Source organism: Carassius gibelio, chromosome A25 (assembly GCF_023724105.1).
Source record: "Carassius gibelio isolate Cgi1373 ecotype wild population from Czech Republic chromosome A25, carGib1.2-hapl.c, whole genome shotgun sequence".
NCBI lineage: Eukaryota > Metazoa > Chordata > Actinopteri > Cypriniformes > Cyprinidae > Carassius > Carassius gibelio.
In genome coordinates, this window is record NC_068395.1 from 10,930,903 (window position 1) to 11,000,006 (window position 69,104).

General features: G+C 39.7%; 5 protein-coding genes across 11 annotated transcripts; 3 read left to right on the plus strand and 2 right to left on the minus strand.

The window, feature by feature from the left end:
* Positions 1-17,455: 17,455 nt before the first annotated feature.
* LOC127947082 (dnaJ homolog subfamily A member 4) lies at positions 17,456-21,598 on the plus strand. 3 transcript variants are annotated; one of them, XM_052544009.1, is made up of 9 exons: positions 17,493-17,617; positions 17,915-18,163; positions 18,322-18,428; positions 18,847-19,018; positions 19,185-19,289; positions 19,406-19,633; positions 19,715-19,945; positions 20,082-20,182; positions 20,862-21,598. In XM_052544009.1, the coding sequence occupies exons 4-9, from the start codon at positions 18,961-18,963 to the stop codon at positions 21,075-21,077; spliced, it is 939 nt and encodes a 312-aa protein (XP_052399969.1). In that variant the 5' UTR covers positions 17,493-17,617; positions 17,915-18,163; positions 18,322-18,428; positions 18,847-18,960; the 3' UTR covers positions 21,078-21,598. The 3 variants fall into 3 exon arrangements, with proteins under 3 accessions (XP_052399968.1, XP_052399969.1, XP_052399970.1); XM_052544008.1 differs by lacking the exon at positions 18,322-18,428 and having other exon boundaries at positions 17,456-17,617; positions 17,915-18,062; XM_052544010.1 differs by lacking the exon at positions 17,493-17,617 and having other exon boundaries at positions 17,932-18,062.
* On the minus strand, positions 21,535-24,457 carry LOC127947083 (40S ribosomal protein S27-like). Its single transcript, XM_052544011.1, has 4 exons — positions 24,289-24,457; positions 22,825-22,933; positions 22,621-22,731; positions 21,535-22,507 (listed from the first exon to the last, which is right to left on the minus strand). Exons 1-4 carry the CDS (start codon positions 24,445-24,447, stop codon positions 22,479-22,481), a joined length of 408 nt encoding a protein of 135 aa, XP_052399971.1. The 5' UTR covers positions 24,448-24,457; the 3' UTR covers positions 21,535-22,478.
* Positions 24,458-27,826: 3,369 nt separating this feature from the next.
* Positions 27,827-54,045, plus strand: LOC127946987 (ras-related protein Rab-8B-like). Its single transcript, XM_052543854.1, has 7 exons — positions 27,827-28,012; positions 31,742-31,802; positions 34,513-34,573; positions 34,676-34,753; positions 34,977-35,066; positions 35,304-35,420; positions 51,908-54,045. The coding sequence occupies exons 1-7, from the start codon at positions 27,889-27,891 to the stop codon at positions 51,998-52,000; spliced, it is 624 nt and encodes a 207-aa protein (XP_052399814.1). The 5' UTR covers positions 27,827-27,888; the 3' UTR covers positions 52,001-54,045.
* LOC127946984 (uncharacterized) lies at positions 40,269-42,030 on the minus strand. Of its 4 annotated transcripts, XM_052543849.1 has the most exons (5): positions 41,805-42,030; positions 41,574-41,738; positions 41,277-41,474; positions 41,010-41,177; positions 40,269-40,676 (listed from the first exon to the last, which is right to left on the minus strand). In XM_052543849.1, exons 1-4 carry the CDS (start codon positions 42,026-42,028, stop codon positions 41,039-41,041), a joined length of 726 nt encoding a protein of 241 aa, XP_052399809.1. In that variant the 5' UTR covers positions 42,029-42,030; the 3' UTR covers positions 40,269-40,676; positions 41,010-41,038. The 4 variants fall into 4 exon arrangements, with proteins under 4 accessions (XP_052399809.1, XP_052399811.1, XP_052399810.1 ...); XM_052543851.1 differs by having other exon boundaries at positions 41,010-41,111; positions 41,376-41,474; positions 41,574-42,030; XM_052543850.1 differs by having other exon boundaries at positions 41,376-41,474; positions 41,574-42,030.
* On the plus strand, positions 43,065-45,648 carry LOC127946983 (uncharacterized). Of its 2 annotated transcripts, none has more exons than XM_052543847.1 (7): positions 43,065-43,752; positions 43,897-44,036; positions 44,333-44,479; positions 44,743-44,850; positions 44,946-44,987; positions 45,089-45,155; positions 45,338-45,648. In XM_052543847.1, exons 1-7 carry the CDS (start codon positions 43,482-43,484, stop codon positions 45,469-45,471), a joined length of 909 nt encoding a protein of 302 aa, XP_052399807.1. In that variant the 5' UTR covers positions 43,065-43,481; the 3' UTR covers positions 45,472-45,648. The 2 variants fall into 2 exon arrangements, with proteins under 2 accessions (XP_052399807.1, XP_052399806.1); XM_052543846.1 differs by having other exon boundaries at positions 43,067-43,752; positions 45,086-45,155; positions 45,338-45,647.
* Positions 54,046-69,104: the final 15,059 nt, after the last annotated feature.

Here is a 69,104-nt window from a genome sequence, read left to right on the forward strand (position 1 = left end):
TATGGCCCTGTTGAAACAGTTTTTGTAAAAAAATAGGCTAACGATTGCGTCATAACCACTCGTCTCTCTGTCGCATTACCGTACAGACAGGAGGAGAAGCTCGCAGGCAATTAACTTAATATGGTGTACTGGCGTTACATTTTAAAATACTATACAAAATAATTAATCAGAATACTTACTCCTGCTCACTCACGACAAAGAACTCCCCGCTCAAGCTTGCCGTCTCTGCAAGATTAACGATGGCAGTTTGCACGCACAGCCACTTAGAAAATTTACATCTGTCAGACAGGTTGCTGACGTCGTCAAGCTTCGTTTGAGTCTGCGCCTCAGAAACGGAAGTGCTAAAAAATGCTTAAAATGGGCTTCATTTGTCTCAATTGAGTTCCAATGGGGTCGCTGTGTCTATTTCTTTTACTGTCTATGGTCTCTCCGCATAACGAGTGCCAGAGACGTTCATTATCATTTATCAGCCTCAGCTTGACTGTATTTGTGCCGTGTGCGTCTTGTAGAAGTGAGAAACGATCGCTTCACACTGTTGTTTGGTTCATAGTTGTTTGTTAGTTGTGACGCAGTTATTGCACGAGATGTGCTGCGTCTGAGGTATTTATGATTGCAGTTAAAGTTACAATGTTAATACCCATATTATCGATCACATAGATATCAGTGAATGTGTTGTTATATTCAGTGTTTCTACTATTGTATTACAGCCTGAGGGGAGCAACTTATAATGTATGTCAATATGTTAGTTTATTATGTTAATTACTGATGTTAGATTCCTGTTCTTTGTGTTTGTAGGAATAAACCACACACATCCACAAACTTGTATGCATATGTCCTGCACATATCTACAATACATCAAGCTCTCATCCTTTGATAATCATCCAGCCTGTCGTGAGTCAAACCAACTGCAGTAAAGATCACACAGTGGATAGCCTGTACATTTGATTCCCTTCTGGATGGATATAATTTGCACTTGATTCAGCTTCATCATCTCGATGTTCTCTGATGCGGCAATTACAGAGATTGAACAGAGCTAAGAACATTCATCTAATCTGAGTTTTATAAAGCAGCCCATCGACTGAACAAAATACCCAAACCTCTCATCGTGAACAAGCTCATATTACAGTATCCTGACATTTAACCACTGCAGTTTATGTAAAGGCTGTCTTCCCTCACCAATGTTCATCATCATACTTTATGATTATTAAACGTATTGAAACTAATGCTCTGCTCTGTGTGTTCTGACCGACACACCTGGTTCACTACTATACCTTGCTAGCCTTAGTAATTCAGATAGCTCTTTGCTACATTAAGTGGTCCTTCGAGCCGGATCAGTAGCTGTGCTGGGGGTATGCAGCAGAGTGTTGGAGTATCAGAGGCCATGTCCACCCGGCCTAAGCGTTTAATCAGAAAGCCCTCTTATTTGAAAGACTATGAGGTCAGTGCTATGCATTACCAGAGACAGAGTTCAGTGGCACCACCCACACTAAGCCAAAGCTCAAAGTCTCATGTGACGTGGAATGAGCTTTACCCGCCTCCAGATGATAACTCTCTAAGCTTCGAAGAGAGCTTCCTAGACACTTCCAGACAGTCTTATACCCCTATGCCTTACAGAACGGAGGGAGTACCACAGAGCAGGTTACTGAGTGAGAGTATGCGGTATGATTCAGTTTCACATCATGATACTAGAGAGGGTGAATTGACAGCCTCAGCCAGAGCGCCCTTAGCAGTACAGTGAGATCAGTCCAGAGAGAGATGGCCCATGCCACCCCTTGCTACATCGGATGACTTTCAGGCTTCAGAGGCAGAGGAGCCTAATGAAGAGTTACCTCCCCAACCGTGGCCTACACCAGATTACCCTCCGATGTTTGCAGTTGGTGAAAAATGTGAGTGATTAATGTCTTGGATCGGATGATGAGCGAGTTGCAGCTCATGAAAGAGAGTGTTGCCTCTAATGTCCTGACTCCCACTCATTCACACTCCACCCCGAGAGTAGTAGACCCTTCCCAGACTAGAGGAGGTTTTGATCAGTACGATGCCAAGGTTTGTACTCCGAGGCCAGCAACTTATTCTACTGTTTCACATCCACCCCCTGTTTATCATTCAGATGTGGGCTCTGCACGGAGGAGTGGAGTCCGACCTGGCATGAATCAGTCATACCCTACTCGGAGTACACATTTCTCCCCTGGGTCAGTGACACTGGGAGGGGAGTACCGGGGGCCTACGCCGAAGATTCCCCTTTTCATTCGTAATGACCCGATGGAGTTCTCTCGTCTGAAGTTAGCCCTAACTAATCTGTTGCCGGCCGATGCTTCAGAGCTTTTTAAGTACCAGATTCTGGTGGATCATGTAAAGCTAGAAGAGGCGTGTCTCATTGCAGACTCCTTTATTAATTCACCTATGCCATATACCGACACAATGATCCCCTTAACAGAGAAGTTTGGACAGCCGCATCAAGTCGCCTTGAAGAGGATCGCTGCGGTGATGGATTCACCTGAGGTGAGAAGAGGGGATATAGCTGCCTTTGAGAGGTTTTCTCTGCAGGTGCAGTCGCTTGCGGGTATGCTGCAGACGTTAGGTCCAGATGGGGAGGTTGAATTACGATGTGGCTCACATCACATGTTGCTCGATTGCTCACCAAGCTTCCACCAGAGATGCGAGCAAACTTCCGTCGTCAGATGTTCCATCATTCTGGTCACACACATACATTGCTGGATCTTGCAAAATGGCTACGTTATGAGTCATGGTGCCAAGCCTATGACTCCACTTCAGGTATCGGTGGTCAGGGAACATCAGGCTATCGAGTTGAGAGGAAACGCAGCAGAGCAGCAGCTACAGTGTTGCATGGATCGGAAAGTGGACAGGGCAGAGCGATTAAAACGGAAGGCCCTTCAGTGCAGCAACGGAAGAGCAGAGTAAAGCCATATTGCCCATTTTGTGAGTGTACAGAACACTTCCTTAATAAGTGTCCAGCTATACAGAAGCTCACGAGAGAGGAGGTTATTGAATGGATAAGGATCAGTAAGAAATGTTGGAGATGTGGAAGAGCACATATGGCAGCCCAGTGTGATCTAAAGAGGTTATGTGATGTGTGTAATGGTAAGCACTTGAGAGTCTTGCATGATGCCAACTCACGCTCTTCAGCCGAGCCGCCAAAATCTGAAAGTTGCCTGGTGAGTACCAGCACAGATGTTCTTTACGTAGATCAGCCCTCGGCTACTTCTCGTGTATTGTTGAAAGTTGTAAGAGTGTTACTGCGCAATGGAGGCAGAACATTAGACACCTATGCGATTCTGGATGATGGGTCCGAACGCACAGTGCTCCTCCCAGAAGCAGTTGACATCTTAAACTTGCAGAAGAAGCCAGAAGAGCTCGCCCTGCGTACCATCCGTCAGGAAGTTCAGACACTTCGAGGATCTGCTGTCTCATTCACTATATCGCCCCTTGCAAATCCCAAGAGGAACTTTCGGATTAGGGAAGCGTTCACATCACAGCGCTTGGGTCTAGCAGACCATTCCTATCCGGTGGCCAGTTTGAAGAGAAGGTATAAGTACTTGGAGGATCTTCCCCTGGAGTCATTTGAACGGGTTAAGCCACTCATTCTGATTGGAGCAGACTATCCGAACTTACTTACCCCTGTTGAGCCGGTGAGATTGGGCCCTCCAGGAGGACCTGTAGCCATTCGCACGAGGTTGGGATGGACGCTCCAAGGGCCAGCACATTTCACACAATGGATGTCACCTACTCAACAATGTCTTTTGACTGGTGTTTCGAGCCAAACTACTGAGCTTTTGCAGGATGTGGAGAGGCTTTGGAAGATGGATATCTTGCCATATCAGAGCAGTAGACTGGCTATGCGGTCGAAGCAGGATAGAGAAGCCGTGGAGCTGTTGGAAGCCAAGACTCAATGAGTGCAAGTTGGAAACATTCTTAGATATGCAACGCCGTTGTTACGGAAGCCGAATGTTCCCCCCTTAGAGCGCCTATCAAAGCCGTCCTACCTAATCTCCGGAGTCTTGAGAGACATTTGGGTCAAGACCCATTACGAGCCCAGGAGCACAGTGCAGCGATCCACAAGTTAGTGGAAGGTGGAGCAGTCAAGGTAGTTGACCCCAATGAGACCTCTACTACAGATGAGTCGTGGTACATTCCACACCATGTTGTGAGCCACAACGGGAAGAATCGGTTGGTCTTCAACTGTTCCTTCAAGTTCCAAGGTATAAGTCTGAATGACACACTCCTTCCCGGTCCTACGCTGGGCCCCTCACTCCTGGGAGTCCTGTTGCGCTTTAGGGAACACGCGGTAGCAGTCAGTGGCGACATTCAGGCAATGTTCCATCAGGTTCGACTCCTACCGGAGGACAGGTCACTTCTTAGATTCATATGGCGTGATATGAGACGGGATGAAAGCCCTGACGTCTATGAGTGGCAAGTTCTACCCTTCGGTACTGCCTGCTTACCGTGCTGTGCCACTTTTGCTCTTCAGATGCATGCAAGAAATCATCCTGGGCCAGGAGAGGTAGTGACACATTCAGTGGAACACTGCTTCTATGTGGACAATTGTCTCCAGAGTGTTCCCAACACAGACGAAGCCAAGGTGTTGGTTGACAGTCTCAGGTCAGTGTTATCCTCTGGAGGGTTTGAGATCAGGCAATGGGCTTGCAATAAGCCAGAAGTTCTTCAGCACCTCCCAAGAGAAGCAAGGTCAGATAACATGGAGGGATGGCTTTCAAAGAATGAGTCTGGATTGTCAGAACCGATCCATGGGCTCAATTGGCAGTGGGAGACAGACACCTTAGGCTACAAGAGCCGGACTCTACAGTACACATCCCTAATCATGAGAAATGTCTATAAAGTGGTCGCCAGACAATACGACCCCCTGGGATTTATCGCACCCTACACAACTCGCGCCAAGCTGATTGTCCAAAGCATGTGGGACAAACCGCGTGATTGGGACGACCCCCTCTTACCCGCAGACTTGCAACGGGCATGGATGGAGTGGGAATCAGAGTTGCCCTTGTTGTCGAGTATTTCGCTGCCCAGACCTTATACTCCCACTCATGCCCAGCAGGAGATCACCTCTCGGCAGATTCACGTGTTTAGTGATGCCTCCGAAAAGGCTTATGGGTCAGTGTCTTACATGAGGACAGAAGACACTCAGGGTAGAGTCTATTTGGCTTTCATTGCAGCCAGATCCAGAGTAGCACCCCGCAAACAGCATTCTGTTCCCCGTCTTGAACTTTGTGGTGCCTTGACAGCAGCTCAACTTGCCAAGACCATCGAGAGAGAGCTGACCGTGAAGTTGGATCAGATTGTTCTTTGGAGTGACTCGACGACAGTGCTGACATGGTTGCGGTCTGAGTCTCAGCAGGGTGTACCTGGCGCTATGTAGACTCTGCACGGAACCCAGCCGACGATGTCACCAGGGGAAAGACATTAGCGGAATTAGTCATGCCTAATCGTTGGAGTCAAGGCCCATCCTTCCTCCTTAAAGGACTTGCTGAATGGCCATCCTCACCGGGAGAGGTGTCAGGACTTGATACCTCAGAATACAGGAAGCCAACTTCATGTGGAGTGGTATGCAGTGTGGATGGAAAAGAAACCACTCTAGGCCAGTCATTCTCATCTTGGAAAGCTTTGGTAGAGGCAGTAGCAGAGGAGGCTCACAGGGCGGCTGACCTGAAGAAGCCCTTGTCTGCAGAGGACTATCGGCAAGCAGAGTTGACAGTTTTCCGTAGAAGTCAATCAGAATGCTTTGCAGAGGAGCTGAGTCATCTCAAAGCTGGAAGGTTGGTATGTCGGAGTAGCCGGCTTCTTACCCTCTCCCCAGAGCTAGACCCGGTCGAGGGAGTGATTCGAGTAGGAGGTAGACTCCGACATGCATAGTTGCTGGACCCAGCGTTCAAACATCCAATTATTTTGGACCCTTCATATTGGACAACTAAGCTGCTTATCCAGGATTATGATGCACATTTGTGTCACCCAGGAACAGAGTGGGTCTTCGCAGAAATACGGCATCAGTTCTGGATCCTCCGGGGTAGAGAAGCGATTAAGAGGGTTCAGCATCAATGTCAAGAGTGCAGGAGATGGAAATCCAAGCCATCAATCCCGAAGATGTCTGATTTACCAGTAGCCCGTTTACGGTTATACAAGCCAGCGTTCTACTCTACTGGAGTAGATTGTTTTGGACCGTTCCAAGTCAAATTGGGGAGGCGTTCAGAAAAAAGATGGGGTATCATTTATAAGTGCCTCACCACCCGAGCAGTGCACTTGGACCTCATACACAGGATGGATGCCGACTCCTTTCTGATGAGTCTCAGAAGATTCATTGCTCGCCGAGGGACTCCAGCGGAGCTCTACTCAGACCAGGGTACAAATTTTAGAGGAGGCGAGAAAGAGCTCAGTGAATGCTTCCGCAGTATGTCCTCAGATCTCAGACAACTTCTTGCCAAACAAAAGATTGACTTCCATTTCAATCCTCCTGCCGCACCTCATTTTGGGGGTACCTGGGAGCAGGAAATCAAGTCTGTCAAGGCAGCTTTGTACACGGTCATAGGAGTTCAGCCAATCTCTGAAGAGGTACTGCACACAGTTCTTCTCGATATTGAGGCTATTTTAAATTCGAAGCCGCTGGGTTACACCTCGTCTGATGTTGTTGACTTGGATGCTATAACCCCAAATGTTCTCCTCATGGGGCGGCCAGATCGGGCACTGCCTCAAGTAGTGTATCCTAAGAGTGAAGGACTGAGCAGACGAAGATGGCGACATTGCCAAGTTATAGCGGATCACTTCTGGGCCAGGTTCATTCAGAGTTATTTGCACGAGATGTGCTGCGTCTGTGGTATTTATGATTGCAGTTAAAGTTACAATGTTAATACCCATATAATCGATCACATAGATATCAGTGAATGTGTTGTTATATTCAGTGTTTCAACTATTGTATTACAGCCTGAGGGGAGCAACTTATAATGTATGTCAATATTAGTTTATTATGTTAATTACTGATGTTAGATTACTGTTCTTTGTGTTTGTAGGAATAAACCACACACATCCACAAACTTGTATGCATATGTCCTGCACATATCTACAATACATCAAGCTCTCATCCTTTGATAATCATCCAGCCTGTCGTGAGTCAAACCAACTGCAGTAAAGATCACACAGTGGATAGCCTGTACATTTGATTCCCTTCTGGATGGATATAATTTGCACTTGATTCAGCTTCATCATCTCGATGTTCTCTGATGCGGCAATTACAGAGATTGAACAGCGCTAAGAACATTCATCTAATCTGAGTTTTATAAAGCAGCCCATCGACTGAACAAAATACCCAAACCTCTGATCGTGAACAAGCTCATATTACAGTATCCTGACATTTAACCACTGCAGTTTATGTAAAGGCTGTCTTCGCTCACCAATGTTCATCATCATACTTTATGATTATTAAACGTATTGAAACTAATGCTCTGCTCTGTGTGTTCTGACCGACACACCTGGTTCACTACTATACCTTGCTAGCCTTAGTAATTCAGATAACTCTTTGCTACACTCAGTATCAGGGGTTTAGCTATTTACCCAAATCTAGGGCCTTGTAGAATCTCAATAGGCATGCAGTACAAACTTTGGTTCAGTTATACTAAGAACATGTTTGTCTTCCATCCTGCAAAGTTTGGTGAGGCTATGAATAACACTTTAAGATATTAATGCCCAAACATGGTTCTCTGATAGTTTTTTTGATGCTATAAGAATGACAATCTCAAGGACTGACAAAAAATATGAATATTTTTACAGGCCTTAGTTTTGGGTCCCAAACATAACATAGAAAAACTCTTCATCTGAGATGTTGCTGCAAACACTTTCCTGGATTCCGACTGATTTGACATGGAATGAAGCCTCTATATTCTATTTAGACACTAGCAGGAGAAGACCAAGGTTGATTTGGAGGTCATAACACATCCTTGCCATGAAAAATAGACTCTTGATATGGATGCGGAACGGACTATTTTCTTCAGCGGAAGCAATACAATCGTTTTTAAAATCAATAAACTCATTTTTAAATCAATATTTTGTGTCAAATTATTTATTTATTTTGTAGGTAGCAATGTAATAAGTGGGATCATGTATAGCGAGGCGGTTGTTATAGCGAATAACAACCCCTTAAGGCTGATTTTTCACAAGCAATGACTGGAAACTCACCTGTTTAGAAAGTCCCTCACGGGTTTCATCTTCTCTTCTGTTTCCATGTCGGTGGCGGCGCCAAGCAAGTCGCTAACAGCGCGACCTGCTGTTGTCATTACATGACAGTTTACTAGCATGTGTGTGGATCTGAAGGCGAAAAATTAGTGCCAAAAGTCACGTGACAGTTTTTATTACTTGTAGAATTTTGTTTTGTACTTGAAGGATATATATATTTTTTAATTGAAGTATTTTTTTTGTACTTGAAAGATTTTATTTTGTACTTGGAGGATATTTTTTTCATTGAAGAAATACGTTTCTTTGTATATGTAAAACATACTGTATTTATTTGATAGCTAAGTTTTTTATTTGCAGAACAAAATGCATTAGTTTGTGAGTGATGTTTTATATTTGCAAGCCACACTGAGTTTGTTTGTGAATCGTTGGGTGTCAGTAAAACACATTTTGTGTGTGTGTGAGGTTTTGGCATGATTCTATCTCCATACTAGAGGAGCTTGATTTTTTCACAGATTATCTGTCTCATATTCTACTGTCAGGACTTAATGACAGGTTTAACAAATATGTAAAAAATATATTTTTACAACTGTTACCTACTGCAGCTTTAAAACAAAAAAACTCTTGAAATATTTCTGTCTGTGTGCAATGAAACTAGAATATACAAAAGTTTACTTTTTGAATTAAATTACAAAAAATAAAGAACTTTTCCTTTTTTTTAAGTAGTCAAGGATGAATTTTGTTTGAGCAAAATGGTATGCACTGTGCTGCCAACAACATTACAATGAGTCAAGCAATATCAAATGTCAGTATTCTCTTCTACCATCTTCTGAATTGCTGAAAATTGTGAATTTAGTTTTGTTGGGTTTAGTATAATGCTACCTTTATACTCAAAAACATCTATAGAGGATGCATTACATATGTATTACCTTAAGTTGAAATGAGTGACCATTTTAGAGGTTTCAAACACAGGCCTCTGTTCAGGCTAATACAGGGTTGTTTATGATCAAAGTTATACAACTCCAATTTAAGTTACTTTTGGGTGCAATAACTTTTTACATCGAATGTAAAGTCTGTGTTTAGGAAAAAAACAGGTACTGAGTAGGAGTTACATGACATAGGCTGAATTGTTTACATCTCTGGTTCACCCCAAACAATGATAAAACCTTACTATATTCTCACAAAAGCATGTATTTCATAAGTATGTAATCATGTCAGTGCAATATAGACAAGTCCAATGGATTCATAGACCCAGAAAACATGGGGTTAGACACTAAGATTACTTGACTTAGTCAAATAATGAAGGAGTTAAGATAGTTTAAGGGCTCCTTGCCCATCTTGGACACTATCTTGAAAATTACACCTTTCTAGTGGTGAAACTTTGGTAAACTTTTAGTATGTTATTAAAGGTGCTGTAGGGAACTTTTGTAAAAAAAATATTTTGTATATATTTATTAAACCTGTCATTATGTCCTGACACTAGAATATGAGACAGATAATCTGTGAAAAAAATCAAGCTCCTCTGGCTCCTCCCAGTGGTCCTATTGCCATTTGCAGAAAGTCAAGCGCTCCCGATAAAAAACAACCAATCAGAGCTGCGGTCCGTAACTTTGTTTGTGTTCAAAATGTAGAAAAATGAACATAATAAGCGAGTACACCATGAATCCATTTTCCAAACCGTGTTTTTAGCTTGTCCTGAATCACTAGGTTGCACCAATAGTAAGTGTTTATATTCTGACTATTTTAGATTACTTCGGGGGTACCGCGGCGGAGTAACCCAGTACCTTTGTGATTCTTCATAGACATAAACAGAGAGAAGTAGCTCTGGCTACAATGTTCTTCCGCAAGACGCCACCAGTTCTGTTTATTAACCGCTAGAGCGTCAAAAGTTCCCTACTGCAGCTTTAAGGACACCTACACTCAAAAAAATGCTGGGTTGTTTCTGTAAACAAATTGTTGGGTTGATTGTGCTGGGTCAAAATGTTGGGTTGTTTGGGGTACTGTAAACACATTATTGGGTTGCTCATGCTGGGTAAAATGATTTGTAACGGGGTCATTCACAAATAAACAGTTGGTTTGGTTATTTTGACCCAGCAACTGGTTTATTACTTCATTCTTTGCGGAACTTTCTGGATTCTTCACTTCTGACTGGAGGAGGCACGCACTCAGAGCGCGCAGTGTTTTATGGTAAGTTAAATGAATGTTTACCTATATTTTTAATAAGTTGTGGTAACAGCAAGCTAATTTCACTGTTCAACATACAGTCTTTGATATGGAAGTGTGAGGGGTAACGTATTTATTCTGTGAAACATTAAATAGACACTGCTAGCTGGTTAGATTTTTTGACAAAATGCAGCATCCTTAAATCCTTAGTTGTAAACACGCTAGCCTATATATGCAGCCTTTTTGAAATATGCTGTTTAAATTGTAAATTAATCACGTAATTATTATCGTATTCATTGTGGACGTTGCGTATTTAAAAGTGAGGAAAGCATTTTGTATGAAATCCATAGGCCTACAAGCGCAGTAAGTTAGTCCCTCACAGGGCTCGTACGTAAATCGGCGGGAAATAGTGAGTGAGTTGTGTGTGGAAAGTCTGCTGTATTTTAGAAATACTCATCAGAAAAAGCAACTGAGGTCAGTTCCAGCACAGTCTGCATGTGTCTTCTGTAAAGTCTCTGTCGGACTCTGAGCCAGAATCGTTTTTGCCAAAAAAAAAAAAAAAAGAAAAAAAAAGGTTTTTATATGAATGACGTGCAATCTTTACAAACAGCGTCAGAGGAAAGGATAAATAAATCGATTTCATGTTAAGCGTTTTCTCGCCCTGAAAACAAATTACAAGTTGTTTAGATTTAAGGTGCTAAGACTATAATTTAGTAACGTTATTAAGACAGTGGTCATCTGCTGAGTGTGCACGAAGAATTTCTGAGGCCAAATAATGTTTTTTGCTATATTCACAGCAGCGCCATCTTTGCCATCACACGGGAGCCTGTGACGAATAGACATGCATCTCTAAAAGCAAGTTGTACTGCTATTTACTGTGTTCTGCTGAAACACTCAAATATATCTGTCTGAGAAAATTTTATAAAACTCCCCAGTCAATATGAGCTGTGGAAAAATAGATCTAGGAGTTATATACAGCTTTTTTTTTTTTTTTTACTGCGGATGCCATTAAAACACGGTGAGTTTATCCTTTACAGCCTTGCTTTTATACTTGTCATGGCAATGCTGTGAATAAAGTCTTATAAACTAACAGATGACACCGATTTAAACGGATATGACCGTGGGCCGAAATGTCAGAAATGTTTAGAGGGCAACGATGTATTAAAAGCAGACGTCAACGTTTTAAAAACAATCCCCTTTTACACGGATCTGCAAAAATGATTTAAAAGACTGTATGCATGCCAGGTCAGTAGTTGGCGATGTCACTTCGTCAAGAAACTCCCCATGTGAACACATAATTATCAGATAATTATGTGCAGACAGATTCTGTGATGAAAAGATAATCAGTGTTAAGAAAAGTCAGAAATGCTACTTTAGAAATATGAATTGTTATATACAGCATACTATATAGATGTTAATGCAACTTTATGTATTTTGGTCAAATTGTTTAACTGCTAAAGAGGAGACAGCTTTGAAGGTCCTGCCAACTCTGCTTCCCCCATCCATCTGCAGGAGAGGAGGAAAGGTCTTCAGAACCACCACAGAGGAGGCCCAGAAGTCATTTATTGACATGCAACCTGTAAGTTTTGCTTAAGGGTGTACTCACACTGCCAGTTTGAACCGTGCCCGAGTGCGTTTGACCACCAAAGCGCGGTTCGTTTGACTAGTGTGAGTGCTCCCAATCGTGCCCGGGCGCGGCTCGATTAGCCGGCCCTGGCCCGCTTCGAAGAGGTGGGCCAGGGCACGGTTCAGTTGGAATCGGGCGCGGTTCGCATGCAGTGTGAGCGCTAACCGTGCCGGGGCACGGAAAAGGACGCTTTGCATCACGGTTTTGCGACGCTCCAAAACCAACATGGCAGGGAAAGGGTCGCTTTGGTCTACGGCAGAGGTGCAAAACGCATAAAAAACTAAAAACTGCAAAGTCCTTGCTGCACTTTAGCTGTTATCTTGCAAACATCCTCATACGAGCAGCACGATTACGTGAAAATGTTCGCGCCACTAAGGCGACACATCTGTTTAACAACAGGTTGTGGACCAAACAACACAAAATTATCCACAAAGAAAACAGAGCGATGCACTCCATTGTGTTCATAGAGCGCCGCTCTTCCTGTTTATCCCGAAACCGTTGCACCATAATGACGTAAGCGTGCTCCGGCACGAATGCTGAAACCCTATATGTGAGTGCAGGCCAGAGGGGGAGTGGGGAGGGGGGACAATCGTACTCGGGCCCGGTTCATGGCAACCGTGCCTAGTGTGAGTACACCCTTAGTGTTTCTACTTCAATAAGGGTGGACGTTTGCACTGTTTGATATGCTTGATAACTATGAAAGTAATTCAGGGTTACAATATTGATAATTTACAATATTTATAATTTTGAAAGCTGCAGTCCATAACCTTTTTTTTTGTGTGTGTTCAAAATTTACAAATAGTATATAATGAGTGAGTAGATCATGAATCCATTTTCCAAATCGTGTTTTTGTCTTATCCTGAATCACTAACGGTACACCTATATAATAAGTCTTTATAGTCAGACTATTTTAGACTGGCGGAGGAGCACAGTACCTGTGTGACTCGTGTAACTCCGGTTACAATGTTCTTCCGCAAAACACATGCAGTTCTGTTTATTAACTGCTAGAGCACCAAAAGTTATGGACTGCAGCTTTACCCAACAAAAGTTAAGGTAAGCTGCAATTCGTAACTTTTTTTGGATACAAATTTTTACAAAAATCTGTTATTGAGCAAGTACATGAAAGATCAGTGTCTTTTCCCAGTGTCCCAGTCACCTTAAAGGATTAGTTCTCCCCAAAATGAAAATGTCCTAATAATTTACTAACCCCAATGCCTTCCAAGATATTCATGTCTTTCTTTCCTCAGTGCGAGAGAAATTATGTTTTTTGAGGAGAACATTTCTGGATTTTTCTTCTAACAATGGACTTCATTGGTTACCATTCTTTTTTAAGTCCAAATCAATGCAGTTTCAAAAGTCTTTGAAGTGTTTAAACGGGCTGTACACGATCACAGCTGAAGAAGAGGTTGTTATCTAGTGAAACGATAGGTCATTTTAATTTTTAAAAAATAATTTATAGACTTTTTACCTTCAATAGTTCGGACTGAGCTGATCAACAAACAGACAGGGAATTACGTCATCACGTTGAAAGGTCATGCCTACTATTCATATTCATCAGAATGTTATTAATTTACTATTCATATTCACTGAATACTATTACTATATATATAATTGCAAATAATACTATTTGAACTATCCTCCTACTTATGGTCGCATTGTAAACAGTGGGGCGGTACTTCTGCCGGCGCCGGCATGACCTTTCAACGTGATGACGTAGTTCCCTGTCTGTTTGTTGATCAGCTCAATCCGAACTATTGAAGGTAAAAAGTCTATAAATTATAATTTCAAATTTTTATGAAAATGACCTATCGTTTCACTAGATAACAACCTCTTCTTCAGCTGTGATCTTGTACAGCCCGTTTAAACACTTCAAAGACTTTTGAAACTGCATTTGGACTTAAAAACGATGGTAACCAATGAAGTCCATTGTTAGATGAAAAATCCAGAAATGTTTTCTTCAAAAAACATAATTTCTCTCGCACTGAGGAAAGAAAGACATGGATATCTTGGATGGCATTTTGGTGAGTAAATTATTAGGACATTTTCATTTTGGGGAGAACTAATCCTTTAACTTCCCCCGATTCACAACGGTACATTTATAATAATGATTTATAATTTGAGCTGTCGAGTCCGATTTCACTGGAAATGTCTGTCTGTATACTAAGAATATAAAGCTATTATATCGCAAGTCCGAGTACTGGTGATGGTGCTTCATTTTTAGCTTGTTCTTATAGCAGTTATTTAGAATTTAAACCACATCAAGAAAATTGCTTCAAATGAACCAAACCAGTAAATGAGAAAACAAAAAGTACTGTAAGTAAACAACCATAAACAAAGAACAGAACATTTTACCTGAAGAATAACATTTAAATGAGAAAACTATAGGCCTTTATCAAAGTAAGTGTCGTCACATCTGGCTATGATTAGTAGTGTAAAGGAATTTCCGCCTGGATTATTTTCAATGGACAGGCGCCAGTTTAAAATTTAAACTTACATGATACCCTACCATGCATGTCATCTTTCATTTTATTGTGTAACATTATCTTCCCTGTAGCTCAAACAGTAGAGCATTGGCACTTGCAATGGCAAGATTATGGGTTTGATTCCCAGGGAAAGCAAAAACTGATAAGAATGTAAATGTGTATTATCTTGAAATGCAATGTAAGTCACTTTGGATAAAAGCATCTGCCAAATGCATAAATGTAAATTATCTAAGATGAAAATTATCTAAGCTTATCTAAATGATCATCAGTGCTGCCAGTCAGGAAATTAACAAGCGGGTTTGTGAGTTTTAATGTTAAAGACACTATCAACATTACAGTAATATTTAGACTTTTTTTAATGCCTAAATGTTGATAATATTAGTCCAAATTATTCTTTTATTACCATTACTATAAATATGTAAATACACATTTTGTCATATTTGGTAATGTTTGCAATACAATTTATTTTATATTTCCACCAAAAAAGCTTAACTAGCATGTCAGTTATATTGCAGCACTCTAAGTTATTGTGTGTAATCAACAGGTTGGGACCAACATGGTTGATTTAAACCATGAGATGACTGGAGCATTGCTGCACATTCTGTGCCTCAGTGATGAGACAAGGGGGACATCACAGACCTCTGCCATTATTCCAGGCCACGCCATTGAGACTGAGTCTTTGTTGGAGGCGGATAATCTTTGCTTTAAAGCTTTTTTTGTTTTTGATGTTCAGTACACCAAGCAGTGTCTCCCCACCTGGGAGTTTCTCCAGCATGCTGTATATCAAATTGAAGGAAAAGAGTCCTCCTCTGTAAAGTTTTTGAGGACAACAGCGGTTTCAGGCCCACATGATATGTAGATGCACGTCCTGATTTTGCCAAGTCCGATGTGTTCCTAGGTCAACATATTTTGTTGACCCTGGAACAACATTTTACTCCAAAAATATATTCTTAACCATATCCCTACACCTAAACCTAACCTTAACCATGAGTAATCCCTAAAATCAGAGGAAATGATAGATGGATGACACTGATGTACAAGCACCAAACACTGATTTTAAGCATAAACTTCACAAAATCTATAAACTGGTTCTTCAAATCTGATTGGTTAATCACAATGTTGTTCCAGGGTCAACAACGATGTTGTCCCAGGAACATGTCTCACTTGGTAAAATCAGGTTAGGCATATGTAGATGATTTTAAAATGTATTTTCTTGCTGTTCTTAAAACAACACATCTTAATAAATTAAATTGTAATCGTATGAGAGTTCAAATTAGTTGTTTAATGACTTTTAATGCCTGAATATTTGGACATATTTACATTTGTTATAAAGTCTGTGGGGAAGGGTGAATGTCAGAGGATGGGGGGGCAAAGAATGTATTCAATATTGTATACAAACAAAGTATTAAAGAAATGTATTGTTTTTAAAGAAATAATATGTTTTAAATTAAATGAGATTGAAATCACATATACATGGCCTCTCTGGTTTATTGTATTACAGAGACAATAATTATTTTACATTTGTAATATAAAATATATTTGTAACTAATGTATAAAGGCAGTGAGACAGGAAATAATCTATTTATTATTAATTAATAACTATTTATTTGACTAAACTATTTGTTTGACTTAACCCAGCAAGAGGGTTAATTTTGTCCACTGGTTGGGTCAAATGAATGACCCAGTAATATTGGTTAAACGGTAAAACCCAGCACTTGGGTCAAACCAACCCAGCGCGTGTTCTGTCCAATAGTGACCCAGCAGCGTGGTTAAGGTTGGGTTATTTTTTAACCCAGCAGTTTTTAGAGTGTAATACTACAAAAAACAGCTGAGAAACCTTTTGTTAGATTTTTTTTAGGGTTAGGTGTTTTATTTTCATATATGCAGGCCACCTATAATATAACATTTAATACAATTATAATTAAGTGCAGTTTAATGCACTTGACTGATTTGATTAATATTTAAATGATAATATTTTATTCTGTTTTGACTAGCCATTTAGACTACATTTTAACAATACTACACTTCATTAAAATGTATGTGATCATTTAACCATTAACATGCAATATTGTATTACATTTTATCTTGCTTATCATGGGTCATAATATGCTGCCAGATCTTAGCCTGACTTGGGCCACATATTATCACCTGACTGATCTGGGCCACACTCCTCCCATCAACAATCGGCCCTCATGTTGTTTGCCGGATCCCCGCCGTGCCGTCATTGCCACACATGGCCCAGCTCTGGCTGAAAGAGTACATGCCATTGCCGACATTAGGCCAGCAGTGCCACCTTGAGGCCACATTTGGGCCAAGTCCGTTTGCTATGTGGGTAGATGCCTAAATGCATCGAGTTGCTGCCATGTGATGGCTGATTATCAGTTTGTTTTACCAAGCAATTTGACGGGTGAGTGTATTGAGAATGAGGAGTTGTCGTCATAGCACAAAGCCCCTCCCTCGATAGTCCTGATTCATATTTTTTATTGCTTTATTGCTATCAGGATTTAACTTGTTATTTCAGCTGGTGTCCAGTTTCAACAGTTTATGTACAAAAATAAAATTAAATTAAAATGACACTAAAATAAATATAATCACAACTAAACGTAATATATCCACCATCCTGTAGCCTGATGAAACGTTTGCATTGTTAAAGAGCGACCTCTGCCGAGCAATTGCCACAAAAAATCTAAAGGCAAATAGATTTTTGGAATGACACTGAATCATTTCCCATTTTTAAATAATTATTTTCCTGTTTATCCATGTAAAGCTGCTCTCAAACAGCCTTTAATGTATTGTATAAGGCGCTATGATTTGACTTGGCACAACGTTAGATTTGCTTTAGTAATATAGCTACGTTCTATATATTAAATTTGTCTTTATTATTATTGTTGTTGTTGGCATGCGAAAACAAAATAATTCATTCATTCATAACTGTCTGGAGACCGTAAAAGTATCTCAAATCCCATGTGAGGCTGCATTTCCTTGTTCCATCTATGCTTCGCACCGAAGCTCGAGAAGGTTCTGGAGCGCGAGGCGTTATATAAGAGCAACAGCGCGCGCGGCGCTCGGGCAGAAGAACAACAGTCACAGAAGCAGAGAGACGCACGCGACGCGAAACAGCGAGCGAACCGGCTTTTCCTTTTCTTTTATTCCTGTGAGTATTATCAAACTCATAACACACAAACACCGCCCGCGAAGCTTTATTTGAAGTATTCTCTAGAGTCTAATGTAACGTAACGTACAGTTTGAGTATCACTTTAGCTTTCATGTAAGTTAGCCTACATTCTGTTGTTATTCAAGTCACAGCTTACATTAACCTGCTCTAATATTGTTAAATGTATTATATGTATGTCTAGTTTCATGAATAAACACTGCATTCATTATGCCTTTTAACTAAATCATAGGAAGACTAGGCAGGACTGTTGATATGGTGTGTTTCTGTTCTCTGTAGCTGATTCCTGTCAAAGATGGTTCGAGAAACCGGTTTCTACGATCTGCTCGGCGTGAGTCCCAAAGCCTCGCTGGACGAGATCAAGAAGGCATATCGGAAACTGGCGCTGAAATATCACCCGGATAAAAACCCGAATGAAGGCGAGAAAGTAAGTGGAGACTTACTGGACACCGTATCATGTTTCACGTTGAGTGATAAATACAGCGACAGAAAAGAGAGGAACTTTCTGGAAGTGTCCCGAACAATCATGTGAGCTGCGTCATGCGTCTCTGAACATTGCTTTGAGATTTATCCGCATATATGGATGCAAATAATTATTTCTGTTTTTTTTTTTTTTTTTTACTAAATATTATTTTCTAAATATATATCTTGTTTTATTTTATGTTGTTTTATCTGTTTTTACTTAGATATTTGTTAGAACTGTCTTTGAGAGGAAGAGACCAAACTTCCAATTGCCAAAAATCAACACAAATAAAAATCATGGAGGAAAAAAAAAGAAATCCAAAATATTAAAGTAAGAAATGACAAAATGTGATAAAATGACAAAAATATTAAATGGTTAAAGTTGGGGGGAAATTAATAATCCTAATACAAAGTGTTGTAAAAAAGCCTAAGTGAAAGAAAGAAAAATAACTAAATAAATTGAGGTAAAGAAAAAAAAAAGAGAAACGCTCAACAAGTGGCAAAGAAGAAAGGTAATCTATATAATATAATAATAATAATAATAATAATAATATCATTTTAAAATACTAATACTATAATTTAGTTAATTATTAAAGGAAAATACCTGACACAGGAAGGCTTTATGGCACTTAGGTCTTCAGTAGAACTGAACTGTTATTATATGCTTCGTGGAAACTGATGCATGATGGGAAGTGTTTATGCATGGATTATTAAAATCAGTACTATAAGTATCTTTTCTATTCCACCAGTTTAAACTCATATCACAAGCCTACGAGGTCCTGTCAGATCCCAAAAAGCGGGATTTGTATGACCAAGGTGGCGAACAAGCCATAAAGGAAGGAGGCACGGGAGGAGGATCTCCCATGGACATTTTCAACATGTTCTTTGGTGGCGGAGGCAGAATGCAGAGAGAAAGAAGAGGTGAGACATTTTATTTACTGCAGCAGGTGGCAGTGAGCAGCTGTGGTGTTTTGTAGCATCCCCCCATGGGAAATTAATGAAAGGTTTTGGGGGTCTTAAATATAGTTCGTGCACTTCAGTGTTTCATATCCTGGTTGTTGGTAGCTAATACTGTTATTTTTTTCAGGCAAGAATGTGGTTCACCAGCTGGGAGTGACACTGGAGGAATTGTACAATGGCTCAACAAGAAAACTTGGTCTTCAGAAGAATGTGATCTGTGAGAAATGTGACGGTAAGAAGGTTACTAGTCTACTGAGTTTGTTAAATGGGAAGATTGTTATAATAATATTGTAGTTCAAGACCCAGTGGTGATTTAAATATATCATATGTAAATGATCTATTTTGCAGGTTATGGGGGCAAAAAAGGCGCAATTGAAAAATGCTCAACATGCAAAGGGAGAGGGGTTCAGGTCCAGGTGCAACAGATCGGACCGGGAATGATCCAGCAGATCCAGAGCATGTGCTCCGACTGCCAAGGACAGGGAGAGAGGTTCAACTCCAAGGACCGCTGCAAAAACTGCAATGGACACAAAGTAGAACGCAAGAAGAAGATTCTTGAAGTCCATATTGACAAAGGTAGAAGAACTTTGGATAGTTCCAGGCCTAACTACCTTCTAAAGTATTCTAGAAACATACTAATGATGGTCTTTGTCACAGGTATGAAGGACGGCCAGAAGATCACATTCCACGGAGAAGGAGATCAAGAGCCTGGACTGGAGCCTGGTGATGTTATAATCGTACTGGACTTGAAAGAACACCCCGTCTTCCAAAGAAATAATGACAATCTGATCATGAAGATGAAGATCAAGCTGGTGGAAGCGCTCTGTGGGTTTAAAAAAACAGTTCGTACGCTAGATAACCGATTGTTGCTCATCCAGTCAGCTCCAGGTATGTCCTATAAACTGTATCTTTGTGTAGAATATGAGTTTATTATTTGAGAATTATATTTTGATCAAATTAAACATTTAAACTATGAAATAAATAGATTTGGATTCATCTGAATTTTTATTATTTTTTGTTTTAGGCAAAGTAATAAGACCTAATGATGTAAAATGTATTCATAATGAGGGAATGCCTTTGTATAGAGACCCTTATGAGAAAGGTCTTCTCATCATACAGTTTGAGGTAAGGCAGTACTGCGTGTTACACATTTCAGCTAAACTAATCTGATTATATTACTATTATTATTTTTATTGCATTATGGTTTATTTTATTTGATGTTGCTTCACATCTTCTAGAAACGAACAATAAATAGATGGCCTACTGCCAAGTTATAAATTAAATAAGACAAATTAATTTTAAATCAGTTTTTTGATAATTAATAACCATACTATTATATTACTAATATATTGTATTATTTTACCGTTTGTATTAAGATTTTCTTTGCCTCTTCTAAGAACAAAACTAATTTGGTATAAACTTATTTACTGTAGACATTAACTCAAAATACTGAAAATAAATAAAAAATATGATTATTATAATATTTATTTACATTTTAGTTAGCATCTTCTAGGAACAAAATTAATTGCTTTTAAAGAGAGCACTGCTAAAAGAAAAACAAGTTACTAATAAAACCTAATTGAATGCACATTAGAGTAATTTAATATAATGTGGGATTGTTTTGATAATTATTTAATTTCTTAATTGATATTTTATAGTATATTGCTTTGCAACTTATAGGGAAAAAAAAAAGTGTATAAAAACAAAAAACGATAATAGAGGAAAAACTAGAAGGCAAACAATAATTAAGTTGTAATTTGTGTTGAGCCGGTCATATCTTACAGAAGGCTTTCTGTTCCCTCAGATTGAGTTCCCAGATAAACACTGGCTACCTGAGCACATGATGCCTGACCTGGAGAGGCTACTTCCTGTCAGAGATCACGTCATGATGTCAGATGATATGGAAGAGGTGGACCTGTGTGAACTAGACTATGAAAGACAAAAGAGAAACTACGGCGGTGAAGCCTACGATGAAGACGAAGGTCCCAGGCATAGTGGCGTCCAGTGCCAGACTCAGTAAATCTCATGCATAAGAAACACTGGTGCAATTCTTGTGTGACTGCAAATATACACCGAATATTAGGCCGGTTACATTGAATTCTTGCCGAGCATTATGTACAGCAAGAATTTCCTCACCAAGCCTTATGAAACGGACCATTTTCTTGCCACCATTGGAATTCTTTCTGAAGTTTCTGATGAGGAGCCAGGATTATTACTTTTTTTGCAATTACCACCATAAATGATTATCACCAGACATTTAATTAAAGCATCTATTTTCGATAACTAATTAATTTACAAATAAAATTTTGTAGTTGTTTAAATTTGCATGTAAATGTATTCCGTATGTTTGAACCTGTTTACTTTTGTATAATAATCTGTCGATGTGCTTTGGTTGAGTGGGTGCTGTACTTGTTTTTTTTTTTTGCCAGTTGAAAATCTGTATTTGTAAATTTTTTAAGAATGTGACACACCATACATTTATTGCGTTGTTTCTTTCCTTAAAATGTGTTTTATTGTTCACAAATAAAACATTTAATTAAATCCCTTCTTTACACAACTGCCAAGTGATTTAAAGCAATTCAAAAAAATTTAATGTAAAACATTTACAGTTTATAGTTTTCTAGCTAATTGTATATTATATAAAACCCTCACATCCAATTTAAAGTCTGGGGTCAGTAAGATTTTTTTTTTTTTTTGTAGAAATCAATACATTTAATCAAGGATACATCAAATCGATAAAGTTATAGTAAAGAAAAATCCACTTTAAATAAATGCTGCTTTTTTGAATATTATATTCACAAAAGAATCCTGAGGAAAAAAAAGGGTTCCACAAAAATAATAAGTTTCGATGATAAGAAACCCTAATTAGTAAATTAGAATGATCTCTGAAGGATCATGTGACTCTGAAGGCTGGAGTAATGATGCTGAAAAAAAGTATGCATCACGGAAATAAACTACATCATAAAACCAAAAAAGTTATTTTAAATTATCTTAATATTTCACAATATTACTGTTTTTTTCATCAAATAAACCCAGCCTTGGTGAGCTCGAGAGACTTGCCGAAAATCTATACCCTCCCCAAACTTAAATGGTAGTGCAGATAGATATGAAAGGTTTCAGCAATAAAAGATAAATTACATAACATGACGCCGAGGAGCTGAATATCACATGGGATGAGAAATTAAACTGAAAATACAGCACTGACTGTTTTCAATATCTTTGTTTGGATTAAATTGCAGGATGCAATTGTATCATGCAAAAGAAACTGTATTAAGAAGCACTGAACTGATGGTAGAAAGAACCTGCCATGCATCATTCATAATCATATTTAAAGTCCATTCACTGTAATCAATGAAAAATTAAGATATTAAGAAGTGGCACAAATCTTTGTATTCAAAGCATCACTTCATTTTCATTCTTCTCAGTGCTGCTTTCTTCTGAAAGAACAACCTATTTGAAAAAAGAAAATGCGTAGCTTGAGAAACTGGATCAAATATTGTGATTTATAGTTAGTTATGATGTAAAAGCCTGGATCTGTTTACAATCATTCAGCAAATACACACCCTCGGTCAGTCTTGCTTTTCCTCCTGTGGGCTGGCAGAGCACTGTTGAACACCCGACGCACAACACAACCGTCTGCGCATGACTGAACACAGTCGTGATCTTATAACAACCTGTAGGGAGAGAAACAGGAAAGATAACATTTCCTACAAGTGATATATTACACATGATAAGGCAACCAAACCTTTCTAATGAAGATCTCAAACCTGGGCATTTTACATCCATGAAGTACGAGTTGGGACTCTGCACAAGCCTTTTCTTCTTATGCTGTCTTCTTTCAATATCAAAGGACGGGTTCAGCAGATCTTTGGCCAGCTGTTAAAATATAGTTCACATTAGGGCTGGCTGTCACGATTCCTCGATTCAATTTGGGTACTGGGTTTGAAAAAGTAACAGATTGGATTTCATCCTTGTTGAGTAACTGTTTTGATGTCAACATATTTAGGAAATCACAGCGGCTGTAGCTCTTCCATCGTAAAGAAATGGCCAAATATTAAAGATTAAGCGGACATTTGAAATAAATGTTGTTTAGTCAATATTAAACAAGGAATAGATCACACCGTTAAAAGTGTAAAAACAATCTACACAGGCATTTGATATGATGCGTAATTATAATGTGTAATCTTCTGTTTATAATATGTATTTTACCAGTTTTGTTCAATAAAACCATATGATTACTTGCGTTTGATAGTTTATTTGAAATCATTATTATTGCCTCATTGCCATTATATATGAATTTTAAGTCATTTTAAAGGCTACTGTTCACTTAGGTCTATTTTTATTGCCAAAACAAAATTTATTATAATTATTCTATTACCAAAATATTCATTGGTGATAGCCCTAGTTAAAATATTGTTTTTTGTTTTGTATATAAAATAATTACAAATAAATATTACTATAAAATATGTACATATAATTACACAAACACATATAAATAGTTAGTGTATATGTACACACACACACATATGTGTGTGTGTGTACATTATGTGAAAAGAAATGTTTTGGGTTTATTTACATAAAATTACACACACATAAAATATTTACTATAACTTTATATACATTTCATATAAGCAAGTATGTAAATACTTTAATTTTAAAAGGTGTGTAATGTAAATACTCTGATTTTAACCAAATAAAATATTTAAAAACATGACATATAATTCTGTTTTTCTCTCTGGCACGCATCCCCCATAAAAGTTAATATACACTTCCTCCAACAATATAAGTCATTTGACTATGTTAATAATTAAATCTACTATTTAGGCAAAATTAGTTTATATTTATGTAACAAAAACACTACCGACTGACACCACGCTTCTTTGGACACAACAATATTTTTTCAACAGCCATATTGTTCACTCATCATTGTCAGTCTGAAAACTACAATACCATAGTTTTAAAAACACTGATAAAACATCGGTCTTATCCAAGCTATCACTTTACTGTGCATTGCACAAGTTTATGTATCACTCGTGTAAGTGAAACATTAGGCCCTATCTGAACCCTGCGTAGCACCTCTATGGTAGCACCACGTGAAATCAGACTTTTCCCATGTTTACCGCACGGGTAAAATATCCAGCAACCGAGCTGATATAAAAACGCCAGAAGATAGTTTACATTAAAAGCTGTCAAATGTGAGAATCGTTGTCTAGCTGAGGTAACGTACTTACAGGCATTGTGTGGAGCTGCTGATATTCACATTCGAGCCGTCGATCTGCTTCTCTCCTCGAGTCTCTCGATGAGTGCAGGGTTGCCACGCGTAGCTTCATAAAGCACATCTGACGAGACATGTCCAGGCATGCTCCATAATAAAACACGCCTTTATACATTATACCTCATAAAAACATTACCGGGATTTCCTGACTATTACATTAGCACGACAACGTGATTGCGAGCGAGTTGGCGAAATGTTGCTGACAGTCAGCTCATATCTCAAAGAACATTGATCACAGCTTTACACAATATAATTATATATGTAACGTTATATATATATATATATATATATATATATATATATATATATATATATATATATATATATATATATATATATATATATATATATATATATATATATATCCATGCATTTAGCAGACGCTTTACATTGCATTAAGGCTAACAATTTTCTCCTATCATATAAATAAATAAATAAATATGTGTGTGTGTGTGTGTGTGTGTGTTACAAATTAAAAATTGTAACAAATCAAACCAAAACAAGTAAACCTTTTAGATTAATAATTCCCGTACTGGCAACATTAATGGTAATTCTCAGAGCTCGAGCTAATGAGATGCGGCACAGCTCCCGTCACTACGGGATACATTAACTTGTTCATTTTAAACAGTAGTGTTATTAGTGGTGCTTGCCGGAGGCAAAGCACTACTACTATTATCTCACATACTTATTATTATTCTGCTTCTTCTTATAGATCCGTACAAATTTCGGCGCGTAACTAGTCCCGCAGTTTTCGTCACAGACCAACGAAACAGGCGTCAAATCGTGCGGCCTATACGGGAATGGTGTGCTATGACTTTTATAAGCGATCGGGCGTACGATGTTCGTCCGGCGGGCGATAAATCGGGCAATAAATCCCATAGACAATGCATTGCGGCCAACTTTGACGGATCGTAGCTCCGAGTGAGAATTTCGCAGAAACATGTGAATCACCACATTTGGAGGGGCTATCAGGCTGTGCGCGATCATACCCCGCAATGGGGTATAAGTTGTACCCCTGGGGCGCAAGAGCCCCCCAAAGTTGCCCCATACTAAGCCAATGGTGAGGGATCGCCCATGAAACACTGTGTTTTTCCTACAATGGGAAATTACATAGGGATTTTGCATTGAACATAACTATGGATCACATAGTCATAGAGACAAGGGGGTGGGCTCATTTGAATCAGGCAACCAATCAGACTCTCAGGATCATTATGAAGCTATCAAGCCACGCCCTAGCAACCATATAGAGCACCATAGCAACAAGCCCCATAGACTTCCATTGAAAAAGATCAAATGAATAACTTTGGATAGAAGTGTCATAGAAACATGAGGGTGGGCTCATTTGACTCGGGCAGCAAACGGCCAATCATGTATCTCCTTCAAGACAACCTAGCCACGCCCTAGCAACCATTAAGAGCTACCTAGCAACCCAAAGTAAAGAAAGATATCTTAACATCTGAAAGACATAGAAGCATGGGGGTTGGTTTATATTAGCAAGCAACCAATGGAGTATCATCATTGGCAGCTGCCAGGCCACTCCCTAGCAACCAAACACAGTACCCTAGCAACCGTTTTGCAAGATCTATATCTCCGCATCAGAACATCGTAGAGGCATGGGGGTTGGTTTATATTGGCGAGCAGCCTTTGAAGTATCACCATTGGCAGCTGCCAAGCCACTCCATAGCAACCAAACGGAGTACCCTAGCAACCGTTTTGCACGACCTATATCTCTGCATCAGAACATCGTACAGACATGGCGGTTGGATTTTTTGACTCATGCTAGCACACTGGACTTCCAACATGCTAGTCATGCTAGCAGTGATTAGCTACTTGCTAATAGTGATTAGCTAAGTGCTCAAATGGGCTAAAAACTCTATAATAACTACATAGTGATCATCTGTGACAACTACCAACCACCTAGTAACATCATAGCAACCACCCAGGAGACCATAGCAACTGCCTAGCAACCAGCCAAAACACCCTAGCAACCGCCTAGCAACACCTTAGCAACCACCCCAAGTACCGTAGCAACTGCCTAGCAACCACCCAGGTTACCATAGCAACCGCCCTAGCAACCACCCCGGGTACCCTAGCAACCACATAGCAACACCCTAGCAACCAACCCGATTACCCTAGCAACCACCCTGGGTACCCTAGCAACGGCCCTAGCAACCATCATGGGGACCCTAGCAACCGCCCTAGCAACCACCCCGGGTACCCTAGCAACCACATAGCAACACCCTAGCAACCAACCCGATTACCCTAGCAACCACCCTGGGTACCCTAGCAACGGCCCTAGCAACCATCATGGGGACCCTAGCAACCGCCCTAGCAACCACCCCGGGTACCCTAGCAACCACATAGCAACACCCTAGCAACCACCCCGATTACCCTAGCAACCACCCTGGGTAACCTAGCAACGGCCCTAGCAACCATCATGGGGACCCTAGCAACCGCCCTAGCAACCACCCAGAGTACCCTAGCAACCATATAGCAACACCCTAGCAACCTACCCGATTACCCTAGCAACCACCCTGTGTACCTTAGCAACGGCCCTAGCAACCATTACCGGGACCCTAGCAACCACCCAGATTACCCTAGCAACCACCCTTGGTACCTTAGCAACCATCATGTGGACCCTAGCAACCACCCAGGGTTCCCTAGTAACCACCATAGCAACCTCATTGCAACACCCTAGCAACAGAGGGGCGAGTTTTGCCACTGCAAGCACCACTCACATTTTCTTCAGGAAATGTACCTTCTAGTTGTTTATTCTTATTTGACCTAAAGGCAAACTTTGAGTAAACCTACACTCAGCTGGCACATCTTGTGACTGCGTCCCTTAGTGGTTTTGAATGGCAGCACCACTTCACAATTATTTTCAATACTGTGGACAATAAATTGAAGAACGTCATTTTTTTTTTCAAATAGATAAGCAAAATTATCCATTTGGATACCGTTGTTTATTGCATTTTGTATTTATTTATTTCTTCTTTTTTTTGTAAATGAATGAGAAAGACAGTTGTGTATATTATTAATATTGATTTTTAAGTAAAACTTTGTTATTGTGGAAATTGAATATAATATATATATATATATATATATATATATATATATATATATATATATATATATATATATATATATATATATATATATACAAAATGCAATGAATCAATCAATAAATAAATATGAAATATGAAATATGAAAATATCAAATTATAATAAATAAATAAAATAATAATAATAATTAAAAAAAACAATGTCCAAAGATTTTCTAAAGAAAAAACTTTACTCTTAGTGTTAATTATCTGATCAATATCAGTAAAAAAAAACTTTTAAAGATGTAAAAGTCTACACTTTTAAAACCTTACTTCGTGTAATGTAGCTTCGGGAGTCCGCCTAGAAACTGCACTGACCAATCACGCGGGAGACATGGCACTGACGTCACACCACGAGGCTCCGCCCTCGCTCGAGACCCTATGATTTGTGTGTCAATGCCTTGAACAAGGGAAACTGTGCAGTGTCAATCATAAACGGAATACCGGCTCGGTAAATGGCGAAGACTTACGATTATCTCTTCAAACTCTTGCTAATAGGAGACAGTGGAGTGGGAAAGACATGTCTGCTGTTCAGATTCAGCGAGGACGCGTTTAACACCACCTTCATCTCCACAATCGGTCAGTTCACCGGTGATCTGGTAGAAGGGACTGGACGGTGTCCCGTTATCTGCAGGACAATAGTGATCAGATACAGTAACGCTGTTGTAATGACGTTTCTAGTTTAATTTGCATTGGTAAAGTAGGTTAAAAAGCACCTGTGTGTGTGTTTTAATAAATCACGTGATTACGTGTTACATTAAAACATCTGGATTTGTTTAGAAATGCACAGGCCTATGAGAGACTCAGCTTGCTTATGTAGACATATTTAAACAAATATTTCTATCTATCTATCTATATATCTATCTATCTGTCTAGATAATTTATTTATATATCATTTTAAATATATATAGACAGATGTGTGTACACACACACACACACACACACACATATATATATATATATATATATATTCCAGAAACAATGCTGTCAGCTCTGTGAAGGTGTGAAAGTTATATTTTGCTGACCAGTTCTGTATCTACTTTTAACCTGTCAAACCCTGCTGACTTATGGCCTTAAAGTTCATACAGAAGTCTACTCAAGGGAAACACAAACAGTGCATTGAGTTAAATAGGCATTTTATGTTCACGCCGATGGACAGAAGCCACTCAATACATTGCTGTTAGACGTTTTGTTGTAGCATTCAGGTTTAAACAATGGGAAGATGCTGTTTTCCATATTATAATCATTATCATCCATATTATAGTAATTTTTCTGTGACCGTGAGAAAGAAGGAATGTGCATCTTCATGACGCAGAAAACTTTCTATAAATCATTGATAAGTATGCAGGGTGAAGACTTGCTAGTGACATTGCAAATGCTCAAGTAACCATTTTTCTTTCTTTCTTTCTTTCTTTTTTATTTATAAAAAAAATTGTCAGCATGATCAAATAAACAACAACAACAACAAAGTTAAAAAGACACTTTTTTTAATACATACACTTTAAAAAGTGATGCTACATAAGAAGTATTCTGTGCTCAATAGTTAAACATATATTTACATATTTTCTCCTAGTGTGAAGAACATTTTTTCAGTATAAAGAACCTTTTGTGTAACGGAAAGGTTCTTCATGGAACCATAGATGCTGATAAAGAAACTCTTATTTTTTACATAAAAAATGCTATTTTTTTATATATATATCTTGAATATCTTATACAGTTTCAAATCTCAAGTACATTTTTAGACAAAATTTGGCTTAAGAAAATGATTTTGTTGTACGTGTGAACATTGCACAGTTGTCTTTCGTCGGCCTGCACAGAGACTTTAGTCATTTCCTTTGTCGGTTTTTCCATCTGATTAAAACGTCACCGCCCCCTCTGCCTTTGTTTGCAATGCTGTCTTGCAATGGGGTCTCTGAGCCTTGACTTTCTTTCAGACTTTAGTTGTATTTAAAGCCCATTTTCCATTCTCTGTTAAAAAGCAGCAATTTTGCTGAAATGTTGACGTTGAGATGTTAGAAATCATCACGGTCAGTCTGCATATACAACATTTTGGTACCAACATCAGCACGGGGTGCTGGGGAAAGTACAGTTTCTTTGTGCGGGGTCATAGTAGACTTGACCATGAACAGAGGGCTGTACTGTGTGAATCCTCATCATGCTCTTGTGATATTCGCTCAGCCCATCTCAGCATTCTTCCGCCAATGCAGCCGAGCTTATGACTTGCATCTGTTTTCTTGTGCCAGAACGCCCAGGACCCCGGTTGTGGACACTCTGCACTTCCCCTCACTTCTCTGAGGGTTGTGATATTGCTTAACTAATCTGCTTGATAAATTATGTTCCTCATTTTAGCTGTAGCTAAAAGCTTCTGTTAAATTACTGAATGTAAATGTATTAAACATTTGTGTCATTGACTGACACTACATTATCTGACGAAAATGTGAATAGTGATCACTCAATCAAAACTCACCATCACGATACTAGAGTGTTGTGGATGGTTATGCACAACTAATATGTGACTCTGGAGCACAAAACCAACCTTTTGTCACTGGGGTATATTTGTAGAAAAAAACATTGTATGGGTCGAAATGATCAATTTTACTTTTATGCCAAAAATCAGACATTTAGCAAATTGTCTACTGTAAATTTATCTAAACTTAATTTTTGATTAGTAATGTGCATTTCTTCATATCAATTTTAAAGGCAATTTTTTCAGTATTTTGATTATTTTGCACCCTCAGATTCCAGATTTTCAAATAGTTGTATCTCGGCAAAATATTATCCGATCCTAATAAACCATACCTCAATGTAAAGCTTATTTATTCAGCTTTCCGGTGCTGTATATAGTACAGACCAAAAGTTTGGACACACCTTCTCATTCAGAGAGTTTTCTTTATTTTCATGACTATGGAAATTGTAGAGTCACACTGAAGGCATCAAGGTTTATTTGAGCAAGAAGGAGAGTGATGGGGTGCTGCGCCAGATGACCTGGCCTCCACAGTCACCGGACCTGAACCCAATCGAGATGGTTTAGGGGTGAGCTGGACCGCAGACAGAAGGCAAAAGGGTCAACAAGTGCTAAGCATCTCTCGGGGGAACTCCTTCAAGACTGTTGGAAGACCATTTCAGGTGACTACCTCTTGAAGCTCATCAAGAGAAAGCCAAGAGTGTGCAAAGCAGTAATCAAAGAAAAAGGTGGCTACTTTGAAGAACCTAGAATATGACATATTTTCAGTTGTTTCACATGTTTTTGTTATGTATATAATTCCATATATAATTCCACATGTGTTCATTCATAGTTTTGATGCCTTCAGTGTGACTCTACAATTTTCATAGTCATGAAAATAAAGAAAACTCTTTGAATGAGAAGGTGTGTCCAAACTTTTGGTCTGTACTGTATATCGCCACTTAAGGTCCAGGTTCAGGGTCACATATGTGAAATTGCATGTTAAATTATTTGTTCTTCACTCTAATGTAATAACCATGTTTCATTGACTAAAATGCCAACAAACAACTCAATTTTGACATTTTCTGAAGAAAATGGGATTGGTTTTTGCTCAATCACAACTCACATCCACTAAAGTGAAAGTGTGTGAACTTTTTTTATTTGACAAATGACATAAGATAGAAGTCTCACCGATGGAGTCTAGCTAAATTTAGTTAGGTTTGTGCTTAAGGCAAGACCACTTATTTGGTATAAACCTCTAGTTTACCAGACCAGATCTTAAACCACTATATTGTTGTAGCATTAGACATTTTTCCACAGGAAAACCACACCACAGAGCAACTCATTTGACTAGTTGTGCAAGACATATTTTATTATTAATTTTTCTAAATTTGCACTGAATGCCACTTTTTGTGCCATACATTATCTTAAAATCCTTCATTGTGATTCAGTTCTTTATTAGAAATATTATCATCTCTTCACACCATCAATAGGTTTGAAAGTGAAAAAACTGAAAGTTAAAGTGATGTGTGGAAAAGTATGTCCCATACTTGGAATTCATGCTCTGCATTTCACCCATCCAAGAGCACACACACACACACACACACACACCCGGAGCAGTGGGCAGCCATTTTTTGCTACGGTGCCCAGTTTGGGGTTTGGTGCCTTCTCAAAGGTCTCGCCTCAGTCTGAGGCTTTACCCAATAGGCCACAAGGTCAGAAATACAGAGAACAAACTAAAATGCTGAGTTTATTGTTGCTTGGCACATTTGTGTGAGACTAGCTGGAATGCAAAAAAACCCCCAAAAAGTATTTGTCCACTCACCAGCAAGGCATTGATTGTTTCTCTTTTTCTCTGTTGCCAGGAATTGATTTCAAAATCAGAACTATCGAGATCAATGGGAAGAAAATCAAGCTGCAGATATGGTGAGCCGTTTGTTGGTCATGAATAAGCAGCGCTAAGTCCCATTTCATATACATCTAATTATATCGTCATTTACACTTCATCTTCATCACTTCATCAGGCGTATTTAAAGCTGTGCAAACTGTTGGCATGTTATTTACAACCTAAACAGACTTTCTGAATATAGTGAACACAAAGCTTTTGCTCTTAATCAGAGTTCGTTGCTACAAACAGTTAGCTTTGAAGCTATTAGAGAAGAAACCTCTAGCATAAACACACACTTAATTAATCTTGCATGCAAATATAGATATTTTTGTCCAATAAAGTGCTCTCTAGAATGAGAATACCCTTTTAAAAAAAGAAGCACACAATAATATACTTTAAAGGAATTTACTTAAGTGAATGTAATGGTTTCAGGTACTTGACTACATATTATTTGCAATTAAATGAGAATATACAGGTGCTGGTCATATAATTAGAATATCATCAAAAGTTGATTTATTTCACTAATTCCATTCAAAAAGTGAAACTTGTATATTATATTTATTCATTACACACAGACCGATATATTTCAAATGTTTATTTCTTTTTATTTTGATGTTTTCTAACTGACAACTAAGGAAAATCCCAAATTCAGTATCTCAGAAAATTTGAATATTGTGAGAAGGTTCAATATTGAAGACACCTGGTGCCACACTCTAATCAGCTAATTAACTCAAAACACCTGCAAAGGCCTTTAAATGGTCTCTCAGTCTAGTTATGTAGGCTACACAATCATGGGGAAGACTGCTGACTTGACAGTTGTCCAAAAGACAACCATTGGCACCTTGCACAAAGAGGGCAAGGCACAAAAGGTCATTACAAAGAGGATGGCTGTTCACAGAGCTCTGTGTCCAAGCACATTAATAGAGAGGCGAAGGGAAGGAAAATATGTGATAGAAAAAAGTGTACAAGCAATAGGTATAACCCTGGAGAGGATTGTGAAACAAAACCCATTCAAAAATGTGGTGGAGATTCAAAAAGAGTGGACTGCAGCTGGAGTCAGTGCTTCAAGAACCACTACAGATGTATGCAAGACATGGGTTTCAGCTGTAGCATTCCTTGTGTCAAGCCACTCTTGAACAACAGACAGGGTCAGAAGCGTCTCGCTTCAAAAAGGACTGGACTGCTGCTGAGTGGTCCAAATTTATGCCCTCTGATGAAAGTAAATTTGGCATTTCCTTTGGAAATCAAGATCCCAAAGTCTGGAGGAAGAGGGGTGAGGCACACAATCCACGTTGCTTGAGGTCCAGTGTAAAGTGTCCATAGTCAGCGATTGTTTGAGGTACCATGTCATCTGCTGGTGTTGGTCCACTGTGTTTCCTGAGGTCCAAGGTCAACGCAGCTGTATACCAGGAAGTTTTAGAGCACTTCATGCTTCCTGCTGCTGACCAACTATATGGAGGTGCAGATTTCATTTTCCAACAGGACTTGGCACCTGCACACAATGCTAAAGCTACCAGTACCTGGTTTAAGGACCATGGTATCCCTGTTCTTATTTGGCCAGCAAACTTGGCTGACCTTAACCCCATAGAAAATCCATGGGGTATTGTGAAGAGGAAGATGCGATATGCCAGACCCAAGAGTGCAGAAGAGCTGAAGGCCACTATCAGAGCAACCTGGGCTCTCATAACACCTGAGCAGTGCCACAGACTGATCGACTTCACGCCACGCCACATTGCTGCAGTAATTTAGGCAAAAGGAGCCCCAACTAAGTAGTGAGTGCTGTACATGATCATACTTTTCATTGTTATACTTTTTAGTTGGCCAAGATTTCTAAAAATCCTTTCTTTGTATTTGTCTTAATTTAAATTCTAATTTTCTGAGATACTGAATTTGGGATTTTCCTTAGTTGTCAATTATAACTAACAAAATAAAAAAATAAACATTTGAAATATTTCAGTCTGTGTGTAATTAATGAATATAATATACAAGTTTCACTTTTTGAATGGAATTAATGAAATAAACTTTTTGGTGATATTCTAATTATATGACCAGCACCTGTATTAGTTTACATTTATATTAAAGGGATAGTTCATCAAAAAAAAAAAAAAAAAAAAAATAACCCCATTATTTGACTTCAAAAATCTTCAAACCACTTTAAGGCCTCCTTAAATGCTTATACCTATATATCAGTTAAATCTTGTAAACACAGGTACCGGAATAAAACATTGATTTTCAAAATCTTATAAGTAATATGTCAAATATATAACCACACAAAATTATAAATGGTAAAATGGACATTTTTCATTCTGTTTTCCAATCAGCTAGCAAGTTAACAGTTAGCAGACAAGCTTTGTGTATTACTCATCAGTTAACCTGCTAGCTTAGCATACCAGTAACCTGTTACCATAGCATATCGCAAGCCCATTAACCTGTCATCTTATCATACCACCAGCCTTTCAGTCAAATTAAAAAAATTAGCCACTAACCAGAACTTATGCATACCTTACATATAAGTTATTGTTAATATGACGGAAATGACGTCACACACTGTGGCTGGTCTTCCTGTTCAGTTAGGTGACTTATGAAGGATGAGAAATGCAGACAGTTGTGTCATGGACAGGCTGTACATCCGTACCTCTAAAGATGTTTAATTTAATAAATCTCTGTAAACGAATGTGAAGTGGTAAGGCTGAGCAGAGTGACGAAGGAAGGAACGTGTTTGTGTGTGACTGTCTGATTGTTTTACAGGGACACAGCAGGGCAGGAAAGATTTAGGACGATCACCACGGCGTACTACAGAGGCGCTATGGTAAAACACCATTGGATACTACTCATGTCTGTGTGGAAGTGTAGATCCCTGAAGATGGATTTTTCATATATTTTCACATATTTCTGCTTGGCTTGTTTTCAGGGCATTATGTTGGTATATGACATCACCAGCGAAAAGTCATTTGAGAACATTAAAAACTGGATCCGCAACATCGAGGAGGTAACATTGAGGAGGAATATGTTCACATATGTGTCTGGTAACATGTTGAATTGATAAAGTATCATCATTTTGATTATAATACAGATTTGGTCCAGGTTGGGGGGGTCCATATTAGGGGGTCATTGAATTATAAGTTTCCTAGCCACTCTGTAAATTTATATCAAATATAATTGATTGTTTATTTGATACATTTGTTAGAGAACTTCTTAATTACTCATTTCAGCATGCATCATCTGATGTAGAGAAGATGATCCTCGGAAACAAATGTGACATGAACGACAGGAGACAGGTGTCCAAAGAGAGAGGAGAGAAAGTAAGGCCTCTCATGTCTTGCAAGCTTACAGTTTTCCATACAAATAATACATAATTTAAAGTAAACAATATAAATTAATCTATTAAAATGAAGAATAAAGAAAATGCATTTTATTTTAAAATGCCATTCTTGTAACATTACCTGTATATTATAGGTATGTTATTTCGAATCAGATATACAGTATCTTGAGTGAGATTGGTTATAATTTTTTATTATATATTTTGCTTTTTTGTCCAGTTGGCAATTGATTACGGGATCAAGTTTTTGGAAACAAGTGCAAAAACCAGCATAAATGTCGAAGAGGCCTTTTTCACACTTGCTAGAGACATTATGGCTCGACTTAACAGGAAAATGGTGAGTGTTTTTGTAAGGTTTTTTTTATTTAATTTTTTGTGTATTTTACTAGATATAATTTATTATTATTTGCTTTAAAAAAATCGTTACAATAAATCACATTTTAAAATGGTATTTTATAACTCCATATTTTATAACAATTTTAAAACTGCATTTAGTTTGATATTAGTTGAGCTGTTACAAAAAGTGCAATACTGTGACGGTGGGGCGAAGGAAGGACTGGAAAAAATAACAGTTAACAGTTTTAATAGAAATAAATAAACAAACAAACAAGAAGGGATAATGATGCAGGGAAGACGACAATTCAAGATGGTGGGGAGACGGTGAGTAATCCAGGTGAAGATGGTTAGACGGCAGCAGGAGAGGATGGCACAGGAACTCCTCTTGGAGTTCCCAGAAGGGCCTACCTGCTGATTGTAGTCATCAGTAAGGGAGTGATCCAATATGTCCCTAGCAGGTACCCAACTCCTCTCCTCCGGACCGTAACCTTCCCAGTCCACCAGGTACTGGAATCCTCGTCCCCTCCATCTCGAGTCCAGAATATGATTTACCGAATAAGTCGGTTCCCCATCTACGAGACGTGGCGGCGGGGGAACCGGAGTAGGCGGATTAATACATGCATAAAACACGGGTTTAATTTTGGACACATGAAAGGCGGGGTGTATCCTCTTGTAGGCAGGAGGTAGTTTAAGGCGGACTGTCACTGGACTAATGATCTTGGTGAGAGTAAAAGGGCCGATAAATTTGGGAGCTAATTTGTTAGAAACGGAACGCAGAGGAATGTTACTAGTAGAAAGCCACACCTTTTGACCCACGACGTAAACGGGAGGCTTTGACCGGTGGCGATCGGCCTTAGTCTTAGTGAGTTCCCTCATCCTGAGCAGAGTCTCACGGGCTCTGGTCCAGGTGCGGTGGCACCTCTAAACAAACGCGTGAGCAGAGGGGACCGTGACTTCAGATTCCAGACTGGGAAAGACTGGTGGCTGGTACCCTACTCTACACTGAAATGGAGAAAGGCCCGTAGCTGACACTGGCAACGAATTGTGGGCGTACTCCACCATAGAGAGTTGTTGACTCTAGGAAGAAGGATTCTTGGAGACCAAACATCATAACGTCCTCTCTAAATCTTGGTTTGCTCGCTCAGATTGTCCGTTACTTGATATGTAGGGGATGATAACCCGAAGACAAGCTAACTGACGATCTTAACAATTTGCAAAACTCTTTCCAAGATTTGGATATGAACTGAGATCCCCTGTCAGAAACCACATCTACCGTGAGGCCATGAAGCCGAAAGACGTGATCTAGGACAGTGAACGCTGTCTCCTTGGCTGTAGGTAGTTTGGGCAAGGGAATGAAATGTGCCGCCTTCGAGAACCGGTCCACTACGGTCAAAACGACCATCATGCCATTAGAGGGCGGGAGGGCGGTAACAAAATCTAGAGCGATGTGGGACCAGGGTCTCGAAGGGACAGACAGCGGTTGAAGAAGCCCATCAGGAGGTCGGTTAGATGTCTTACCACTGGTGCAAACTGAGCAACCCTTGTAAGGCCGCCTTAACCTTCGACTCGACCTCCCATATGAGTGCTGAGACCACTAATTTCTCAGGAAAAAACACTCGGGAGTCACCGGGCGGGCAGAGGGATCAAAAAGACGTAAAAAAAAATAGGTTTTGACATTCTTGGAACCTGGGCGGTACGATAAAGTAAAATCAAAGCGACCGAAAAAAAGTGCCCACCGAGCCTGCCTGGAATTGAGTCTTTTGGCAGTTCTAATGTACTCTAAATTCTTATGATCGGTCCAAACAATGAAAGGTACCCCTGAGGCTTCCAGCCAGTGACGCCACTCCTCCAATGCTAATTTGACGGCCAACAACTTTCTATTGCCAATGTCATAATTACGTTCGGCAGGAGCTAAACGATGAGAAAAGAACGCGCAACGATGTACCTTATCGTCCGATACAGCATGTTGGGACAACACTGCTCCTACCCCCACCTCTGACGCGTCGACCTCCACCACGAACTGCTGTGTGGGATCAGGGGCCACAAGGATGGGAGCTGAAATGAAGTGGCTTTTGAGGTTAGTGAACGCAGCCTCAGCTGCGTCTGACCACCTGAACGGAGTACTGGGAGAGGTTAAGGCTGTCGGAGGTGAGGCTAGTTGGCTGAAATTGTGAATTAAACGCCGATAGAAATTGTCAAACCCCAGAAACCGCTGTAGGCCCTGGTAAAAAAAAAGCATACTTTTTTGTATTTCAAATATATTTTAATTTTAAACAATACACTGCAAATATACTAACCAAAAATAACACAGTCTTTAAATGTATTAAACGTATATTAGCAACATACTTCTGGTACTCATTTTCAGTAAGACTTTTAATATACTTTAAAAAAATTGTAATTTATTATACTTTATTATACTATATTTTAGAGAAATGTACTAAAAGTGAAATTAAAGTAGAATTTTAGAAGTTTATTTATTTTAACTTTATTTTTAAGTATATTTTAGACAAATTTTAACTGCATGCTTGAAATTATGCTTGTCACAATGCACTGAAAGCATATTTTAAAAATAGTTTATTTAATATATTGAAGATTTAGCATATTTTAAGTTAATTTTGAGTGTGACTTTAACGTTTACTTATTTAAGCTAGGAACTTTGTAACTTGGCAAAAGTGATGAAATTTTTGAAAGCCTGTTATAAATATATTTTCAATACAATATATGCATTGCACAAATGTCTGTTCTTTTAACAGTTTTTTTATATGCAGTTATGTTTATTGAGCTAATATTAGAAGTATCATGATACAATCATAAATGACAGGGTCATAATAATCCTAAAAACATTAACAAAAAATTTGACATTAAACACACTATGTAACATTATTTATGTCAAATATTTAACATTAAACACAATAATATTCAGGACTGATATGAAATATAAGAAAAACCTGTTATGTAATTGAGTTACACAGTGAATTATGGAAAAAAAAATGGGATTAACATTAACAGTTGCATGTTTTTCACTGGTACAATTACAAACATTTCTGTTTGCAGGAAACAGTTTTAGTCTCTTTCAACATTGTTTGGAAGTGGACTAACATACATTTTGTCCTTAGACTTCACCATTACACATTTGCGCTCTAATGACTGAGGATGTACAGCAAATACATTATTGGTGTGACACACTTCAGTTAGAAATGTACAGGATATATTTAACTGAGCATCTCTATAAACCTTTCTTCCACTCTTGGCTAGCTCTTTAACTAAAAGACAGAAACTGTTTGTATCAAATACAGAAGAGGCCCCATCCTCAGATGTGTAGGCCACCAAGGTCAAAATCTCACAGAATGTCCCATCATTTAACTGTACAACAGAATTATTTCTCTTTTTAAGAGTTGTGTTATTATATGAATGATAAACAACACTGTTGCAAATGAAACGGTCATAAAATAAACCTAAATGAACAGTGTCTCCTGTGAAATGTTCAATAGCCCTCCTCTGCAGCACAGATGTGCTGCCTTTCTTTGGGCAGCCAAAACCTCTGACATTATCTGGAAACTCTTTTGACGTTTTTGTTACGCCAGACCTACCCTGGAGTTTGCCAAATATTTTTTTTATGTTGTCATTTGCATTTTCCATTATAGTCTCTGCTTTTGTTGAAAGACCCCTCCACCTAAGGAATCTTTTCACTATTTGAGCAGACACATGTGTTGTTCCATTAAAAAATTTTAGCAAAGTCCCATTGAATGATTCAAATGGAAATGTGGATGTTGCCCACAATGGTCCCCAGTTGCGTACGCTTGATGCCAAGTGCATTAACAAATGTACATTGAAAGAGACATTACCAGCACCATACAGTTTCTCAAAATTATGTACGAACTTTCGAAGAGCTTGCTCTGCCATATCCACGTGGGTCATTTTCACTGCATCCTGCAGAAGAGTGTGAATTGCAAAAACTAACAAAAAAAGATGACTCCAGTACTTCTTTTTTAAAATTCCACTCAAAACAGTCAAAGCATAAAAGAGCAAAAATGACCTCCATTCAGACGCCTTCCAGAATTTTCGGTCCTTAACTGATCTGGGTGCCCTTGTGACCTCCACAGGTGGGCTAATTAACATTAGTCCCTGGTCTATGTCACTGACCTTAGAGCCCAAGTACCATTCTTCCTTATGGTGCTTACTATCCAACCACAGAGATGTTAACTGTTTCATTACACCAAGGCAAACACAGTGCTGGTAGTCCGGAACAAATCCAGTGATCATTTTAAAGCTCTCAAGTTCCATCAGAGGGGATGGGCCTTTCACACCCATTATTGGTCTCTCAGGTGTTGCCAGCATTGCGTGCCTGAAATGGTCAGTCTCTGTCCTTTAATGGTGGTTCTGGTGTTTCCCATACATATGGGCCACCACCAGAGTGAAGGCAGAAGTCACATCCATATTTTCCATTAAATTGTTTCGTATTTCTCAGGAGGGGGCGGGCAATTGAATCTGAGGAGCAGAGTAGCGAATGAATTTTGCTTGTGTGCTCTGTGTTTTCAGAGTCCCTCCATTTAATACCAACCTGTTCCAGTTCTTTAAGCTGTGCAACAAAAGCAGTTAAAAATGTAGCCATATTTGGCTTGCTGTTACCAAGCCATAAGCATGGAATGCATATATTACCTTGCCGGACTCTTGGTGACAGTTCTACAATTTGACACTGGATTGGCCATATCTGAACATTATTACTTTTGAAAACTGGAATTCCATCACAGTTCCACAAAATTGAAATGTCATCATCCCCCATTTGTCCAGTTTGCTTGAATTTTTGATATCCTGCCCCACTCTGAATATCAGAAAGAATGCCAGGAGTTGATTCCTTTGTATTCAAATGTATATCAGGTTTTTCCAAAATGTCCACTATTTGGGCTGATAGGCTAAGTACAAGAAAGTACGACCCAAGTTTTAGGCTGTTCTCAATGTCAAATTCAGTATTACAAGAAGAACAGTTTTGTGGTGCTGTCTCACTGGGTCCAATGTAGGTTTCACAGTTGATACAATAGAAATGGGGCTTATACTGGCCAAACTGTCCATAGGCTTTATGAAAAAGGTATGTGGTTGCTGGTACCAAGCCAGGGAAATGTGCATTAAACAATGTAAGAAGATCCTGAAGTGCTACACCTGTCAAATTGTGCCTCAGTACATATGACATGAGTAAAAGCAGACTCTGTCCCTTCGTGAGAGGAGCACCAGGGTATACAAGATCATCATCTAGCTGTTTCTGTAAAACACAAAATTAATCACATTTACACCTAAAGCAATATTTGAAGAAATGCAGCAGCACTTATAGTGTTGTTCTGTCAAAACAGATAGGCTTACAGTCAACATAGTTACACTTTGAATTTAAGGATTCATCAAGATTAGTAAATGCTGTAGCTAACATGGTAATAACTAAGAAATACAAAAATATATATTTGTAAAGCATTTGTCATTTATAATACTTTTCTAATATCAATAAAACTGAACATTGTTCGTTCATGTTAGTTCAGTGTGCATTACCTTATGTTAATAGATACTTTTATTTAAAAAAAGTATTAGTAAATGCTGAAATTACCTTAAGAAACTCATCTCGATCTTGGCTTTTTATTTCACAGACTCTTTGTTGTTTTCTTCCACCATCTTCCTCTCTGTCCTCCTGTTCATTTCCATCATCTTCCTCTCTGTCTTCCTGTTCACTTCCATCATCTTCCTCTCTGTCCTCCTGTTCATTTCCATCATCTTCCTCTCTGTCTTCCTGTTCACTTCCATCATCTTCCTCTCTGTCTTCCTGTTCACTTCCATCATCTTCCTCTCTGTCTTCCTGTGCATCTTCATCATGTACCTCTCTGTCTTCCTGTTCACTTCCATCATCTTCCTCTCTGTCTTCCTGTGCATCTTCATCATCTTCCTCTCTGTCTTCCTGTGCATCTTCATCATGTACCTCTCTGTCTTCCTGTTCACTTCCATCATCTTCCTCTCTGTCTTCCTGTGCATCTTCATCATCTTCCTCTCTGTCTTCCTGTGCATCTTCATCATGTACCTCTCTGTCTTCCTGTTCACTTCCATCATCTTCCTTTCTGTCTTCCTGTGCATCTTCATCATCTTCCTCTCTGTCTTCCTGTGTATCTTCATCATGTACCTCTCTGTCTTCCTGTTCACTTCCATCATCTTCCTCTCTGTCTTCCTGTGCATCTTCATCATCTTCCTCTCTGTCTTCCTGTTCACTTCCATCATCTTCCTCTCTGTCTTCCTGTGCATCTTCATCATCTTCCTCTCTGTCTTCCTGTGCATCTTCATCATGTACCTCTCTGTCTTCCTGTTCACTTCCATCATCTTCCTCTCTGTCTTCCTGTGCATCTTCATCATGTACCTCTCTGTCTTCCTGTTCACTTCCATCATCTTCCTCTCTGTCTTCCTGTGCATCTTCATCATCTTCCTCTCTGTCTTCCTGTGCATCTTCATCATGTACCTCTCTGTCTTCCTGTTCACTTCCATCATCTTCCTCTCTGTCTTCCTGTGCATCTTCATCATCTTCCTCTCTGTCTTCCTGTGCATCTTCATCATGTACCTCTCTGTCTTCCTGTTCACTTCCATCATCTTCCTTTCTGTCTTCCTGTGCATCTTCATCATCTTCCTCTCTGTCTTCCTGTGCATCTTCATCATGTACCTCTCTGTCTTCCTGTTCACTTCCATCATCTTCCTCTCTGTCTTCCTGTGCATCTTCATCATCTCTGTCCTCCTGTGCACTTACATTATCATCTTTGCTTTCACGTTCTGTCTTCTTAAACCTTATCACCGTTTCAGATATCACATCTTGCCTCCTTTCTTCTGTGTCTCCTTTCTGATTTTTACTGTCTTGCAGGCTTCTTTGCACTTTACAATTATCTGCATCAACATGTGTAAGTTGTATCTGAGACAAATGGATAAGAAAAAGTGCAGTTTCAGTGATAAAACAGCAGTATTTAGCATCTAACAAAATAAAAGCAGTATTTTTGAAGGACTGACTTATACAGTTTAAATGTCTAATTAATTAGTAATAAAAAATGCTGTTAAACATAAAATTTTTCTCTTAAAGTCATACCTTTTCACAAACTGTTCCTCTGTCCAAAGAGTTGGGAACTGGAGATTCACAAAGAAATCTCTTGTATATTAATTTCAGTGGTTTCTGCAAATATAGTACAAACAACATAACTGTAAAACAGTAAAATTTATACACCAATAGTGCCTGTAATGTCTCATGTTTAACAAATTTTCAAAACACCATGACGCTTTTGTCTTTGAAAAGTTACATTATGTGACAGTCTTGGGTCATATGAATACTGAAAGTACTAAAAATAATAAAGTAAATTATATTAATAAAGATTTTACCATCACATTGGTCCAGTCTTACAGATGGGGTGTTACACTGTAATAACCCATATATACACTGTACTACTGTGTTTTTAGATGGGATAAAAATCAAATATGAAACACTTCTCAGAGGAAAAAAAGGCATGTATCATGTACAAAATATACATTGTTATATTTATTTTGCAAATTTATTTAATTTGAGATTTTACAGCAGTTTTATTAATTTATAATATTTACCTTTACAAAATACTGCTGTACTTAAAATATTTATTAATATAGTGCTTTTCATAATGGTTCATTATTACAAAGCAGGTTCACATATAAAATATAAAGAACAAATAATGAAGCACCTATAAGATAAAACAACACGTCCTAAATTATTTTAATAATTGCTGTAGGCTATTGCAGTACACCGTAATTTACAGTTTTCTTGTGAAAAATGTTTTCATAAATGTTTTTTATTATTTATGTTTACCTTTTTTTGATGAAGTCTTCTGTATTTTGTTGTTCTGGGCGTCTCTGGTTGAGTCCCGTCGCAATTCAAATGTCTTTTCAAATTACGGTTTGATGCCATGATTTCAGAGCATAGACTGTTTCAGAGTATCTAGTCTCTAACTTTGAATTTGGCGGTAAAGTGTGTGCCGTATAGTTTTGAAGCTCACTGCAACCAATCGGAGCATCTGACGCCTGACGTTACATGTTACGCAATCCCGTCAATCATAGTAGGTCTGACTCTGCAGGTGAGGTGAAAAGGTCTCGAATCACGATGCCTTACCAATTCGCTATATATTACTTTTTAGACAAAACAGTAAAAGTTGAAAGTGCATCGCTTATTGGGAATTTGGCCAATTTAAGTCAAGTGACGTCGCAGCCAGACCTTGACAGCGATGATAACTGGATTGAGATCAAATGGCCCACACGAAAAGAGCCCGATAGGACAGTACCAGCTAAAGTCCTACTATTAGGAGGTAAGATGATATTGTCATCAGTTATTTTTCGTTTACATGATCAGATTCTTGTAAACTTAACATTGTTTTAACATTGTTAACTTTTTTTTATGTTGGTTTGCATGCTGGTGTCGGCTAACCTCTATATTTCTATCGTTATATCAGATTCGTTCAAGGATCTTGTCACAAAGAAGAATTTATTCATTTTGGGTAAAGATATATGGACCAAGGAAGAATGCAGGGGTGTTATCATGAAAAAGAAAATGCTGGAGACCAATGCGGTGGAGGCAAAAAAAGCTAAGATGGTGAGTAAAAGTTTGCAAATTTGCAAATGAATTTGCATATTAGTTTAAACAGTTTTTAAGTTTAAATACATAGCTAACTTTCTTAATACTTGCTACACGCTGTCTCAAAAAGTGAGGTATATAACATGCCCAGCTACCTTCATGTTGGCTTTGGCACATTCCTTCTCTGTGGTGGTAGCTACAAAGCTATAGCGAGTACTGAGTGCTCAGGCAGTAATTTATTAATTTGGTGAGTAAATTATCATTCAATTCAAATTTTAAAGTGGACTAATTCTTTAACTGTATATTTTGTTCAGGAAAAGCAAACCAAGATCAAAGAGACAGCCAAGAACCAGATGCTTCAAAACCTGAAGGTTTCCCTTTCCAAAAATAAGAACAAAAACACACAAGATCAGCATAATAGTGAGGCAACTGAGGAGGAATTTCCACAACAACTTTATTGTGTAAGGGATACTGGTTTTCTGAAGACCTGGATAAATTTTACATTTTGTTGTACTGTGCTTTATAAACAGGACATTACTTAAAAAGAATAGAACGCTTTATGAAAGAAATGTAGTATCCTCTATATACGTTACTTAGTTACAGTTTACAGTTAATACAAATACCACCTGGTGTCATATTAAGATGTTTTTAAAAACCCTAATTTTTATTACATTCCTATTCATTGTTAAATTTTTTACATCATGAATGTGTTGTCCTGATAAAGCAAGCAAAGACTTTAAAGGCTGCCAGACCCAAATCATCCACTCCTGATGATTACACCAGTTCAGATGATGATGCCACAGTCATACGGAGTCCAAACCAACCTGACATTGTAAGTTATGAAGTTTTTCTGATTGCTTTCTGTACATTCTCTCAGACATGGACTCTCTTTGTATTGCTTTTAATTAATCTGTTATTATATTTTAGGGTAGTGATATGGATGAAGGATTACCCGCAATGCAGCACAATGTAAATGTATATTATAACATTCAAAAACAAGTTCATGTTGTAAAATGTGACTTTAATAAATAAAATGTATTATGTCTGCCTTTCATTGTTTGTTTTAGCAGTTAATGGATTATAGCACTGGTCAACAAATGGCACCCCAAATGGATGAAATCATGGCATCCCTTCGTGGTAGGTATAAGCTTTCATTACAGGGGTTGACATTGAAGAATAAAGTTTGTTCCACAATTGTCATAATTGCCATATACTGATCTGAAGTCCCATAATCTCAGGTCAGCTTTTACATTGCATCAGTCTATCCTGTGTCATAAATGTTAATAAAATACATTTGTTTTTCATTTAAATTCACCTAGAACTTCCAGAAATGATTAAAATAATGAAGGAGTGTGTCCACTGTATAAAGTCATTGAAGCCCTCGTTTGGGGGGACCCCATCATCCACAACCTCCTCTTTTGTCACTGAAGTTGAGATGGTACGTTACAATTAAAGAATAAAAGATACATTTATCATTGTATTATTTAAGAACTACATTAAATTCATAGCTTTTGAACGTGTACATATTGTATTTTGTTTTGAACAGGGATCATCCTTAAAGTTGTAGGTTACATATATGTTACATCATGTGAATTATCTTGTTAATGGGAACCTGCACACGAGAGATCATACCACTCTTCCATCTCCCTTTTTCTCTATACAGCAGCCCTTGGCTGGCAGTGAAGTTTCAGTTCCAAAGAGGGCCTTCCAGCGACTGAACCGCACACGCATGACCATCTTTGCGCAGGAGCTGGCTGTCCTGGTCTTTACAAAAGATGTACTTGCCCAGTCCACGCTAACAGGGAAATCAGGAAAAGGGGCCCCTCCTAAAACCCAGCTGGACGTTGCCAAAGTGCAGGCCATAACAGGTGTGTAATTTTATCTACTTATAAAGCAATAAAAGAACCATGAATCTTCTTGAATCATAAGTGCAAAGTCAGTATGCATTTAATACAGTATGCAGCAGAAGTTGGTTCAATAGCAAATACAGGGAAATAAAATACAACACATCACTGTATTTGCATTAGTTAAGTGGTAAAGTATAATATTTTTTTCTATGTAAAAATGTTTGTATGTAAAATCATTATGAAAGCGCATAACAAAAAAATATAGGTGCCACAGTATGACTTTGACTGGTGACGTTAGTTGTCGGCCAGTATTTTGGTCCATCATCAGTCATCTAGGGTACCAGCTATAAATGTTGCCCTCCAACACCTATAACACGTATGCAGCCCAGTATCATCGCACTACCACCACTGTGCTTTGCTGTTGAGTCTATGACTTCTTTTTCATGTCTAGTAATATATAAAACACCAGGAGCGTGTTAAGTGTCTTTTTCGCGCTGAGAGTTCGGGTGTTTTTTTACTCCTTATCATAGCAACCAAAGCGTCTCAACTGAAAACGCTGCGCTCTCAAGCACTCGCAGCTGGACATTTTCAGCAGAGCACCTAGCATTTTCAGCTGACAAAAAACACTTTGGTATAACTGAGGCCTTATAGCTGTTAATGGAGCTCTTTTAAATGTAAATATATAAACATGCAACTTGTTCCCACGGTAACTGAACAATTTACAGACAGTAAGAAATATACTCATTATGGAGGACTACCTGATATTAGTGTGCTTAAACTGCGAGAAAAAGTGACCAGTGCTGAGCATTAGTGTCATTTTTCATATAGTTTCAGCACAAAGAATTATGGGTTGGGAAAAGTTTGTAATGGTGCTGTGCTAAACCAGACTTATGTGGAAACATACCTGTAACCATTACTGTTCTTAGAAATGTTTGGCCCAGTGGTGTTAAATTTCTGTATGTCAGTATGTGTATGTAAATCAAACCTTTTATGCTGTTCATGCAATTACAGAAAGTTTAAACAACTTGTGTGAATGATCATATGTGTATCACACATTGTGGCATTGAGTGTCGATAGAGAGACTGTATTGAAAAATCAGGCCCCAAAGTATTTGTTCATGAGATAAAGTGCTATGCTGTTCAGCTATATGTTGTCTTTTCTGTTAACAGATGCAGTTCTGCTGGAGTTTCCACAGTCAACAGCATCTGATGTGCGAGCAGCTATCAGACGCAAGTGCAACAATGAACAGTTCGTCCAGAAGAAGGTCTGATGTGTAAATATGTTTTTATTTACACCTCTGTTGCTGTTCAGAAGGTTCTCTGTGGTTTCTTTCTGTTTTTGCACTTTTGTAAAACATGGTAAATTTATTCTGTTAAGTTTTGAAACCAAGTTCCTGTAAATGTAAATAAAAATGTTTTAAATAGATTTAAATAAATACTTGTTAATAAAATGTCTTTATTCATGTAATTATTGTTATTATTTTTTATTGACTTTACAACATTCAGCTTAGAGTAAATTAAGTGCCCCATAGGTAGTTTAGCCTTTCTGCTTAAAAATCATATACAATTACCACCAAATTATTATGTTTGTTTTTTGTTGTACATTTCAAAGAAACTCATTATGCATTTGTAATGTACTTGAAATACAAAGAAAAAAACTTTAATTTCATTAATCACAAGTAGTCCCTATAGACATGCCTAAAGTGTACTAAGCATACTTGAAGTTGTTCCACTTTAGCACATGAAAGTACACTAAATACACTTGAAATTGTGCTTTATTACAATTAAATTACAACTTAAATATATTTAGTACAAAATTAGTATTTCCAAAATAACACTCTTTAAGTTTGCTAATCAGTAACATACTTAAATTATACTGATCATTAGTCTGACTTTAAGTACACAGAAGTATACCAAAATTTAAATTATAATGTACTTGTAATAGAAATAAAGCACACTTTAATTCATTAATCAAGCACATATGTTGTCCCACAGCCTATACTTGAAGTGTACTAAGTATACTTGAAGTTGTTCCACTTTAGCACATGAAAGTACACTAAATACACTTGAAATTGTGTTTAATTACAATTAAATTATAACTTAAACATATTTAGTACAAAGTTAGCATTCGCAAAATAGCACACTTTAAGTTTGCTAATCATTAACATACTTAAATTATACTGATCATTACTCTGACTTTAAGTACACAGAAGTATACCAAAATTTAATATACTTGGCATATTATATTTTCACCAGGGGGGCCTTACGGGAATCTGGAGCTGGCCAATCTATCACAGCCTTAATCTTGTCAGGGTCCGTACGTATTCCCCCGGACAAGACGGTATACCCTAGGAAGGGAGCAGACTGTGCATGGAATACGCATTTCTCCGCCTTGGCAAAAAGGCCATTCTCAAGTAACCTCTGGAGCACTCGTCTGACGTGTTGAACGTGTTCCTGTAGAGATGAAGAAAAAATCAGTATGTCATTCAGGTAAACATAAATAAACTGATCTACCATGTCTCTCAACATGTCATTAACGAGTGCTTGGAAAATCCCGGGCCAGTTGGAGAGCCCGAACGGCATCACCAAGTATTCAAAGTGCCCTCTGGGGGTATTAAAGATGGTTTTCCATTCATCCCCCTTCCTGATGCGGACCAAATGATAAGCATTACGTAAATCCAATTTTGTGAATACAGATGCTCCCTGCAACCTCTCGAAAGCTGAAGACATGAGTGGTAATGAATAGGTGTTCTTTATCGTGATGTTGTTCAGCTCTCGGTAATCAATGCAAGGTCACAGAGAACCATCCTTCTTACCCACAAAAAACGAGGCACAACACGGATGTTGATTATCCCATACCGCCGTCCCCCATAGGGCGGCCTTGCCCGACAGTAACGTGATGTTGAATGCCACCTTTGATTCCTCGGTGGCGAAGGTGCAGGTCTGTATAGCGAAATGCATTTAACACTTGGTTAAGAAAGCTCTGCAAAATGTTGGCTCACCAGAATAGTTTTCAGGCGCCGGAAGTCGCGGCTCTGGCCGGAAGTGGTCCTGGGGGTTCTCCCGGGGGACGGACGGCGCAGGCGGTGCGATGGGCGCAGTGGGAGATTTGAGCTGATGGATAGCGCGTCCGGTGTTAGAGATGCTCTCCTGCTGCTGATCCATGCGTTTGCCACTGTGGTGCATAAAGTCTGTTAGAGTGTTGGTGCTTGCTGCTTCCATATTGGTGAGATCGTTCTGTGACGGTGGGGTGAAGGAAGGACTAGAAACAATAGCGAGCTTAACCTGTTAAATGTCACCCCGTCCCGTATACGGGATGCCTATATTGACTATACTATATTACAATCAAATCTAATCTAATCTTGACAAACTATATATCGTTGGAAAGGTATAAGACTCCCAAATATATATTTTACCAATATTTTTAGTTAAAAATTATGTAGGAAAAGTAATAGATCAATTTATGACAAGAGTGCACCCTCAGAAATCTTCATTACAAAAGGAGTTTTTACCTTTATTTAAAAAAAAAAGACTTCCTCGTTGCCTTTTTCTCTATCACATTTTAGAAATCACATCATCAGAGGTTATATATCACTTGAAAACATAAAATCTCAAAATTCATCCTTCAAAACCCATTATAAAATCAGACATTGCATTACCAAATCAAAATCATGTTACAAAATGTTTTCAGTCATGAATTATAAAAATTTAGGTTTGTATAATGCACATTCAAGTCTATCTTCAAAAACGTGAGTGACAGTTATCAGGTTAACAGTTTTAATAGAAATAAATAAACAAACAAACAAGAAGGGACAATGATGCAGGGAAGACGACAATCCAAGATGGTGGGGAGACGTTGAGTAATCCAGGTGAAGATGGTGAGACGGCAGCAGGAGAGGATGGCACAGGGACTGTGATAGTGCGGAGAGTGGATGAGGTTCCGGGGAAGACACGGACATCCAAACGCACACACTGAAGCAAACAGACAAGGTAGCGATATTAAACAACGATCTCACAAACACAAGACGTGAGAGAAACCAATATATAGGGGATGAGTAATGAGTGACAGCTGTTGCTGGTAACAATTAATGGAGACGCCCACAAACTAATCAGTGCAGATGTGAAACACACAGACTTCACCACAAAGTGCAAACACCCCGAGATCACAGTTTACCAACCGTGACAAATACTTGATATCATTAACGATTAATTGTACATCAATTATTAAAAATTGCTTACAATTATTTTAATCATGGATCATTGTTACAATGAATCACATTTTCATGAACAGACACTACTGCAGGTGAAAAATTATTTTATAATTGCATTTATATTTATATCGGTTCAGTAGTACAAAAATTCGCAGGATTACTTTTTATTTTATTTTATACTATTATATACAGTTGCAATCAAAATTATTCAACCCCCTTGACCTGCAAGACATTTTGCTGTAGAGAACATTTTATGAAATCAATTCAACAAAGGCATCAGTAGAGAAAGTTTGTTAATACACTTTTGAGTGATTCTGAGAACGGAACATTGATGAATCATGATAAAATTCAAATTGGCTTTAAACATTCATGTTCAAAATTATTCAAACCCCTTTGTGCAGAATCTTTTATTCTTTAAAATCATCAATAAACGCTGTCTTTAAATGTTTAGAAGCTTCTGTCAACTCTCTACTGCAGTCATGGCAGATTCCTCGCCTGAAAAAATCTTTGGTTTTCACATTGCCACTGCTTTCTTCAAATTCAACCAGATATTTGCAATGAGAATTTATTCTGGAGACTGAACAGGTCACTCAAGTACATTCTATGACTGATCCCTGAACCAAGCAGTAGTAGATTTGGATGTGTACTTTGGGATTACTGTCCTGCAGGAAAGTCCATTGATCATCAGCTTCAGTCTTTGCACCAAAGGCATCACAGTTCTTGTCAAAATGGCCTGATACTTCAAAGAATCCATGATGTCCTTCATACAGTCATGGTTTCCACTTCCTTCTACAGTAAAGACACCCCATAACAGGACTGTTCCACCTCCAAGTTTGACGATGGAGGTGTTGTTCTTCTGCTCATGAGCTTTGCCTGTTTTGCAGCAGACATACCGCTGATCCATGGGTCCAAAAAGTTCCAGTTTCGTCACATCACTCCATAAAACATTCCTCCTGAGCTCCACAGGTCTACACAAATGAATTTTATCAAGTTCTAGTTGGCCTTTTATTCTTCTTGATCAGTAGTGGTATTCAATATCAATATGACTCAAAATGAAGGCCATACTTGTCTAGTGTTCTTCTTACACACTGCATTGAAATGGTTTTCCTCCTTTAATAGGGTCATCTTGCAAGTCTTTGGCTGTACATTGCAGATTTTTCTCAGTTGCTTTGATTAAACATTTGATGATATTGTGCTTTTTTTCAACACCCTCAAAGGTTTTCTGGTAAAACACATTTTAAGCTAAGGAATTAGGGTGAGAACTGTGTCTCTAGGAACTTTCAATGTCTTGGAAATCTTCATATAGCCTTAGCCTTTCTAAAGTAATACAATATTTATTCTCTTTAGTTTTTATGAGATATCTGTTGACATTTTTGCTACTCAACTTCAACACACATGCATGGGCTAACTGTATGTGTAACAGCTCAAGCTAATTCTGTTTTTAATAGAGTTTCTAAAAGCTTAATTATGTTTTGAGAGTGTTTTATTCCCCACCATGCAAATAGGTGATTTAAAAACAGCAATGTTGAATAAGGGTTGAATAATTATGACATAGCCGTATTATAAAAAATCTTATAACTCAAAATATTACATTATATATTGACAATATCACTTTAAATATGCCAGTGAACTGTTATAGATGCAATTTTTATTTTATCCTGGATCTTCAGAAAAGCTTGTATTTGTAAAGTACTGCAGTCTCTGAGGGGTTGAGTAATTTTGATTGCAACTGTAAATTTTTTTGCCAACCCTAATATAATTATCATAATAAATTATTTTTAACATGTTTTAACAAAGCAGATTTTAAATGTTTCTATTTTTCGACTGACTAGAATGATGGTGGTCAAGCAGATGATGGGGGGCCTGTGAAGATTTCAGAGAAGCGCTCCAGAAAGCACAGCATCTTTAAATGTGCTCTGCTGTAACTCGCTGTGTATCTGCGACAGCCAGAAATGCTCTGCTGGTATAAAATATCACATGAGCCCCTGCAAAGAGCTGGACTATCAGGCTCAAGAATGGATGAAGGTTCATGTTTCCAAGCCTTTAAAGTCAAGATGGAACAGAGGAATGATGCAATTTGAGAGATTTAGGTTCACTCTGTGGTTGAGGAAATAGGAAATGTTTCCATTGTTGTGTGATGATAATCGAGATGAGTATGTCAAAAGATAATGGATCAGATATGAACGGTTTTGTTTTGAAATGTTTTTGTAAAATATTCCTTGTGGACACGGCACATGCTGTCTTAAAACATTTGCTGCTGAAGGCTTAGATGTATCTTGTACAGTATTTCTGAATTAGTCAGTGAGTCTTGTTGTAATATGTGACAGAGTGTCCTTTATACAGCATATAAACTGCGTTCTTGCACTCGTTAAAAAAAAATGAATAGAGATCTGTAAAATGCAATTTTTGGAATGCTAGTGGGTTAAAAGCACTTTACATGTGTTTTCAAAGAGCTCTCCTCACAGGCACATGTGCAAGAATAGCACAGACAGTCATCAATCCATCTGCAGGAAGGTTGCAAAGATAGAACATTATGGCTGCAGTGCATGATGGGGAGAAGAAACATCTTTAGGTCAGGTATCAAAGGCAACACATCTTACCTGGCAAAGTCACCCATAGGAAGTATGTGTGTTTGACACAGCCAAACCTGAAAACCATCAGTGTAAAGAAAATAAGATAAATTGGGCCTGTGTTGTACTATAGCTCATTAGCATTAGGGTGATAAACTATATAGTTTATGTTCAAATTCAGTCTAGCACTGATTTGTGAAAATTTTTGAATTTTTTTGAATATGAAGATGATCATTAATTGTTTATTTAGCATTAAATGATCAATAATTATTTCATTCATGTTTTAATTTGAAAACGGGCTGCTTGGCCATGTGAAAGCATGTATAGAGACTAAGGTCTTTATGTCAATGCTACAGTTTGTTTTGTATTTTGCATAGCAAGAAAGCTTAAATGAAACAGTCAGTTGACAAAAGGTGATTTTATATGTTTTTCATGCTTGTACTGTCATTATGTGTAGTTGTTTTTGTCAAAGGATGCAGAGTGAATGCAGTTGGTTAAATTAGCACTTTTGTTTTCAAACCTGAGACATTTTGGTCTCCTATTTAGGCTGCACTGATAGTTGTGTCAGATGAAGTAGTATAGATTACAGCAATAAAACGTCCCCATTTGGGAATTCTCTCTTCCGACTAGTGCTGATATTGGGAACCTTAATGCCTTTGAACTGTATCCATTAATCATTTGTAAGTCACTTGGATAAAAGCATCTGCTAAATGAATAAATGTAAATGTGAATGTAATCTAAGTTGGACTGGATACCACCTAAGTACACTGAATGAAAGTTTTAGTTATCATTATTTTACTTTGACAAATGTACCGTATATCATGACCACAGATTTTCAGATGGGACCATTGTTATGCATGAATTTTTTTTCATATTTGTAATTGTATGACCGAATTTTTAGGAGATAACTTCGTTATTGGACTCTATAATGCGATCGGTTGCCTGAAAAGTTACTATATGCTCATTCAAACGTGTTAAAACCTTAACAAAGAAAGTGTGAACAAGAATTTGAAGTGTGATTTTATTAATTGTAGGCTTTTATAACCAAAGTAAATACTGTATGAACCTGTCTTCATATTTTTCAGCTTATTTTTCCAAGTTTTGTCTTCTTTCTTCCAGCAATTCATCATCTAGTCTTTTCCTTAACAATGAACAGAATGTGCCATTCATACAACTTGCCAACTACAAACATTTTGCGTTGAGGTAGACTCATTTTGTCCTTTCACTTTGCATAGCCTTACTTTTTAGCCTTAAAACCCTTAAAAGTCAAGTCTCTTGAATTATACAGCATATTGATTAACCTCCTTAAGGTGATTTAGCTCATTATCATTATCAGAGTCACTAAATTAAAGATGATATTTTAAATGTTGTTGAGAGGCAAGACAAGACACAATAATGATTCAAGAATGTTTATATATGAATAAATAAATAAATATATATATATATATATATATATATATATATATATATATATATATATATATATATATATATGTGTGTCATTTTTGCGACAACATCACAACAGCTCCAAAGCGAACCCCTTTTCCATCAGTTGCTGCATGGATAAGAATGGGTTAGGGATATATATATATATATATATATATATATATATATATATATATGTATGTGTGGCGAGTGGGGCGGGGCTGAGAGGCGTGGGAACAAGGAGTGAGGCCAGGTGTAGTGATTGAAGATGAGCTGCACCTGCGCCCCTCCGCCGGTATCGAGTCCCACGTAGGAGATGGAAGGATATAAAACTGGAGCGACGACCGTGAAGGACGAGAGAGGACCAGGCCTGGGACATTATTTTATGTTTTCTTGTTATTTATGCGCACCAGTCGTCCGTGAGTGGCTGGTGCGCTGTTTTGTATTTATTTTTGAATATTAAAATGTTTTGATTGTGCGCCAGTTCCCGCCTCCTTCTTCCCGATGATTACGAACGTAGTATCGTTACAATATGATTTAACACTTAAGCACTGTTGGAGTTTTAGAGAGAGAGCCTGCACAATTGAAATGGCTCTCAAATGGGTTCTGATCTTGCTCAACTTTGATGGGTGGAACAAAGCTGAACTACAGAACAAGCAGTGAAAGTCCTTGCAGCTTGTGGTGCATCTCTTCAATTCGAGCAGTGATCTCCCTTTTTGGATTGTTATATGGATCTTGAAAAAGAGAGAGCCTACTCAGAGTATTTTGAGATCATGAAAATATCCCTAGTGCCTTTTTTAATCATCTGTCCTACAACGAGCCTAACCAAATCCATAAAATCACTTCATATAGGCCATGCAGAACATGACATACACTAATACATTTTAACAATGGACTGTATGTGGAGTAGACCTGCAGATTAGGTCAAATTGTAACAAGCTATTAACACTGCCAAACGCCTCATTCATTCAAACAATGCCAAAACAAAAGGCTAACACAGTGCAACTAGGCCGTCAGTGCAGTTTAATTATTAAAGATATTTTATACATGAATATGGTAAAACAACGACTATTAAGCCATTATTCACACTAATAAATTAAGCTGCAGGCAAATCTTACAAACCTTACATCAACCATGCTCTTGTCATCTGATAAGTTCAATTTATGTGCTGGCTAGATTCACTTATAATACTTCGTCATTAAAACTCAACAAGGATTTATGAAATCATGGCCATGAATTAACGTTGTGGTAATTAATAAAACTAGCTCACAAATTCTTGATTTGGTGGGAATTAAGTATTAATTCATAGTTAGCAGTTTTCACTAGGCCTATTTGTAAACTTTGCACCGTTTAAAATTTATAAAATAAAAACTTAAATATCGGTACTCACCGTCTGATTGCTGTCCACGTCGTCCATCCTTAATTAGTGTTGATCCAGCATGGTAGTTGGGGCTGTCAAAAAAAAACAAAACAACAACTTTCTCTTACTGTCTATGAAAAAAATCTATTGTCCTAAAACTACGGTCCTGAAACTGCAGCCTCTGGTTGTGCAGGAATACCCTTCTCGTCATCATAGCATGTCACGTGACATTCGTTATCATAATAGCGAAAATTTGAAGAGCCCTTCCACTGACTGCACCAACTGCGAGCGATGTTTTTAGTTCTGCTTTCTGCCTTCATCTGCGTTTTTACAACGTTCAAGCTCACAATCCAGAGGAGGCGTCGGTCAGCTACTCGCAGATCACGCCTTCGTTGAGAGCTTTTACTGAATTTCTCAAATAACGTAAGTATCATCATTTAGCTAATAAATTTGACCTCAGAAAAACACACAAACCTGTGAACAATGACAGATGTTTTTTGGCAAGGAAAAAGTAATTTGTTTGCTTGTGCTATTACCATCGATGAATAAACATGAATGAATCAATAGAGATAACGTTACATATGTAACTTATGTGTGTATCTCTATCCATTGCAGACCCAGGCTAATCGACAGGGGATCTCGGAGCTACAGTGGTCCCTAGAGGTGACACCACTGATTTATAATATAGAACTGGATTGCTCATGACATCATGAAAGTGAAGCCGCCACGCCGCCATATTGGTAATCCTTAGTGTGCGTAAATGTTCTATTCAATTAATAGGAAATTGTATGATTTTAATGAGAAAACATCACCTAACAAGTCAGCGTTTATAAATCTGAAGTATTTATGTACATTATTACAATGCAAACACCATAGGCATGTAAACAATAGGTTACTGTCGTAACCCCGGTTCTCTGAAACATCTAGTGGAGAGATCCAACTATGGGAAGGGCATCCATACCTGACCTCTGCAGGAGCATCCAATTGCACCAAGTCTGGCTAGACAGACAGAAGCGTGCAGCCAATGCCAGGTAAGGCCCCGCCCCCTTACCTAGGGGTATAACAATGGCTGCAGCGCTGCTCTTCTCCAGTAAGTATATTCGCTTCTCGTGTGGCAAGCGGGGCAAAGCTGGTGGATCTATCCACTCGATGTTTCAGAGAACCGGGGTTACGACAGTAACCTATTGTTCTCTTTCATCATCTCGAGTTCGAAATCCACCTATGGGAGAGACATGGACAGCTCCCCGATTGCCCAATACACTCACAGTGAGGTTCTGAAAGCCAGAGAAGGACGCTCGCCCCAGAGAGGTGGTGCCTGACACGTTTCATACTCATGAACCTGCGATACTGATGCACAATCGTGACTGCTGTGCACATGCAGCACATTATTTTTTTTTTAGCATCACACACATGATAACCAATGTGCATATAAATACATCCAGAAAAGGAATGTAAAAACATGCTTAGTGACAGGGATGTGCATGGCCAGCCGGCCCATTCACTCCTTCTTCATCACTTCCAACAGGGATGCAGGGAAGGACTAAGAAGACCCCACCCCTAAAACAGAATGTGCTACCGAGATACTGGTGACATCCAGCCGGTAATAACGCACAAAGGTATGAGGAGAAGCCCAACTGGCAGCGAAGCAGATGTCCTTTAGCGACACTCTCCTAAACAAAGCCCAAGAGGTGGCAATGCCCCTCGTGGAATGAGCTCTGATGTCCCCTGGTGGCTGCATTCCCTTTGATACATAAAACAAAGCTATAGCATTCACAAGCCAATGTGAGATGTGTTGCTTAGAAATAGGATTCCCTCCATGAGGGGGTGCCCATGAAATAAAGAGCTGGTCGCTCTTCCGGAAAGCACTGGTCCTGTTCATATATGTCCGTAAAGCATGGACAGGACCCAGAGCATTTAGCCTCTCATCCTCCGGGGAGGAAAAAGGTGGAGGGTGAAAAGCAGACAGCTCCAACACCTCCGGAGTGAACACAGGGAAGCACTTCGGCATGAAGGCCGGATTAGGCTTAAGGGAAACCATATCTCCACTAAGAGAGAATTTAGTGCACAAGGGATGAACCTAAAGTGCATGTAGCTCACTGACACGTTTGGCTGATTCCAAGGCCAAGAGCAAAGCTGTCTTGAAGGACAGCAGCTTTAGGGAAATACTTCCAAGAGGTTCAAAAGGATGTTGAGACAGAGCCTCCAACACCATGGAGAGATTCCACTCAGGAACAGTTCTCCTCATGACTGGCAAACGGCGATGGGCTCCCTTCATAAATCTGTGGATTAGAGGATGCTGCCCGACTGCCCTCAAAGCCCACATGACAGGCCAAAATCGCAGCCAAGTAGACCTTAATTGTGGAAACTGACCTGCCTTTTTCCAAAAGGTCTTGGAGGAAACACAAAATATCAGGAACTGAGCACTGATGAGATGTGAGACCACGCCTATCACACCACCCTTCGAACACTTGCCACTTACTGCCATACAAGGATCGCTTAGAAATGGCCCTGGCATTCTGTATAGTAGCAATCACACGCGGCAAAAGCCCAAGTGCGCTTAGGTTCGTCCTCTCACGGGCCAAGCCCAAAGAGCCACCCTGTCCGGGTGCGGGTGATAAATCTCCCTGTTCGCTTGGGACAATAGGTCCGTGCGGGGGGGTAGGCGCCACGGCTCGGCATATAACAGAGGGATTATCTCCACCACCCATGGTGCTTTGGGCCACCTGGGTGCTATCAGAATGAGAGACAGGCCCTGCTCTCTCACCTTGGCCAGTGTAGGAATTATCAGGCACAGGGGAGGAAAGGCATACAGAATCTCATCCATAACATATCCACTATCTGCGGGTGAAGGCGCCAATCTCCGTAGATCGGGTTTCCCCTTGATAGAAGATCAGAACATGAGTCGCGCGTAACAACAGGAAAACCCGTCTGCTCCACACTAAAAGCTTGTAAGCCAGAGCGTGAAGTTTCGTTGAGCTCACGCTGCCCTGACGTTTGATATAAGCCACTGTCGTGGTATTGTCGCAGCGTACGAGCACATGATGTCCCTGCAGGCGAGGCAGAAAATGATTCAGAGCTTTCCATACGGCCACAAGGTTCCCTGTGCGTAAAAGTGTGCGCTCTTCCAGTGGCGCAAGGCGGCCGAACAGGTGTGCGTCACTATTACAGAGTGGCAAAGATCGCGCGTCGGGCTAAAATGTAGTAACAAAACCCTTTTAATGAATGCTCTCAGAATCCTCAGATCTGACATTCTCATGGGTGCTAAACCGGTGGCTTAGACTGAGCAAAAACGGCAGAACTGTGAATTCGTAACATGTGCCTTGGTAGGCGAAACGAAGAAACTTCCTGTGTGGCGGATAAATGCTTATATGGAAGAAAGCATCTTTCAGGTCGAACCGATGTGAACCAGTCATTTTGTTTTATGGCACGGGCGAGCGAGCCATGAGTCAGCATTCTGAAATTGTATTTCCTCAAATGTTTGTTCAGCACACGAAGGTCCAAAATAGGGCGGAGTGCGCCATCCTTTTTTGGGACCAGGAAATAATGCCAATAAAATCCCTGATTCATCAGACTGGGGGGCACCACCTGAATCGCTCCTTTGTTTAGGAGGGAGGATATTTCCTCTTTCAGAATGTGTGAGGCGTTCTCTTCCATGTGTGAAGAGAGAACGCTGTTGAAATGCGGGGGTTTCATTGCAAACTGCAGTCTGTATCCCTGCATTATAGTACGCATCACTCACTCGGGAGCCTAAACAGTTTGCCAAGCCCATTTGTGACTCGCAAGTGTTCCCACCGGAGCCGCAGCGGAGTTGTGTAAGCCCAGCTGGTTTATTTGTGATGCAATGGCGCCATCTAGTGGACACACCAGGGGCAACATGCAGGGGTTCAGACAGATATTCTCTCTCCGCAGGGAAATGGACTCTTTCTGTGGAGAGAGAACCTCTCTCCTTAACAAATTAATTTGATTTGTTTGTTTTAATGTGTTTTTTTTTGTGTGTGTGTGTTTTGTGTTGGGGAAACACTGGGGCCGAAGCCTTTATTGGTTTGGTGAGGGGAACAGAGTGTATGCGGTGTGGTGACACTGCTTTTGCACTTTTCCTCACAACAGACACCCTGAACATGAGGGGGAACACACATCGTTCATTAAACACATGGGCTGGGCAGCCTTGAACGGAGAGGAACCGATCCATCCACGGGACACCCTGCGTCTTTTGAACGGGGGTCATGGGACAGGAAGAGAGTCTGAAGGGCTCGTGGCCCGTGAACGTGGACTCGATGTCCGGTCAGCTAACCGACGCACCCGCGATGCGCCCACAAGGGTAGAGAAGGAGTTCCCTTTTCTAGCTGTTGCCCTAATTCGTCCAAAATCTCCGCCTGGTAAGTGGAGAGGAGAGACGAGACATTCAGGGCCCTGACAGCCAAGGCCGAGGATCGCGTATGCGGCCTGGTGAACTGAGGCAGAAAAACGGTCCATCTTGTTGGGCAAGACCGGCTTAGGGGGAGCGAGCAGCCCGCCCTGAGCGGGGTTAAGGTGCCTGGCGATGGAAGGCTCGATAGCCGGGGGGTCACCCATACCATGAGCTGCTATATTTTTTACTTCAAGGCCCGAAAGGCCGTGTTTGAAGTCGAGTGGGTCGCTCCAATTGTTCCTCATATGCTTAGCCCACGCTGGAAGGACGGGGAAGAGTTGTTTCCTCGGACCGGGAGGAGGGCTGCGTGGCCGCTAGCCTGGGGAACGCCAGAGGGCGGAATGGCCTCCTCGTTCTCTGAGACCCCGAGAAGGGCCGCATCGTCCTCATCGCTGGAACCGGCCGGTCCGTCGGCGAGCATGAGGTTGCCCGCAAAGGACTGGGAGGAGGGCTGCGTGGCCGCTAGCCTGAGGAACGCCAGAGAGCGGGATGGCCTCCTCGTTCTCTGAGACCCCGAGAAGGACCGCATAATCCTCATCGCTGGAACCGGCCGGTCCGTCGGCGAGCATGAGGTTGCCCACGAAGATGTCCTCTTCGGGGAATGTGGGATTGGGCTGGTCAGCCCAAACAAGTGAGGAGGAGCCCCAGGAGTCCCCCGGTAGTGCGTCGTCGTCACCGTGTCCCCCATCTGAGTCAGAAAAACCGAGCTTGGCGCACTGGGTCGCTGCAACTTTAAGACGGCGTCGTAAAAGCTTTCTGGGCAGCATAAGGCAATGATTGCAATTTTCTGGGTTTTCCAAGGCTTCTTGAGAGTGTTTAAGGCCCAAGCAAACCATGCAGAATGGGTGAAGGTCCTTAGCAGCGATAAGCGCTCCACACGCGGCCGGGCAGGCCTGTGATAGGCTATTCCCAGGAGAAGCGGTAGGTTTAGAAAGCCACATACCAGAGAAGAAATCAGAAAATCCGTGGCGGGCAGCCGTGGGAGCAGGTGAAAACGAAGAGAGCGCGGGGGGCTCTGAATGCAGAACACAGCAGAAGGCTGAGAAGACGACAGTCACATCTGGCGGAGGCTGATCAATCAATATGTCCTCCTGAAGACATGAAGGTGAGCAGCATAATCCAAATGAACTGTGTCAATGTAGAGATCGCAAGAAGCGAATGTCAACTGGAGAAGAGCAGTGCTGCAACCATTATTATACCCCTAGGTAAGGGGGCGGGGCCTTACCTGGCATTGGCTGCATGGTTCTGTCTGTCTAGCCAGACTTGGTGCAATTGGATGCTTCTGCAGAGGTCAGGTACGGATGCCCTTCCCATAGGTGGATCTCGAACACGAGATGATGAAAGAGAACGGTTATTTTTTTAAAGGTCGTGAATTTCCCCTACTTATTAAAAAGCTACGTTCATTACAGTATTAAACATCATGAACACGATAAACATCAGACGGACCCGCAACATATGTAACAAACCAGAAACTGCTCATTCTGAAATCTGAATTTATTCAGATGTTACGTGCCACATGCACGCACATCGAGAGCGACACCAAAGAAAAGGGGTGCCGCCCTGAGTTCAATCTCCTGCTTCCACAAACACGCTGGCACACAACCCAGAAGTCAAGAAAAGTGGTATTTATTTGTTTACATTGGGATGAGACTCGAGAAATAACTTAAGCTGAGAGGGCTTCAAAAGGGCCAAAACAATAAACAAAAGGGAGTTTTCTAACTAAGTTTTAAGTCCTCTTCCCTGGAATTAAACAATAAATAAAATACAAATCCTTACCTCCCTTTCTGACCATTAAACAGGAGAAAACTATAAAGGAAATAAAAAGGCCTAAAAACCTCTCTCACAGGTTATTTTAAACAAACAATGGTTAGTTTGACAATACAATTACCGGCCTAATACCACTACCAGTTCTAACTCCTCACCAGGAGTTTTACATGAACTGGGACACAGCACAGCTCTCTCGGGGTTAACACAACACCGTTCTTTTAAGCAGCAGTCGTCCACACACGATCTACACCAAGGAAGCAGGAGGGTGAGCTTGACAAACAGACAATCCTCACTGCTTATATCCACACGTTGACATGCTTCAGCTGCGCCCACTTAGCAGCTGCACCTGCTGCTCTAATGAGCAGGGAGCGAAAGAGAGAGAGAGAGACACACAAGAAAATACACACTGCTCACAGGTTAACACTTTTAACACCACAATTACGTTCTAACACGTAACACTCCTCCCCTCCCCAAAAGATTAATGGCCACATCACATTGATCTTTTATCTTACTCTGCATTTTCAGCAGTGTGCGCTCTGGACAGCGCATCAGCAATCAGATTTTCAGTACCGCGCTTATGGACAATCTCCAAATTAAACTCCTGAAGAGCAAGGGACCAACGCATTAAGCGTTGGTTTGAATTGTACATGCGATTGAGAAAAACCAACAGATTATGGTCCGTAAAAACTTTGATTGGCAACGTGGACCCACCCAGATAAACCTCGAAATGTTTCAATGCCATTAATAATGCGAGAGCCTCTTTTTCAATAGTGCTATACTTGTATATTGACAGCGATTAAACTTTTTCGAGAAATAACACACAGGTTTCTTGATGTTCATTTCTGACGTCTGCAGAAGAACAGCTCCTGCCCCTACCATACTCGTGTCAACCTCAAGTTGGAAAGGCCGTTCAAAGTCAGGGGCGGCCAGGGCTGGGGCATTACACAAAAGGTCTTTCGTTCCAGAGAAAGCACGTTCACAATTAGGAGTCCAGTTAAAACCTGATGTCGGTCGGAGAAGGTCAGTTAGGGGTGCAATAAGAGTGGCAAAATTGCGACAAAACCCCCGGTAATAACCAGCCATTCCGATGAAGCGGCGTAACTCGCGTTTATTTGTGGGTGTAGGAAATTCAGTTATGGCCACTACCTTGGCATCTATTGGGCAAACCTGACCTTGACCCACACGTTTACCAAGATAGGTGACGTAGGCTTTGGCGAATTCGCATTTTGTCAGGTTAACAGTTAGTGATGCACCAGCTAGTCGGGAGAATACCTCACGTAATGATTCAACATGTTCTTCCCACGTGGAAGAATACACAACAATATCATCAAGGTAAGCAGTACAATTCTGTACATCATGCAGTACCAACTGCATTAGGCGTTGGAACGTGGACGGGGCGTTCCGCATACCGAAGGCCATCACGGAATATTGACAGAAGTAGTCTGGTGTGACAAATGCTGAGATTTCAGAAGCGCGCGGAGTAAGGGGCACCTGCCAGTAGCCCTTCAGCAGGTCAAGCTTCGAAACAACTTTGCTGGTCCGATTCTATCAATGCAATCATCTATTCTTGGAAGGGGAAAACAGTCAGGTTTAGTAACTGAATTAACCTTTCGGAAGTCCGTACAGAATCGAAATGATGAATCACTTTTAGGAACCAACAGGCAGGGCGAACTCCACGCGCTTTGACTTGGTTTTGCTAAACTGTTTCGTAACATGTATTCAACCTCAGTTTTCATGATACCACGCTTATAAGGATTAACTCTATACGGATGTTGTTTTATAGGAGCCGCATCTCCAACGTCAATGTCATGGAACAACACATCAGTACAAGACGGGAGATCAGAGAAAATACTGGGAAAACTGTCAATCAATGCTGTAATATTTTTCTTTGGTAATCTGGTAAGTGACCAAGAAAGGTACGCAAATTGTTGAGCACGTTCGAGTTTTGCAAGCTTTCGCCCAGCCCTGGAATATTTACTCCAACTTCATCCTCTACGGAGCTCTGGAGAACAGGAGCCACCAACGTCACGTCCTTAACTGATGCTACAACTTGATCTCTAGCATGATACGGCTTCAGCATATTAGTGTGACACATTCGCATTTTCTTCCTACGATCTGGTGTTCTCAGTACATAGTTAGTTTCACTCAGTTTTTTCTCAACAACGTAAGGACCAGTAAATCGGGATTGCAAAGGAGACCCAGGAACTGGTAATAATGCCAGCACCGACTCACCCGGAGCAAACGAACGGACAACACTTTTGCGATCGTAGTAATCTTTCATAACATCCTGTGAACCTGCTAGATTAGACTTGGCGAGAACACAAGCGCGGTTCAATCTCTTACGGAGAGTATCAACATACTCAGCCACTGGCACAAGTGCAACCTCTTCCTCAAGCATTTGCTCACTAAGAAGCCTGAGGGGGCCACGAATGGAGTGTCCAAACACTAACTGCGCTGGGCTGAAGCCTAGAGAGTCTTGCACAGTTTCTCGTACAGCGAAAAGTAGCAAGGGCAAACTGTCAGCCCAGTCTTTTCCCTCCTCAACGCAGTAGATACGCAACATGGTTTTGAGCGTTTGATGGAACCGCTCCAACGCTCCCTGAGACTGCGGATGATAGGCACTGGACATCTGATGCGACACCGAAATTCTATTTAGCACCTGCTTGAAAAGCTTCGATGTAAAGTTAGTTCCACGGTCTGTTTGAATTACTCGAGGTAAGCCAAAAAGAGAGCAGAATTTGATTAGTTCTTTCGCAATAGTCTTTGCTTTTATATTACGAAGAGGGACCGCCTCGGGAAACCGAGTGGTTGCACACATCAGCGTGAGAACATACTGATGTCCGCTTTTCGATTTCGGGAGCGGGCCAACACAGTCTAGTATTAATCTTTCGAACGGCTCCCCCACCACAGGAATTGGGTGTAGGGGCACAGGGCGCACAATCTGGTTAGGTTTTCCTGCAATCTGACACGCATGACAGGACCGGCAATATTTCACGACACAGGCTTTTATTCCGGGCCAGTAAAAATATTTTGTAACAGGCTTATAGGTTTTATTGACTCCAAAGTGGCCTGCCATTTGGTGATCGTGAGCCAATTCGAGCACTACAGGATGATAACAGGTTGGCACAACAATTTGGTCGGCATGGTCTAAGTCAGTCTTGTCCCCAGATATTGGAAGCCACTTGCGCCTTAATACCTCCCCGTCCCAATAATGTCCCATCCTCACATGAGCGAGTGCATCTTTGGATTTTACGGCGGATTCAATACAGCGCGACAAAGTAGAGTCTGACTTTTGTGCGGCACTAAGCTGCTTTCGTCCTATAGTAGCAGTTTGCCTTTGATTACACTCATCAGAGCTTGTCTCAAACACATTCACCGACAACGACAACTCTGTTGGTTTCGAACTTAGTAGAAAAGAGTCAGACAGATCAACGGTGTCTGCAAATTTTTGTGACTGTGCTCGCGTTACCGCACACGCTGGAAATAAAGGAGGAGAAACAGCCAGCACATCTGAATCTCTCGTAGGACACTCAGACACTAACGGAAAAGGGAAAACATTGCCTCCGGCCAGATCGTTCTCTAAGATGAAATTGACACCTTCAACTGGTAGCTTAACACATACTCCCACGTTTACTAAGCTAGTGACTAGCTCGGACTTCAGGAACACAGAATGAACAGGAACTTTAATGCACCCTAGCTCAATTCCACGGACCAATATATCAGTCCCTGTGTAAGTGTCTGCAGATAGTGGAAGTACGTTTTCAAGAATAAATGAGTGGGCGGCACCAGTGTCGCGCAGAATGGAAATAGGTTTTGCCGTGTCTCCAGGAGAAATAGAAACTGAACCATTCATCAGGAAAGGTTTAAACAACTCCGTTCCAGGTGAAAAAGTCTCAGCCATTCCTACCTGTGGTTCAAGTACTAAATGTGCAACTCCTTTAGCTTTAGCAGCCACATTCTTTTGCTTCCACGCCTTGCAGTCTGCAATTAAATGACTGGGATCAAGACAGAAGAAGCACGCGCGTTTTGAATCGGTGGGCCTAAACATACTTCCCCCAGGCACTCTCGCACGAGAATCAGACTTTGGGGAACGCACACCTGCAGAATTCCGCTCAGTATACGCTCTAATGTTTTGACTAGGACAGGGCGAGGCAAAAACAGTACGGTGAGTCAACACGTACTCATCAGCAAATACTGCAGCTTCAGACAAGGTAGAAACCTTCTGTTCATTTAGATGTAACACCAAATTTTCAGGGAGGCAACCCTTGAAGTCCTCCAATAATATTAATTCCTGTAGGCGTTCAAACGTTGTAGCATCCGACGCAATACACCACTTCTCTAACATTGCCTTTTTATCATGCGCGAATTCTACAAAGGTCTGTCTAGACGTCTTCGTATGACTTCTGAACTTCTGCCTGTACGCCTCTGGCACGAGTTCATACGCTCTAAGAACCGCTGTTTTGACTTCATCGTAATCAAGAGAGTCTTCAATGGGCAAAGCAGAGCAAACCTCTTGTGCTTTGCCCACGAAGCTACTCTGTAACATCACCGCCCACATATCTTTAGGCCAGCACAGTTTTCCAGCTACCCTCTCAAAAGCTGTAAAGTAGGCATCTACTTCCGTTTCCCTAAACTGGGGAACAAGCTTCATGTAACGAGTAGGATCAAACTGACTTAACCCATGGCCCCCCTGTGGCTCAACAACAGGCTGCGCACGTTCCTCCTGCTTCGTTAAACGAACAAGTTCTAGTTCACGTAACCCTAGCAAACGTGTCTCATGTTCTTGACGCTTAATTTGCAAGTCTAATTCTTTTAATTTTAGTGCCACCTCAGGATCAAACTCACGTGCAGGTGGTACAGATTCTTTAGGTAACCTACCAAGAGAAATCATCTCCGACAGGATTTCTTTTTTGACATCAGCTTTTAATGCCGAAGATGAAACTGATATTTTAAGACTCTCCGCAATTTGCAGTAACTCTTTTTTTTGAAAACGATCTAACTGCTCTACAGACGGAGAGCTAATAAAGGCTTCAACCTCAACCCTATGCCCTTCCCATAGGTGGATCTCGAACACGAGATGATGAAAGAGAACGGTTATTTTTTAAAGGTCGTGAATTTCCCCTACTTATTAAAAAGCTACGTTCATTACAGTATTAAACATCATGAACACGATAAACATCAGACGGACCCGCAACATATGTAACAAACCAGAAACTGCTCATTCTGAAATCTGAATTTATTCAGAGAAATAAATGACTATTTACAGTATGGATTTAAAGTCATAAAGTTTTATTTCCCAGACAGTAAGTTAAGCTTTTCATTTATAGAGCAATATTGACAACATAGTTGTATTATCCATTGTAATATATTCAAATCCATTTCCGATACTAATACGTTCATGTTTAACAATTTCTGAAAAATTATGTTCATAAAGAAATAGGCTATATTTTGTGTGGGATCAGTTACCTGTGTCGTCAGTGCGAAGCAGACACACCCACCTAAACGATTCGAATAAATCGCTTATACTGCTCCAAAACGAATCCCATTTGACTGATTTGCTTCCAAATCAATTAGTTTAGGACAGCGGTTTGAATGTAACTCAATGGTGCTCTCTGCTGGTAGGAATTAGTAAGATGGCGGATCGAACACTTCCGGTGGCTTCACTGTCTGTTGGCAGTTTAGAATGCAATGAGCAGTGTTTGTAATAACGCCGTTTAAAAGAACGCCGTTAGGTAACTGCGTTATTTTTTCAGAAATGGGGTAATCTAACTAATTACTTTTCCCGTTGTTACAATGCCGTTAACATTACTGGACGTTACATGCGGTGCGTTACTATGCATGCATTGATTTAATAAACTATGTAATCCGAACTCACCCCTGGCTGACACAGCGAGTGAGGAGGTGGGTTAATAACAAGATAAGCGATTATGATTGGCTAAGGCAGAGTCATGTGTTTCATGGTAGCCAATCAGAGCCAGTGTTTTTACGCCAGCGTCGCCAAACACACACATGCGAACGCGCGCGCACACACACACGCAACAGGTAAACACTAAACAGAGATTCGCAGCAGCAGCAGAGATGGCGGGTCAGGAGCAATCCGATGAAAAGTTGGCATTTTCAAAGTGGAGATATAAGCACTTTAAATTCATTGTGGTCAAAGGCAAGAACGTCCATGTAATGTGTACATGTAATATGATACACACGCATCTACAAAGCTAGTGGCCAAAACCACTTTTCTTACAAAGATAACACTTGAAGTGCAGGATAAAACTTTTGCTGACTGTTGACGTGCAATAAATATCGAAAGTTATGTACGAACACCTGTCTGTTCTACTCATTTTAACTGACTTGTGAAAACTGCTAAAAAATATATTTTTGACATATAGCAACTTTCTTTTTAAAGTAACGCAAATAGTTACTTTCCCTGGTAACTAGTTACTTTTATTATAGAGTAATTCAGTTACTAACTCAGTTACTTTTTGGAACAAGTAGTGAGTAACTATATCTAATTACTTTTTTAAAGTAACGTTCCCAACAGTGGCAATGAGCGATCCAGTTATATATATATAGATCAGTGGGTGATACCCACCAACCACTGGCACTGCCTTAGTATAGGCTGTGTGTGAATTTGTATACCAAATCTTTAACATTCTAACTACATATCACATACTTGAGCTTAATTACAAATTATTTACTTCAAATCCAAATCCAAAATTACCCAAGGTGTAAAGTCCTCATCTTGTACACATCCTTTGAAAGGAACATATATTGAATTTAGCGATGCCCTACAAATGACATTGCTAGTATCAAAGTCCCTTTAGATCTTTAAGAAACCTGTGAAAATTACCTTACTGAAGCTGTTGAAGTTAATTTTCTTTCCTCAACATGACACTATAATAAAAATGTTTTTAATACTTTTCCTTTTGGTGGTGCTTTAAGCTCTATTATTCTACTTTATGACAAAATGATGTGATTTTGTTTTAAGCTTTGTATTCTGTATCCATTTAAAAGTTAAATACACAAAAATAAAACAAATACATTTTACCGGTGTCTGGAGTGTGTGGGCATTTCTCTACAGTAGGGCACTAGTTTCAAAAACCATCTGGAATCTGCTACAAAATACACATACAAAACACTTAAAAAATATTAATTACTCAATGTCACATATTAAGCACTTTACAACTGACAATCTAGCTACTGCAAATCCCTGGGTATTAAGTATTTTGTAATAAAACTTGCAAAACCAGCATGACAACTTTCTAACAAATAAAACAAAGAGAATGTGTATTATTTGATTCCTTTATTTTTTGCAATTATTTCTAACAGCTGAAAAAATCTTTCCTCTCTCTTTTGTCTCCCTTTCTTTCTCTCTCTCATTTCTCGGTTTCTTCTTTCTTCTCTTTCTGTGGCCTCCTGTTCTAGTCTCTTCTCATGCTCTCGTCACTCTCTTTCTTTACTTTCCTCCTTTTCCTCCATCTATCTATCGCCTCTCCTCCCTT

What these genes read in the sequence shown, in the direction of transcription:
- LOC127947082 (XM_052544008.1), top strand. Translation starts at nt 17,931, where the DNA reads ATGGTTCGAGAAACCGGTTTCTACGATCTGCTCGGCGTGAGTCCCAAA. An exon ending in AATGCAGAGAGAAAGAAGAG is followed by an intron (nt 19,019 to 19,184) that starts GTGAGACATTTT and finishes TATTTTTTTCAG; the next exon opens with GCAAGAATGTGGTTCACCAG. An exon ending in TGAAGTCCATATTGACAAAG is followed by an intron (nt 19,634 to 19,714) that starts GTAGAAGAACTT and finishes TCTTTGTCACAG; the next exon opens with GTATGAAGGACGGCCAGAAG.
- LOC127947083 (XM_052544011.1), bottom strand. Translation starts at nt 24,447, where the DNA reads ATGTATAAAGGCGTGTTTTATTATGGAGCATGCCTGGACATGTCTCGT. An exon ending in CATGGATGTAAAATGCCCAG is followed by an intron (nt 22,732 to 22,824) that starts GTTTGAGATCTT and finishes CTCTCCCTACAG; the next exon opens with GTTGTTATAAGATCACGACT. An exon ending in AAAAGCAAGACTGACCGAGG is followed by an intron (nt 22,508 to 22,620) that starts GTGTGTATTTGC and finishes TTTTTCAAATAG; the next exon opens with GTTGTTCTTTCAGAAGAAAG.
- LOC127946987 (XM_052543854.1), top strand. Translation starts at nt 27,889, where the DNA reads ATGGCGAAGACTTACGATTATCTCTTCAAACTCTTGCTAATAGGAGAC. An exon ending in CACCTTCATCTCCACAATCG is followed by an intron (nt 28,013 to 31,741) that starts GTCAGTTCACCG and finishes CTCTGTTGCCAG; the next exon opens with GAATTGATTTCAAAATCAGA. An exon ending in AAAATCAAGCTGCAGATATG is followed by an intron (nt 31,803 to 34,512) that starts GTGAGCCGTTTG and finishes ATTGTTTTACAG; the next exon opens with GGACACAGCAGGGCAGGAAA.
- LOC127946984 (XM_052543849.1), bottom strand. Translation starts at nt 42,028, where the DNA reads ATGGAAGTGAACAGGAAGACAGAGAGGTACATGATGAAGATGCACAGG. An exon ending in GTGAACAGGAAGACAGAGAG is followed by an intron (nt 41,739 to 41,804) that starts GTACATGATGAA and finishes GAAGACAGAGAG; the next exon opens with GTACATGATGAAGATGCACA. An exon ending in GTGAACAGGAAGACAGAGAG is followed by an intron (nt 41,475 to 41,573) that starts GTACATGATGAA and finishes GAAGACAGAGAG; the next exon opens with GTACATGATGAAGATGCACA.
- LOC127946983 (XM_052543846.1), top strand. Translation starts at nt 43,482, where the DNA reads ATGTTACGCAATCCCGTCAATCATAGTAGGTCTGACTCTGCAGGTGAG. An exon ending in AGGCAAAAAAAGCTAAGATG is followed by an intron (nt 44,037 to 44,332) that starts GTGAGTAAAAGT and finishes TATTTTGTTCAG; the next exon opens with GAAAAGCAAACCAAGATCAA. An exon ending in TACCCGCAATGCAGCACAAT is followed by an intron (nt 44,988 to 45,085) that starts GTAAATGTATAT and finishes TGTTTGTTTTAG; the next exon opens with CAGTTAATGGATTATAGCAC.